Source organism: Triticum dicoccoides, chromosome 4A (genome assembly GCF_002162155.2).
Source record: "Triticum dicoccoides isolate Atlit2015 ecotype Zavitan chromosome 4A, WEW_v2.0, whole genome shotgun sequence".
Taxonomy (NCBI): Eukaryota; Viridiplantae; Streptophyta; class Magnoliopsida; order Poales; family Poaceae; genus Triticum; species Triticum dicoccoides.
This window is the reverse complement of record NC_041386.1, coordinates 455,749,483-455,816,869: the sequence shown is the minus strand read 5'-3', so window position 1 is coordinate 455,816,869 and position 67,387 is coordinate 455,749,483. Positions and strand designations below refer to the sequence as shown.

At 46.2% G+C, this 67,387-nt stretch overlaps 1 pseudogene; it reads right to left on the bottom strand.

Moving 5' to 3' along the window:
• Positions 1–42,097: 42,097 nt before the first annotated feature.
• On the bottom strand, positions 42,098–54,791 carry LOC119283549 (annotated as a pseudogene).
• Positions 54,792–67,387: the final 12,596 nt, after the last annotated feature.

Sequence of the window (67,387 nt, the reverse complement as noted above, 5' to 3'; positions counted from 1 at the left end):
GCGGAAGATTGTGCGGCCGCCTTAACAGCCCCACAATAAAACGGCCTCACCAGCCAAAAACATCTAAACAGGTCATTAAGACCACGGACACGGCTAGACGAGTCCGGCACAAAAATATCATTGATAAAGGCTTAATAGCCATATACCCCTGCTCTAGGGGCTCCGCACATATAAAATAAGAGACAATCAAGCTCAATTTTACCCATTTCAATTTATACTTTGTTTATTTAATATAACTTCTGTTCGGCACGACCTTTTTTCAACTTAGTTCCTCTCTTTTACAGATGAATATCATGATGTGCCCGTCCAGGATACGGCACAACGGAGACACAGGCGCAGACGTGCAGCAGGGACCCGTTCCAAGGATTCTTTTTAGATTAAGACCCTGCGTAAACCTTTTTTACTGTCTCTTGTTGATACACATCCCCTGGTTTTCTCTAGTATAACCAAGGAGGAGGCTGGCATCTTGGCATGTGGCCACGTCAGAATTTCTACGCGTACCTAGACACTAGGGGCTTATACCTAAGGGCGTTGTCTCGCCCGCCCTCATAAAAGACCGAATACCTTAGGGAGTGTTCGGCGTCACGAGTTTGGCCTTATATGCATCAGCTCCGAATCATGTCTTTGGTCAAATGTTGGGTTGCTCGGCTCCTGTGTTCGGCTGCCTTACGTTCCGCTCTATTGGCTAAGGTGGCACCAGGAGAACTACTGCGATTGTGCCCGGTTCGGCCAGGCGAGCACCTCAGTAGAGAAAGCCGAAAATTGACTGTCATGATATAGCGTGAGACTGTTCAACCACTCGATGACTCTCCGGAATCTATAGGATTCCTCCGCATTAACGAAGGGCCATTTCCCGGCCAGGCACATACGCGCCCCGAATTCGGGCGAGCGCAGTCGCCACCAGGGGCTATCTAAGTAGTCCCACTGTCAAGCTCCTATGGCTAAGTGAAAGTGATAAAGCATTATAGTCCGATTGCCTAGTTCGCTGCGCTATCACCTCCTTTGTAGGACCAAAACGTTGGATCAAGTGTGAAAATGTGCCTTTTGCGAACACCCTTGCATTATTTGCGTGGGGGCTGAAGCCGACGACTGCCATCTTTCAGATTTTATATATTTTAAATGGCCGCACAGGAGGTGTTACAATACTTGCAGGCACAAGTATAAAAAGTTCCTACAATTTATCAAAATACCGTTTTACAATCGCATATGCTATTCGAACATAGCATCCTTCAAGCACTGCGTCTCTATTACACGAGCGCCTTGTAGAACTTCCTGAAAATAGTGCTCGGCAGGTACTCGGCTTCTATCCGAATCTTGGGATGCAATAGCCGTGGTCTCCATTTCCGCCCAGTATGTCTTGGCACGGGCAAGAGCCATCCGCGCACCCTCTATGCATGCTGACCTCTTAATTGCATTAATACGCGGCACCGCACCAAGGAACTGCTGCACCAAGATGAAATAACTCTTCGGCTCCGATCTCCCCGGCCACAGGTGACTCATGACGCACTTCATGGCGAGTCCGGACAACCTATTCAGTTCGGCCCATTCGGCCAGACGATCGGCCACTGACAGTGGACGCTCTGGATTGTGGAACTGCGACCAGAAAAGCTTTTCCACTTCGTGATCTTCTTGATCTCGAAAGTGTTCGGTCACATCAGCAGCACTTGCTGCCAAATCCAGATAGGCGTCCGCCTTACTCCACAACCGGTCTAACGGAGCATGCTTAGGATCACAAAATGTCCTCCGCAGCATAAAGGGCTTTCCAGCTGCGATCTCTCCAGCCTGACGCAGCTCCTCCTTCGTAGCTCTCATCGCAGAGCGAGCATCCTTGGCATCGGCAACGGCCTTCTCTAAGTCCGTCTGTCCTGCCCGGTCTTCTTTTTCAAGAAGCTTGTAACGGTCAGCAGCGCTCTTTAGCTTCACGGCCATCTCGGCCATCTCTTTCCTGCTTCGGCAGTGAGCAGCCTGTTCGGCTCTCGGCTCTTCAAGGGCCTTCTCGGCAGCTGCATCACTTTTTCTGGCTTGTTCCTTGGCTCGGGCAAGTTCCGCCCGAAGACTCTCCATGGCGGCCGCACCATCTGCGTCAAGCACACACATTGTAAGATACTGGCATAAAGCTCCTCTTACCAGGTGCTGCCCGAGGAATTACATACCTTGTGCCTTATCAAGCCGCTTGTTGACGAGTGCGATGTCGGCATCTGCCACGTCAAATTGCCGCTTTAGCTCGGCAAATTCATTAGTCCGGCTGGATTCCGGACACTTCGCCACCTACATACAAAGGCGACATTTTAGACCTGGGATTATGATCCTCTGCGCGCCGTCACTTATTGACAACGCACAGAGTCTCAGGGGCTACTACCTACACAGGGCACATCTTATTTATGCACAACTGTCAAAAAGTGTACATTATTTCACGCACCTCAAAACCTATCAGTAAACTTCTGACGGCCTTGTGCAATCCGCTTTCCGCGGACGAAATCCTTTCAATCACCGTGCCCATCAATGCATGGTGCTCCTCTGAGATAGAAGCTCACCCCAGCAGATTCTTCAGCTCCTCCGACCGAGCACCGGACAGTGCCGGACTCGTCCTGTGCCATCTTTCGAAGGCCGGACGCGGAGAACCTTGGGGGGCCATATGGCTACCTTCCGCCCCTGCCGGATTCGGAGAAACCCTCCGCGACGACACCTCAGGGTCGCCCGCCTCGCTAGGTGGTACGGCAGGGGGAGGCGTTCTGCTCTCCATCATCTCCGGAAGAAGGTCCCCTGAAGACGAGCTCTGCTGAGAAGGGCTGAGGTCCGAACTACAAGGTAACATTTCGGTTAAATCTTCTTAGATATAAAGCAAGGATTTCTCTCATCTCTCAAAAAGAAAATCTTTCTCTACTTACGGCTCGCTGGAGGGCTGATCCCCTTGAGGGCATAGTTCGGCCGAGGTATCCCCCGGCGTAGGACCCTCTGACGAGGATTTTTCCCCCCGCTTTGAGGCCATGGTCTCCGGGTTTTCAGAGGCGGTCCTCTTCTTCCCCTGAGGAGAGGAATTTTTGGTTCCTCCCTTCCGAACAGCCTCCTTCGAAGAGGCCGTAGTTTCCTTGTCCCCTCCCTCACTTTCCTCCAAAGGCGCAATCTTCAACATCCTGACTAGCACGGGATCCGGCCTGGTCTCGGGGAGGGGAGTCGGACACCTGATCAGCTTTGCTTTCGCTATCCACTCCTGTTTAAAAGGACAACTCTTTTTAGGGGCAAGTTTATGACAAGTATACAGATAGCGAGTCCGGGCACAAGGCTACTTACTTGAGTATCCGGGCGATTGCAGCTCAGACATGCGTCCTCGGTCAAATCCGGACACATTGCTTGTGATCCGAAGAACAGTTTATACATCTCCGCGGGCGTTGCGCCCATAAAATGCTGGAGAGCTCATGGTCCCTCCGGATTAAATTCCCACAGACGAAGGGAGCGACGTTTGCCGGGTAGTGTTTGGCGGATCAGCATGACTTGTGTCACTTTGACCAGGCTAAGACCTCTTTCTAAGAGATCCCTGATGCGGCCCTGCAACAAAGGCACATCCTGGGATGGCCCCCAATCTAGGCCTTTATTGACCCACGACCCTAGCTGCTTTGGGGGACCCGAGCGAAAGGCAGGCGGCGCCACCCACTTGGTGCCCCTGGGAGCGGTGATATAGAACCACTCTCATTGCCATAAGCCGAGCTCCTCTTGAAAAGGGCCCTCGGGCCATGGAGCATCCGCATTCTTGCTTATAACAGCACCTCCGCACTCTGCGTGCCATCCCTCAATCATCTTCGGCTCGACCTTAAAGGTCTTGAGCCATAATCCGAAGTGAGGAGTAACACGGAGGAATGCTTCACAGACAATGATGAATGAGGAAACATGGAGGATGGACTCCAGAGCTAAGTCGTGAAATTCCAGCCCATAATAGAACATCAGCCCCCTCACAAAGGGATCCATTGGGAAGCCTAACCCCAGAAGGAAGTGAGACACGAACACCACGCTCTCACCAGGCTGGGGACTGGGAATAGCCTGCCCTTGAACAGGCAGCCTATGCGAAATTTCGCCGGTCAAGAACTTGGCCTCTCTCAACTTTAGCACGTCCTCCTCCGTGACGGAGGAGGGCATCCATCGGCCTTGAAGGTCGGAACCAGACATTATCGAAGGTCCGAAGCGCCTGAAATCTAGAGCCTAGGGTGTTGGAACTCGAGGCGACGGGCGAACTCGTTTGATATTGAAAGAAAGGAGTAAGGCCTTGGTCTCTTTATAAGAGGTTGAATACCAAGGGCCCTCCCCGTAACCGTTTGGGACTCGCCTTTAATCGAGAAAACATGCTAACGGGCATGATTGGGTTACCCACGTCCGTATTGATGAGAATCCCGTAAATAAAGGGGACACGATCTCTGCTTCGACAAGACGTGCCAAGGAAACCGCCTCGCAAAATGCGCTGAGGTGGGGAAGTAAAAACGATTCGAATAAAGGCTTGGCCGTGGTGTGATGTCATGCTATGGGATACGTCAGCAGATTAGACTTGTGTTAATATTATTCTCTCTATGGCAATATGTGGAAACTTATTTTGCAGAGCCGGACACTATCCTTAGTGTTTACAATCTTTTATGAAGTACTTGGAGGAGGAACCCGCCTTGCAATGCCGAAGACAATCTGCGCGCCGGACTCGTCGTCATTGAAGCCTGGTTCAGGGGCTACTGAGGGAGTCCTGGATTAGGGGGTGTCTGTTGGAAATATGCCCTAGAGGCAATAATAAAAGCATTATTATTATATTTCCTTGTTCATGATAATTGTCTTTTATTCATGCTATAATTGTGTTATCCGGAAATCGTAATACATGTGTGAATACATAGACACCAATATGTCCCTAGTAAGCCTCTAGTTGACTAGCTCGTTGATCAACTGATAGTCATGGTTTCCTGACTATGGACATTGGATGTCATTGATAACGAGATCACATCATTAGGAGAATGATGTGATGGACAAGACCCAATCCTAAGCATAAGCACAAGATCGTATAATTCGTTTGCTAGAGCTTTTCCAATGTCAAGTATCTTTTCCTTAGACCATGAGATCGTCTAACTCCCGGATACCGTAGGAGTGCTTTGGGTGAGCCAAACGTCACAATGTAACTGGGTGACTATAAAGGTATACTACGGGTATCTCCGAAAGTGTCTGTTGGGTTGACACGGATCGAGACTGGGATTTGTCACTCCGTATGACGGAGAGGTATCACCGGGCCCACTCGGTAATGCATCATCATAATGAGCTCGGTGTGATCAAAGTGTTTGATCACGGGATCATGCATTACGGTACGAGTAAAGTGACTTGCCGGTGACGAGATTGAACGAGGTATTGGGATACCGACGATCGAATCTCGGGCAAGTAAAATACCGATTGACAAAGGGAATTGAATACGGGATTAATTGAATCCTCGACATCGTGGTTCATCTAATGAGATCATCGAGGAGTATGTGGGAGCCAACATGGGTATCTAGATCCCGCTGTTGGTTATTGGCCGGAGAGGCGTCTCGGTCATGTCTACATGTCTCCCGAACCCGTAGGGTCTACACACTTAAGGTTCGGTGACGCTAGGGTTGTAAAGATATGAATATGCAGTAATACGAAAGTTGTTCGGAGTCCCGGATGAGATCTCGGATGTCACGAGGAGTTCCGGAATTGTCCGGAGGTAAAGAATTATATATAGGAAGTGCAGTTTCGGCCATCGAGAAAGATTCGGGGGTCACCGGTATTGTACCGGGACCACCGGATGGGTCCCGGGGGTCCACCGGGTGGGGCCACCCATCCCGGAGGGCCCCATGGGCTGAAGTGGGAGGAGGAACCAGCCCATAGTGGGCTGGTGCGCCCCCCTAGGCCCACCCCCTGCGCCTAGGGTTGAAATCCTAGGGTGGGGGGCGCCCCACTTGCCTTGGGGGGTACTCCACCCCCTGGCCGCCGCCCCCCTTGGGAGATCAGATCTCCAAGGGCCGGCGCCCCCCCAGGGGGCCTATATAAAGGGGGGAGGGGGCAGCCGCACCCTTGCATCTTGGCGCCTCCCTCTCCCCTGCAACACCTCTCCTCCTCCATAACATGTTTGGCGAAGCCCTGCCAGAGTACTGCTTCTCCACCAACACCACGCCGTTGTGCTGCTGCTGGAGCCATCTTCCTCAACCTCTCCTTCCCCCTTGCTGGATCAAGAAGGAGGAGACGTCATCGCTCCGTAAGTGTGTTGAACGCGGAGGTGTCGTCCGTTCGGCGCTTGGTCATCGGTGATTTGGATCACGGCGAGTACGACTCCATCATCCACGTTCTAGTGAACGCTTCCGCTCGCGATCTACAAAGGTATGTAGATGCAATATGAATACTCGTTGCTAGATGAACTCATAGATGGATCTTGGTGAAACCGCATGAATTATTTTTTGTTTTCTGCAACGTTCCACAACAGTGTCCGGATGGCCGGACTATACCATCAGCCGGACTCCTGGACTATGAAGATACAAGATTGAAGACTTCGTCCCGTGTCCGGATGGGACTTTCCTTGGCGTGGAAGGCAAGCTTGGCGATACGGATATTCAGATCTCCTACCATTGTAACTGACTTTGTGTAACCCTAACCCTCTCCGGTGTCTATATAAACCGAAGGGTTTTAGTCCGTAGGACAACATAACATACAGCAATCATACCATAGGCTAGCTTCTAGGGTTTAGCCTCCTTGATCTCGTGGTAGATCTACTCTTGTACTACCCATATCATCAATATTAATGAAGCAAGACGTAGGGTTTTACCTCCATCAAGAGGGCCCGAACCTGGGTAAAACTTCGTGTCCCTTGTCTCCTGTTACCATCCGCCTAGACGCATAGTTTGGGACCGCCTACCCGAGATCCGCCGGTTTTGACACCGACAATAGGTATGACTATCTTGATTCTGTCATAAATTTGTCATGGATGTACATGCATGACAAAAAAAGCGATCTACTGTGACAAACATGTATCATCACGGAAGTGTATTTTTTTGTAGTGTTGGGAGGGGGAAAGAGGAGGAGGAGAAGAAGGAAGGGGGGCGCCGCCCCCCTCTCCTTGTCCTATTAGGACTAGGGGGGAGGGGCGCGCGGCCCTGCCCTAGCCGCCTCTCCTCTCTTCCACCAAGGCCCACTAAGGCCCATTAAGTTCACGGGGGGTTCCGGTAACCTCCCGGTACTCCGGTAAAATCCCGATTTCACCCGGAACACTTCCGATATCCAAACATAGGCTTCCAATATATCAATCTTCATGTCTCAACCATTTCGAGACTCCTCGTAATGTCCATGATCACATACGGGACTCCGAACAACCTTCGGTACATCAAAACATATAAACTCATAATAAAACTGTCATCAAAACGTTAAGCATGCGGACCCTACGGGTTCAAGAACTATGTAGACATGACCGAGACACGTCTCCGGTCAATAACCAATGGCGGAACCTAGATGCTCATATTGGCTCCCACATATTCTACGAAGATCTTTATCGGTCAGACCGCATAACAACATACGTTGTTCCCTTTGTCATCGGTATGTTACTTGCCCGAGATTTGATCATCGGTATCTCAATACCTAGTTCAATCTCGTTATCGGCAAGTCTCTTTACTCGTTCCGTAATACATCATCCTGCAACTAACTCATTAGTTGCAATGCTTGCAAGGCTTATAGTGATGTGCATTACCGAGTGGGCCCAGAGATACCTCTACGACAATCGAAGTGACAAATCCTAATCTCGAAATACGCCAACCCAACAAGTACCTTCGGAGACACCTGTAGAGCACCTTTATAATCACCCAGTTACGTTGTGACGTTTGGTAGCACACAAAGTGTTCCTCCGATAAACGGGAGTTGCATAATCCCATAGTCATAGGAACATGTATAAGTCATGAAGAAAGCAATAGCAGAATACTAAACGATCGTGTGCTAAGCTAAGAGAATGGGTCAAGTCAATCACATCATTCTCCTAATGATGTGATCCCGTTAATCAAATGACAACTCATGTCAATGGCTAGGAAACATAACCATCTTTGATCAACGAGCTAGCCAAGTAGAGGCATACTAGTGACACTCTGTTTGTCTATGTATTCACACAAGTACTATGTTTCGGGTTAATACAATTCTAGCATGAATAATAAACATTTATCATGATATAAGGAAATAAATAATAACTTTATTATTGCCTCTAGGGCATATTTCCTTTAGTTTCCCACTTGCACTAGAGTTAATAATCTAGTTCACATCACCATGTGATTTAACACCAATAGTTCACATCACCATGTGATAACACCCATAGTTCACATCGTCATGTGACCAACACCCAAAGGGTTTACTAGAGTCAATAATCTAGTTCACATCGCTATGTGATTAACACCCAAAGAGTACTAAGGTGTGATCATGTTTTGCTTGTGAGAGAAGTTTTAGTCAACGGGTCTGCCACATTCAGATCCATATGTATTTTGCAGTTTTCTATGTCAACAATGCTCTGCACGAAGCTACTCTAGCTAATTGCTCCCACTTTCAATATGTATCCAGAATGAGACTTAGAGTCATCTAGATGAGTGTCAAAACTTGCATCGACGTAACCCTTTACGACGAACCTTTTTGTCACCTCCATAATTGAGAAACATATCCTTATTCCACTAAGGATAATTTTGACCGTTGTCCAGTGATCTACTCCTAGATCACTATTGTACTCCCTTGCCAAAATTAGTATAGGGTATACAATAGATCTAATACACAGCATGTCATACTTTATAGAACCTATGGCTGAGGCATTGGGAATGACTTTCATTCTCTTTCTATCTTCTGCCGTGGTTGGGCTTTGAGTCTTACACAATTTCACACCTTGTAACACAGTTAAGAACTCTTTCTTTGACTGTTCCATTTTGAACTACTTCAAAATCTTGTCAAGGTGTGTATTCATTGAAAAAACTTATCAAGCGTCTTGATCTATCTCTATAGATCTTGATGCTCAATATGTAAGCAGCTTCACCGAGGTCTTTCTTTGAAAAACTCCTTTCAAACACTCCTTTATGCTTTGCAGAATAATTCTACATTATTTCCGATCAACAATATGTCATTCACATATACTTATCAGAAATGTTGTAGTGCTCCCACTCACTTTCTTGTAAATACAGGCTTCACTGCAAGTCTGTATAAAATGATATCCTTTGATCAACTTATCAAAGCATATATTCCAACTCCAAGATGCTTGCACCAGTCCATAGATGGATCGCTAGAGCTTGCATATTTTGTTAGCACCTTTAGGATTGACAAAACCTTCTGGTTGCATCATATACAACTCTTCTTTAATAAATCCATTAAGGAATGCAGTTTTGTTTATCCATTTGCCAGATTTCATAACATGCGGCAATTGCTAACATGATTCGGACAGACTTAAGCATAGATATGAGTGAGAAACTCTCACCATAGTCAATACCTTGAACTTGTCGAAAACCTTTTGCGATAATTCTAGCTTTGTAGATAGTAACACTACTATTAGCATCCGTCTTCCTCTTGAAGATCCATTTAATCTCAATGGCTCGCCGATCATTGGGCAAGTCAATCAAAGTCCATACTTTGTTCTCATACATGGATCTCATCTCAGATTTCATGGCCTCAAGCCATTTCGCGGAATCTGGGCTCATCATCGCTTCCTCATAGTTCATAGGTTCGTCATGGTCAAGTAAGATGACCTCCAGAATAGAATTACCGTACCACTCTGGTGTGGATCTCACTCCGGTTTACCTACGAGGTTCGGTAGTAACTTGATCTGAAGTTACATGATCATCATCATTAGCTTCCTCACTAATTGGTGTAGTAGTCACAGGAACAGATTTCTGTGATGAACTACTTTCCAATAAGGGAGCAGGTACAGTTACCTCATCAAGTTCTACTTTCCTCCCACTCACTTCTTTCGAGAGAAACTCCTTCTCTAGAAAGGATCCATTCTCAGCAACGAATATCTTGCCTTCGGATTTTTGATAGAAGGTATACCCAACATTTTCTTTTGGGTATCCTATGAAGACACACTTCTCCGATTTGGGTTTTGAGCTTATCAGGTTGAAACATTTTCACGTAAGCATTGCAACCTCAAACTTTAAGAAACGACAGCTTAGGTTTCTTGCCAAACCATGGTTCATACGGTGTCATCTCAATGGATTTAGATGGTGCCCTATTTAACGTGAATGCAGCTGTCTCTAATGCATAACCCCAAACGATAGTGGTAGATCGGGAAGAGACATCATAGATCGCACCATATCTAATAAAGTATGTTAGGAAGTTCTGACACACCATTACACTGTGGTGTTCCAGGTGGCGTGAGTAGTGAAACTATTTCACATTGTTTTAACTGAAGGCCAAACTTGTAACTCAAATATTTTACTTCTGCGATCATATCGTAGAAACTTTTATTTTCTTGTTACGATGATTCTCCACTTCATTCTGAAATTCTTTGAACTTTTCAAATGTTTCAGACTTGTGTTTCATCATGTAGATATACTCATATTTGCTCAAATCATCTATGAAGGTCAGAAAATAACGATACTTGCCGTGAGCCTTAACACTCATCGGACCGCATACATTAGTATGTATTATTTCCAATAAGTTAGTTGCTCGCTCCATTGTTCTGGAAAATGGAGTCTTAGTCATCTTGCCCATGAGGCATGGTTCGCAAGCATCAAGTGATTCATAATCAAGTGATTCCAAAAGTCCATCAGCATGGAGTTTCTTCATGCGCTTTACACCAATATGACCTAAACGGCAGTGCCACAAATAAGTTGCACTATCATTATTAACTTTGCATCTTGTGGTTTCAATGTTATAAAAATGTGTATCACCACGATCGAGATCCAACAAACCATTTTCATTGGGTGTATGACCATAGAAGGTTTTTTATTCATGTAAACAGAACAACAATTATTCTCTAACTTACATGAATAACCATATTGCAATAAACATGATCCAATCATACTCATGCTCAACGCAAACACTAAATAACATTTATTTTAGGTTCAACACTAATCCCAAAAGTATAGGGAGTGTGCGATGATGATCACATCAATCTTGGAACCACTTCCAATACACATCGTCACTTCACCCTTAACTAGTCTGTGTTCATTCTGCAACTCCCGTTTTGAGTTACTACTCTTAGCAACTGAACCAGTATCAAATGCCGAGGGGTTGCTATAAACACTAGTAAAGTACACATCAATAACATGTATATCCAATATACCTTTGTTCACTTTGCCATCCTTCTTATCCGCCAAATACTTGGGGCAGTACCGCTTCCAGTGACCAGTCCCTTTGCAGTAGAAGCACTTAGTCTCAGGCTTAGGTCCAGACATGGGCTTCTTCACTTGAGTAGCAACTTGCTTGCCGTTCTTCTTGAAGTTCCCCTTCTTCCCTTTTCCCTTTTCCTTGAAACTAGTGGTCTTGTCAACCATCAACACTTGATGCTCTTTATTGATTTCTACCTTCATCGATTTCATCATCATGAAAAGCTCGGGAATCGTATTCGTCATCCCTTGCATACTATAGTTCATCACGAAGTTCTTCTAACTTGGTGATGGTAACTAGAGAATTATGCCAATCACTATCTTATTTGGAAGATTAACTCCCACTTGATTCAAGCGATTGTAGTGCTCACTGCTTGAGCTATTCTCCTCCATCTTTTAGCTATAGAACTTGTTGGAGACTTCATATCTCTCAACTCGGGTATTTGCTTGAAATATTAACTTCAACTCCTGGAACATCTCATATGGTCCATGACGTTCAAAACGTCTTTGAAGTCCTGATTCTAAGCCTTTAAGCATGGCGCACTAAACTATCAAGTAGTCATCATACCGAGCTTTTGTCAAAACGTTCATAACGTCTGCATCTGCTCCTACAACAGTTCTGTCACCTAGCGGTGCATCAAGGACATAATTCTTCTGTGCAGCAATGAGGATAATCCTTAGATCATGGATCCAATCCACATCATTGCTACTAACATTTTTCAACATAGTTTTTCTCTAGGAACATATCAAAATAAATGGGGAGCAACATTGCGAGCTATTGATCTACAACATAGATATGCTAATACTACCAGGACTAAGTTCATGATAAATTAAAGTTCAATTAACCATATTACTTAATAACTCCCACTTAGATAGACATCCTTCTAATCATCTAAGTGATCACGTGATCCAAATCAACTAAACCATAACCGATGATCACGTGAAATGGAGTAGCTTTCAATGGTGAACATCATTATGTTGATCATATCTACTATATGATTCATGCTCGACCTTTCGGTATGAGTGTTCCGAGGCCATATCTGCATATGCTAGGCTCATCAAGTTTAACCTGAGTATTCTGCGTGTGCAAAACTGACTTGCACCCGTTGTAGATGGACGTAGAGCTTACCACACCCGATCATCACATGGTGTCTGGGCACGACGAACTTTGGCAATGGTGCATACTCAAGGAGAACACTTTTATCTTGAAATTTAGTGAGAGATCATCTTATAATGCTACCGTCAATCAAAGCAAAATAAGATGCATAAAAGATAAACATCACATGCAATCAAAATATGTGACATGATATGGCCATGATCATCTTGCGCCTTTGATCTCCATCTCCAAAGTACCATCATGATCTATATCGTCACCGGCATGACACCATGATCTCCATCATCTTGATCTATATCAATGTGTCGTCACATGGTCGTCTCGCCAACTATTGCTCTTGCAACTATTGCTACTGCTTAGCGATAAAGTAAAGCAATTATTTGGCGCTTGCATCTTATGCAATAAAGAGACAACCATAAGACTTCTGCCAGTTGCCGATAACTTCAACAAAACATGATCATCTCATACAACAACTTATATCTCATCACGTGTTGACCATATCACATAACAACATGCCCTGCAAAAACAAGTTAGACGTCCTCTACTTTGTTGTTGGAAGTTTTACGTGGCTGCTACGGGCTGAGCAAGAACTGTTCTTACCTACGCATCAAAACCACAACGATAGTTTGTCAAGTTGGTGTTGTTTTAACCTTCGCAAGGACCGGGCGTAGCCACACTTGGTTCAACTAAAGTTGGAGAAACTGACACCCGCCAGCCACCTGTGTGCAAAGCACGTTGGTAGAACCAGTCTTGTGTAAGCGTACGCGTAATGTCGGTTCGGGACGCTTCATCCAACAATACCGCCGAACAAAAGTATGACATGCTGGTAAGAAGTATGACTTATATCGCCCATAACTCACTTGTGTTCTACTCGTGCATATAACATCTACGCATAAAACCAGGCTCGGGTGCCACTATTGGGGAACGTAGTAATTTCAAAATTTTCCTACGCACACGCAAGATCATGGTGATGCATAGCAACGAGAGGGGAGAGTGTTGTCCATGTACCCTCGTAGACCGAAAGCGGAAGCGTTAGCACAACGCGGTTGATGTAGTCGTACGTCTTCACGATCCGACCGATCAAGTACCGAACGCACGGCACCTCCGAGTTCAGCACACGTTCAGCCCGATGACGTCCCTCGAACTCCGATCCAGTCGAGTGTTGAGGGAGAGTTTCATCAGCACGACGGTGTGGTGACGATGTTGATGTTCTACCGACGCAGGGCTTCGCCTAAGCACCGCTACAGTATTATCGAGGTGGACTATGGTGGAGGGGGGGCACATCACACGGCTAAAAGATCAAACAGATCAATTGTTGTCTCTTTGGGGTGCCCCCCTGCCCCCGTATATAAAGGAGCAAGGGGGTGCGGCCGGCCAGGGAGGAGGTCGCGCCACGAAGAGTCCTACTCCCACCGGGAGTAGGACTCCCCTCCTTTCCTAGTTGGATTAGGACTTGGGAGGGGGAAAGAGGAGGAGGAGAAGAAGGAAGAGGGGGCGCCGCCCCCCTCTCCTTGTCCTATTTGGACTAGGGGAGGGGCGCACGGCCCTGCCCTAGCCGCCTCTCCTCTCTTGCACCAAGGCCCACTAAGGCCCATTAAGTTCCCGGGGGGTTCCGGTAACCTCCCGGTACTCTGGTAAAATCCCGATTTCACCCGGAACACTTCCGATATCCAAACATATGCTTCCAATATATCAATCTTCATGTCTCGAACATTTCGAGACTCCTCATCATGTCCGTGATAACATCACTTCGATCAAAACATATAAACTCATAATAAAACTGTCATCGAAACATTAAGCGTGCGGACCCTACGGGTTCGAGAACTATGTAGACATGACCGAGACACGTCTCCGGTCAATAACCAATATCAGAACCTAGATGCTCATATTGGCTCCCACATATTCTACGAAGGTCTTTATCGGTCAGACCGCATAACAACATACGTTGTTCCCTTTGTCATCGGTATGTTACTTGCCCAAGATTTGATCGTCGGTATCTCAATACCTAGTTCAATATCGTTACCGGCAAGTCTCTTTACTCGTTTCATAATACATCATCCTGCAACTAACTCATTAGTTGCAATGCTTGCAAGGCTTATAGTGACGTGCATTACCGAGTGGGCCCAGAGATACCTCTCCGACAATCGAAGTGATAAATCCTAATCTCGAAATACGCCAACCCAACAAGTACCTTCGAAGACACCTGTAGAGCACCTTTATAATCACCCAGTTACGTTGTGACATTTGGTAGCACACAAAGTGTTCCTCCGGTAAACGGGAGTTGCATAATCTCATAGTCATAGGAACATGTATAAGTCATGAAGAAAGCAATAGCAGAATACTAAACGATCGTGTGCTAAGCTAATGGAATGGGTCAAGTCAATCACATCATTCTCCTAATGATGTGATCTTGTTAATCAAATGACAACTGATGTCAATGGCTAGGAAACATAACCATCTTTGATCAACGAGCTAGTCAAGTAGAGGCATACTAGTGACACTCTGTTTGTCTATGTATTCACACAAGTATTATGTTTCCGGTTAATACAATTCTAGCATGAATAATAAACATTTATCATGATATAAGGAAATAAATAATAACTTTATTATTGCCTCTAGGGCATATTTCCTTTAGATTATCCTCATTGCTGCACAGAAGAATTACGTCCTGGAAGCACCGCTGGGTGCCAGGCCTGCTGCAGATGCAACTGACGACGTTAAGAACGTCTGGCAGAGCAAAGCTGATGACTAATCAATAGTTCAGTGTGCCATGCTTTACGGCTTAGAACTGGGACTTCAACGACGTTTTGGACGTCATGAAGCATATGAGATGTTCCAGGAGTTGAAGTTAATATTTCAAGCAAATGCCCGGATTGAGAGATATGAAGTCTCCAATAAGTTCTATAGCTGCAAGATGAAGGAGAATAGTTCTGTCAGTGAACATATACTCAAAATGTCTGGGTATAATAATCACTTGATTCAACTGGGAGTTAATCTTCCGGATGATAGTGTCATTGACAGAATTCTTCAATCACTGCCACCAAGCTACAAGAGCTTCGTGATGGATTATAATATGCAAGGGATGGATAAGACAATTCCCGAGCTCTTCACAATGCTAAAGGCTGCGGAAGTAGAAATCAAGAAGGAGCATCAAGTGTTGATGGTCAACAAGACCACCAATTTCAAGAAAAAGGGTAAAGGGAAGAAGAAGGGAACTTCAAGAAGAACAGCAAACAAGTTGCTGCTCAAGAGAAGAAACCCAAATCTAGACCTAAGCCTGAGACTGAGTGCTTCTACTTCAAACAAACTGGTCACTGGAAGCGGAAATGCCCCAAGTATTTGGCGGATAAGAAGGATGGCAAGGTGAACAAAGGTATATGTGATATACATGTTATTGATGTGTACCTTACTAGAGCTCGCAGTAGCACCTGGGTATTTGATACTGGTTCTATTGCTAATATTTGCAACTCGAAACAGGGACTACGGATTGAGTGAAGATTGGCTAAGGACAAGGTGACGATGCGTGTGGGAAATGGTTCCAAAGTCGATGTAATCGCCGTTGGCACGCTACCTCTACATCTACCTTCAGGATTAATTTTAGACCTAAATAATTGTTATTTGGTGCCAGCGTTAAGCATGAACATTATATCTGGATCTTGTTTGATGCAAGATGGTTATTCATTTAAATCTGAGAATAATGGTTGTTCTATTTATATGAGTAATATCTTTTATGGTCATGCACCCTTGAAGAGTGGCCTATTTGTGTTGAATCTCGATAGTAGTTATACACATATTCATAATGTTGAAGCCAAAAGATGCAGAGTTTTTAATGATAGTGCAACTTATTTGTGGCACTACCGTTTGGGTCATATTGGTGTAAAGCGCATGAAGAAACTCCATACCGATGGACTTCTGGGATCACTTGATTATGAATCACTTGGTACTTGCGAACCAAGCCTCATGGGCAAGATGACTAAAACGCCGTTCTCCGGAACAATGGAGCGAGCAAGAGATTTATTGGAAATCATGCATACTGATGTATGTGGTCCAATGAATATTGAGGCATATGAGTATATCTACTTAATGAAACATAAGTCTGAAACATTTGAAAAGTTCAAAGAATTTCAGAGTGAAGTTGAAAATCATCATAACAAGAAAATAAAGTTTCTACGATCTAATCGTGGAGGAGAATATTTGAGTTACGAGTTTGGTCTGCATTTGAAACAATGCGGAATAGTTTCGCAACTCACGCCACCCGGAACACCACAGCGTAATGGTGTGTCCGAACGTCGTAATCGTACTTTACTAGATATGGTGTGATCTATGATGTCTCTTACTGATTTACTGCTATCATTTTGGGGTTATGCTTTAGAGACGGCTGCATTCACGTTAAATAGGGCACCATCGAAATCCGTTGAGACGACGCCTTATGAACTATGGTTTGGCAAGAAACCAAAGTTGTCGTTTCTTAAAGTTTGGGGCTGCGATGCTTATGTGAAAAAGCTTCAACCTGATAAGCTCGAACCCAAATAGGAGAAATGTGTCTTCATAGGATACCCAAAAGAGACTGTTGGGTACACCTTCTATCACAGATCCGAAGGCAAGACATTCGTTGCTAAGAATGGATCCTTTATAGAGAAGGAGTTTCTCTCGAAAGAAGTGAGTGGGAGGAAAGTAGAACTTGATGAGGTAACTATACCTGCTCCCTTGTTGGAGAGTAGTTCATCACAGAAAACGGTTCCTATGATGCCTACACCAATTAGTGAGGAAGCTAATGATGATGATCATGAAACTTCAGATCAAGTTACTACCGAACCTCGTAGGTCAACTAGAGTAAGATCCGCACTATAGTGGTACGGTAATCTTGTTCTGGAAGTCATGTTACTTCACCATGATGAACCTATGAACTATGATGAAGCGATGATGAGCCCAGATTCCACGAAATGGCTTGAGGCCATGAAATCTGAGATGGGATCCATGTATGAGAACAAAGTGTGGACTTTGGTTGACTTGCCCGATGATTGGCAAGCCATTGAGAATAAATGGATCTTCAAGAAGAAGACTGACGCTGACGGTAACGTTACTGTCTACAAAGCTCGACTTGTCGCGAAAGGTTTTCAACAAGTTCAAGGAGTTGACTACAATGAGACCTTCTCACCCGTAGCGATGCTTAAGTCCGTCCGAATCATGTTAGCAATTGCCGCATTTTATGATTATGAAATTTGGCAAATGGATGTGAAGACTGAACTCCTGAATGGATTTCTGAAAGAAGAGTTGTATATGATGCAACCTGAAGATTTTATCGATCCAAAGGGTGCTAACAAAGTGTGCAAGCTCCAGCGATCCATTTATGGACTGGTGCAAGCCTCTCGGAGTTGGAATAAATGTTTTGATAGTTGATCAAAGCATATGGTTTTATACAGATTTTTGGAGAAGCCTGTATTTACAAGAAAGTGAGTTGGAGCTCTGTAGCGTTTCTAATATTATATGTGGATGACATATTGTTGATTGGAAATGATATAGAATTTCTGGACAGCATAAAAGGATACTTGAATAAGAGTTTTTCAATGAAAGACCTCAGTGAAGCTGCTTACATATTGGGCATCAAGATCTATAGAGATAGATCAAGACGCTTAATTGGACTTTCACAAAGCACATACCTTGACAAAGTTTTGAAGAAGTTCAAAATGGATCAGGCAAAGAAAGGGTTCTTACCTGTGTTACAAGGTGTGAAGTTGAGTAAGACTCAATGCCTGACCACTACAGAAGATAGAGAAGAAAATGAAAAGTGTTCCCTATGCTTTAGCCATAGGCTCTATCATGTATGCAATGCTGTGTACCAGACCTGATGTGTGCCTTGCTATTAGTTTAGCAGGGAGGTACCAAAGTAATCCAGGAGTGGATCACTGGACAGCGGTCAACAACATCCTGAAATACCTGAAAAGGACTAAGGATATGTTTCTCGTTTATGGAGGTGACAAAGAGCTCGTCGTAAATGGTTACGTCGATGCAAGCTTTCACACTGATCCGGATGATTCTAAATCGCAAACCGGATACGTGTTTATATTGAACGGTGGAGCTGTTAGTTGGAGCAGTTCTAAACAAAGCGTCGTGGCGGGATCTACGTGTGAAGCGGAGTACATAGCTGCTTCGGAAGTAGCAAATGAAGTAGTCTGCATGAAGGAGTTCATATCCGATCTAGGTGTCATACCTAGTGCATCGGGTCCAATGAAAATCTTTTGTGACAATACTGGTGCAATTGCCTTGGCAAAGGAATCCAGATTTCACAAGAGAACCAAACACATCAAGAGATGCTTCAATTCCATCTGTGATCAAGTCCAGGTGGGAGACATAGAGATTTGCAAGATACATACGGATCTGAATGTTGCAGACCCGTTGACTAAGCCTCTCTCACGAGAAAAACATGATCAGCACCAAGGCTCCATGGGTGTTAGAATCATTACTGTGTAATCTAGATTATTGACTCTAGTGCAAGTGGGAGACTGAAGGAAATATGCCCTAGAGGCAATAATAAAGTTATTATTTATTTCCTTATTTCATGATAAATGTTTATTATTCATGCTAGAATTGTATCAACCGGAAAAATAATACATGTGTGAATACATAGACAAACTGAGTGTCACTAGTATGCCTCTACTTGACTAGCTCGTTGATCAAAGATGGTTATGTTTCCTAACCATAGACATGAGTTGTCATTTGATAAATGAGATCACATCATTAGGAGAATGATGTGATTTACTTGACCCATTCCGTTAGCTTGGCACTTGATCGTTTTAGTTTACTGTTATTGCTTTCTTCATGACTTATACGTGTTCCTATGACTATGAGATTATGCAACTCCCGATTACCAGAGGAACACTTTGTGTGCTACCAAACGTCACAACGTAAATGGGTGATTATAAAGGTCCTCTACAGGTGTCTCCAATGGTACTTGTTGAGTTGGCATATATCGAGATTAGGATTTGTCACTCCAATTGTCGGAGATGTATCTCTGGGCCCTCTCGGTAATACACATCACTATAAGCCTTGAAAGCAATGTGACTAATGAGTTAGTTGCGGGATGATGCATTACAGAACGAGTAAAGAGACTTGCCGGTAACGAGATTGAGCTAGGTATTGAGATACCGACGATCGAATCTCGGGCAAATAACATACCCATAACAAAGAGAACAACGTACGTTGTTATGCGGTTTGACCGATAAAGATCTTCGTAGAATATGTAGGAACCAATATGAGCATCTAGGTTACGCTATTGGTTATTGACCGGAGACATGTCTCGGTCATGTCTACATAGTTCTCGAACCCGTAGTGTTGGGGAACGTAGTAATTTCAAAAAATTTCCTACGCACACGCAAGATCATGGTGATGCATAGCAACGAGAGGGGAGATTATGATCTACGTACCCTTGTAGATCGCAACGGAAGCGTTGACACAACATAGAGGAAGTAGTTGTACATCTTCTTCCCGATCCGACCGATCCAAGCACCGTTACTCCGGCACCTCCGAGTTCTTAGCACACGTACAGCTCGATGACGCTCCCCGGGCTCCGATCCAGCAAAGCTTCGGGGATGAGTTCCATCAGCACAACGGCGTGGTGACGATGATGATGTTCTACCGACGCAGGGCTTCGCCTAAGCACTACAACGATATGACCGAGGTAGAATATGGTGGCAGGGGGCACCGCACACGGCTAAGGAACGATCACGAGGATCAACTTGTGTGTTCTAGGGTGCCCCCTGCCTCCGTATATAAAGGATCCAAGGGGGGGTGCGGCCGGCCATAGGAGGCGCGCAGGAGGAGTCCTACTCCTACTGGGAGTAGGACTCTCCTCCCCGTTCCTTGTCCAACGAGGAGAGGTGGAGGGAGAATAGGAAAGGGGGGGCGCCGCCCCTCCCTCCTTGTCCAATTCGGACTAGGGGAAGAGGGGGCGCGCGGCCTGCCCTGGCAGCCCCTTCCACTTCTCCACATTAGGCCCATGAGGCCCATTAACCCCCCGGGGGGTTCCGGTAACCCCCGGTGCTCCGGTTTTATTCGAAACTTCTCCGGAACCCTTCCGGTGTCCGAATATAGTCATCCAATATATCAATCTTTACGTCTCGACCATTCTGAGACTCCTCGTCATGTCCATGATCACATTCGGGACTCCGAACTAACTTCGGTACATCAAAATGCATAAAATCATAATAACTGTCATCGTAACGTTAAGCATGCGGACCCTACGGTTCGAGAACATTGCAGACATGACTGAGACAAATCTCCGGTCAATAACCAATAGTGGGACCTGGATGCCCATATTGGCTCCTACATATTCTACGAAGATCTTTATCGGTCAGACCGCATAACAACATACGTTGTTCCCTTTGTCATCAGTATGTTACTTGCCCGAGATTCGATCGTCGGTATCCAATACCTAGTTCAAGCTCGTTACCGGCAAGTCTCTTTACTCGTTCCGTAATACATCATCTCACAACTAACATATTAGTTGTAATTCTTTCAAGGCTTATGTGATGTGCATTACCGAGAGGGCCCAGAGATACCTCTCCGACAATTGGAGTGACAAATCCTAATCTCGAAATACGCCAACCCAACATCTACCTTTGGAGACACCTGTAATGCTCCTTTATAATCACCCAGTTACGTTGTGACGTTTGGTAGCACCCAAAGTGTTCCTCCGGCAAACGGGAGTTGCATAATCTCATAGTCATAGGAACATGTATAAGTCATGAAGAAAGCAATAGAAACATACTAAACGATCGGGTGCTAAGCTAATGGAATGGGTCATGTCAATCAGATCATTCAACTAATGATGTGATCCCGTTAATCAAATGACAACTCCTTTGTCTATGGTTAGGAAACATAACCATCTTTGATTAACGAGCTAGTCAAGTAGAGGCATACTAGTGACACTCTGTTTGTCTATGTATTCACACATGTATCATGTTTCCGGTTAATACAGTTCTAGCATGAATAATAAACATTTATCATGAAATAAGGAAATAAATAATAACTTTATTATTGCCTCTAGGGCATATTTCCTTCAGTCTCCCACTTGCACTAGAGTCAATAATCTAGATTACACAGTAATGATTCTAACACCCATGGAGCCTTGGTGCTGATCATGTTTTGCTCGTGGAAGAGGCTTAGTCAACGGGTCTGCAACATTCAGATCCGTATGTATCTTGCAAATCTCTATGTGTCCCACCTGGACTAGATCCCGGATGGAATTGAAGCGTCTCTTGATGTGCTTGGTTCTCTTGTGAAATCTGGATTCCTTTGCCAAGGCAATTGCACCAGTATTGTCACAAAAGATTTTCATTGGACCCGATGCACTAGGTATGACACCTAGATCAGATATGAACTCCTTCATCCAGACTCCTTCATTTGCTACTTCCGAAGCAGCTATGTACTCCACTTCACATGTAGATCCCGCTACGACGCTTTGTTTAGAACTGCACCAACTGATAGCTCCACCGTTTAATGTAAACACGTATCCAGTTTGCGATTTAGAATCGTCCGAATCAGTGTCAAAGCTTGCATCAACGTAACCGTTTATGATGAGCTCTTTGTCACCTCCATATACGAGAAACATATCCTTAGTCCTTTTTAGGTACTTCAGGATGTTGTTGACCGATGTCCAGTGATCCACTCATGGATTACTTTGGTACCTCCCTGCTAAACTTATAGCAAGGCACACATCAGGTCTGGTACACAACATTGCATACATGATAGAGCCTATGGCTGAAGCATAGGGAACATCTTTCATTTTCTCTCTATCTTCTGCAGTGGTCGGGCATTGAGTCTTACTCAACTTCACACCTTGCAATACAGGCAAGAATCCTTTCTTTGCTTGATCCATTTTGAACTTCTTCAAAATCTTGTCAAGGTATGTGCTTTGTGAAAGTCCAATTAGGCGTCTTGATCTATCTCTATAGATCTTAATGCCTAATATGTAAGCAGCTTCACCGAGGTCTTTCATTGAAAAACTTTTATTCAAGTATCCCTTTATGCTATCCAGAAATTCTATATCATTCCCAATTAGTAATATGTCATCCACATATAATATCAGAAATGCTACAGAGCTCCCACTCACTTTCTTGTAAATACAGGCTTCTCCAAAAGTCTATATAAAACCAAATGCTTTGATCACACTATCAAAGCGTTTATTCCAACTCCGAGAGGCTTGCACCAGTCCATAAATGGATCGCTGGAGCTTGCACACTTTGTTAGCTCCCTTTGGATCGACAAAACCTTCTGGTTGCATCATATACAACTCTTCTTCCAGAAATCCATTTAGAAATGCAGTTTTGACATCCATCTGCCAAATTTCATAATCATAAAATGCGGCAATTGCTAACAGACTTAAGCATCGCTACGGGTGAGAAGGTCTCATCGTAGTCAATCCCTTGAACTTGCCGAAAACCTTTTGCGACAAGTCGAGCTTTGTAGAGAGTAATATTACCGTCAGCGTCAGTCTTCTTCTTGAAGATCCATTTATTCTCAATTGCTTGCCGATCATCGGGCAAGTCAACCAAAGTCCATACTTTGTTCTCATACATGGATCCCATCTAAGATTTCATTGCTTCAAGCCATTTTGCGGAATCTGGGCTCACCATCGCTTCTTCATAGTTCGTAGGTTCATCATGATCTAGTAGCATGACTTCCAGAACAGGATTACCGTACCACTCTGGCGCGGATCTCACTCTGGTTCATCTACGAGGTTCAGTAGTATCTTGATCTAAAGTTTCATGATCATCATCATTAGCTTCCTCACTAACTGGTGTAGGTGTCACTGAAACAGTTTTCTGTGATGTACTACTTTCCAATAAGGGAGCAGGTACAGTTACCTCGCCAAGTTCTACTTTCCTCCCACTCACTTCTTTCGAGAGAAACTCCTTCTCTAGAAAGGATCCATTCTTAGCAACGAATGTCTTGCCTTCGGATCTGTGATAGAAGGTGTACCCAATAGTCTCCTTTGGGTATCCTATGAAGACACATTTCTCCGATTTGGGTTCGAGCTTATCAGGTTGAAGCTTTTTCACATAAGCATCGCAGCCCCAAACTTTAAGAAACGACAACTTTGGTTTCTTACCAAACCATAGTTCATAAGGCGTCGTCTCAACGGATTTTGATGGTGCCCTATTTAACGTGAATGCGGCCGTCTCTAAAGCATAACCCCAAAACGATAGCGGTAAATCTGTAAGAGACATCATAGATCGCACCATATCTAATAAAGTACGATTACGACGTTCGGACACACCATTACGCTGTGGTGTTCCGGGTGGCGTGAGTTGCGAAACTATTCCACAATTTTTCAAATGTACACCAAACTCGTAACTCAAATATTCTCCTCCATGATCAGATCGTAGAAACTTTATTTTCTTGTTACGATGATTTTCAACTTCACTCTGAAATTCTTTGAACTTTGAAAATGTTTCAGACTTATGTTTCATTAAGTAGATATAACCATATCTGCTTAAATCATCTGTGAAGGTGAGAAAATAACGATATCCGCCACGAGCTTCAACATTCATCGGACCACATACATCTGTATGTATGATTTCCAACAAATATGTTGCTCTCTCCATAGTACCGGAGAACGGTGTTTTAGTCATCTTGCCCATGAGGCACGGTTCGCAAGTACCAAGTGATTCATAATCAAGTGGTTCCAAAAGTTCATCAGTATGGAGTTTCTTCATGCGCTTTACACCGATATGACCTAAACGGCAGTGCCACAAATAAGTTGCACTATCATTATCAACTCTGCATCTTTTGGCTTCAACATTATGAATATGTGTATCACTACTATCGAGATTCATCAAAAATAGACCACTCCTCAAAGGTGCATGACCATAAAAGATATTACTCATATAAATAGAACAACCATTATTCTCTGATTTAAATGAATAACCGTCTCGCATCAAACAAGATCCAGATATAATGTTCATGCTCAACGCTGGCACCAAATAACAATTATTTAGGTCTAATACTAATCCCGAATGTAGATGTAGAGGTAGCGTGCCGACCGCGATCACATCGACTTTGGAACCATTTCCCACGCGCATCGTCACCTCGTCCTTTGCCAGTGTTCGCTTAATCCGTAGTCCCTGTTTTGAGTTGCAAATATTAGCAACAGAACCAGTATCAAATACCCAGGTGCTACTGCGAGCTCTAGTAAGGTACACATCAATAACATGTATATCACATATACCTTTGTTCACCTTGCCATCCTTCTTATCCGCCAAATACTTGGGGCAGTTCCGCTTCCAGTGACCAGTCTGCTTGCAGTAGAAGCACTCAGTTTCAGGCTTAGGTCCAGACTTGGGTTTCTTCTCTTGAGCAGCAACTTGTTTGCCGTTCTTCTTGAAGTTCCCCTTCTTCTTCCCTTTGCCCTTTTTCTTGAAACTAGTGGTCTTGTTGACCATCAACACTTGATGCTCCTTCTTGATTTCTACCTTCGCAGCTTTCATCATTGCGAAGAGCTCGGGAATAGTCTTATTCATCCCTTGCATATTATAGTTCATCACGAAGCTCTTGTAGCTTGGTGGCAGTGATTGGAGAATTCTGTCAATGACGCAATCATCTGGAAGATTAACTCCCAATTGAATCAAGTGATTATTATACCCAGACATTTTGAGTATATGCTCACTGACAGAACTGTTCTCCTCCATCTTGCAGCTATAGAACTTATTGGAGACTTCATATCTCTCAATCCGGGCATTTGCTTGAAATATTAACTTCAACTCCTGAAACATCTCATATGCTCCATGACGTTCAAAACGTCGTTGAAGTCCCGATTCTAAGCCGTAAAGCATGGCACACTGAACTATCGAGTAGTCATCAGCTTTGCTCTGCCAGACGTTCATAACATCTGGTGTTGCTCCAGCAGCAGGCCTGGCACCCAGCGGTGCTTCCAGGACGTAATTCTTATGTGCAGCAATGAGGATAATCCTCAAGTTACGGACCCAGTCCGTGTAATTGCTACCATCATCTTTCAACTTTGCTTTCTCAAGGAACACATTAAAATTCAATGGAACAACGGCACGAGCCATCTATCTACAATCAACATAAACAAGCAAGATACTATCAGGGACTAAGTTCATGATAAATTTAAGTTCAATTAATCATATTACTTAAGAACTCCCACTTAGATAGACATCCATCTAATCTTCTAAGTGATCACGTGATCCAAATCAACTAAACCATAACCGATCATCACGTGAAATGGATTAGTCTTCAATGGTGAACATCATTATGTTGATCATATCTACTATATGATTCACGCTCGACCTTTCGGTCTCCGTGTTCCGAGGCCATATCTGCATATGCTAGGCTCGTCAAGTATAACCCGAGTATTCTGTGTGTGCAAAACTGGCTTGCACCCGTTGTAGATGGACGTAGAGCTTATCAGACCCGATCATCACGTGGTGTCTGGGCACGACGAACTTTGGCAACGGTGCATACTCAGGGAGAACACTTCTTGATAATTCAGTGAGAGATCATCTTATAATGCTACCGTCAATCAAAGCAAGATAAGATGCATAAAAGATAAACATCACATGCAATCAATATAAGTGATATGATATGGCCATCATCATCTTGTGCCTGTGATCTCCATCTCCGAAGCACCGTCATGATCACCATCGTCAACGGCGCGACACCTTGATCTCCATCGTAGCATCGTTGTCGTCTCGCCAATCTTATGCTTCCACGACTATCGCTACCGCTTAGTGATAAAGTAAAGCATTACATCGCGATTGCATTTCATACAATAAAGCGACAACCATATGGCTCCTACCAGTTGTCGATAACTCGGTTACAAAACATGATCATCTCATACAATAAAATTTAGCATCATGTCTTGACCATATCACATCACAACATGCCCTGCAAAAACAAGTTAGACGTCCTCTACTTTGTTGTTGCAAGTTTTACGTGGCTGCTACGGGCTTAAGCAAGAACCAATCTCACCTACGCATCAAAACCACAACGATAGTTTGTCAAGTTGATGCTGTTTTAACCTTCGCAAGGACCGGGCGTAGCCACACTTGGTTCAACTAAAGTTGGAGAGACTGTCGCCCGCAAGCCACCTATGTGCAAAGCAAGTTGGGAGAACCGGTCTCGCGTAAGCGTACGCGTAATGTTGGTCTGGGTCGTCTCGTCCAACAATACCGCCGAACCAAAGTATGACATGCTGGTAGGCAGTATGACTTATATCGCCCACAACTCACTTGTGTTCTACTCGTGCATATAACATCAAACCATAAAACCTAGGCTCGGATGCCACTGTTGGGGAACATAGTAATTTCAAAATTTTCCTACACACATGCAAGATCATGGTGATGCATAGCAACGAGAGGGGAGAGTATGATCTACGTACCCTTGTAGATCGCAACGGAAGCATTGACACAACGTAGAGGAAGTAGTCGTACGTCTTCTTCCCGATCCGACCAATCCAAGCACCGTTACTCCGGCACCTCCGAGTTCTTAGCACACGTACAGCTCGATGACGCTCCCCGGGCTCCGATCCAGCAAAGCTTCAGGGATGAGTTCCGTCAGCACAAAGGCGTGGTGACGATGATGATGTTCTACCGACGCAGGGCTTCGCCTAAGCACTACAACGATATGACCGAGGTAGAATATGGTGGCAGGGGGCACCGCACACGGCTAAGGAACGATCACGAGGATCAACTTGTGTGTTCTAGGGTGCCCCCCTGCCTCCGTATATAAAGGATCCAAGGGGGGGTGCGACCGGCCATAGGAGGCGCGCAGGAGGAGTCCTACTCCTACTGGGAGTAGGACTCCCCTCCCCGTTCCTTGTCCAACTAGGAGAGGTGGAGGGAGAATAGGAAAGGGGGGGCGCCGCCCCTCCCTCCTTGTCCAATTCGGACTAGGGGGAGAGGGGGCGCGCGGCCTGCCCTGGCAGCCCCTTCCTCTTCTCCACATTAGGCCCATGAGGCCCATTAAGCCCCCGGGGGGTTCCGGTAACCCCCCGGTGCTCCGATTTTATCCGAAACTTCTCCGGAACCCTTCCGGTGTCCGAATATAGTCATCCAATATATCAATCTTTCTGTCTCGACCATTCCGAGACTCCTCGTCATGTCCATGATCACATCCGGGACTCCAAACTAACTTCGGTACATCAAAATGCATAAACTCATAATAACTGTCATCGTAACGTTAAGCGTGCGGACCCTACGGTTCGAGAACAATGCAGACATGACTGAGACAAATCTCCGGTCAATAACCAATAGCGGGACCTGGATGCCCATATTGGCTCCTACATATTCTACGAAGATCTTTATCGGTCAGACCGCATAACAACATACGTTGTTCCCTTTATCATCGGTATGTTACTTGCCCGAGATTCGATCGTCGGTATCCAATACCTAGTTCAATCTCATTACCGGCAAGTCTCTTTACTCGTTCCGTAATACATCATCTCACAACTAACATATTAGTTGTAATGCTTGCAAGGCTTATGTGATGTGCATTACCGAGAGGGCCCAGAGATACCTCTCTGACAATTGGAGTGACAAATCCTAATCTCGAAATACGCCAACCCAACATGTACCTTTGGAGACACCTGTAATGCTCCTTTATAATCACCCAGTTACGTTGTGACGTTTGGTAGCACCCAAAGTGTTCCTCCGGCAAACCGGAGTTGCATAATCTCATAGTCATAGGAACATGTATAAGTCATGAAGAAAGCAATAGCAACATACTAAACGATCGGGTGCTAAGCTAATGGAATGGGTCATGTCAATCAGATCATTCAACTAATGATGTGATCCCGTTAATCAAATGACAACTCCTTTGTCTATGGTTAGGAAACATAACCATCTTTGATTAACGAGCTAGTCAAGTAGAGGCATACTAGTGACACTCTGTTTGTCTATGTATTCACACATGTATCATGTTTCCGGTTAATACAATTCTAGCATGAATAATAAACATTTATCATGAAATAAGGAAATAAATAATAACTTTATTATTGCCTCTAGGGCATATTTCCTTCACGTAGGGCCCGCACGCTTAAAGTTCTATGACGATCGGTATTATGAGTTTATATGTTTTGATGTACCGAAGGTAGTTCGGAGTCCCGGATGTGATCACGGACATGACGAGCAGTCTCGAAATGGTCGAGACATAAATATTGATATATTGGTTATTGATATATTGATATATTTGGACATCGGAAGAGTTCCGGGTGAAATCGGGATTTTACTGGAGTGCCGGAGGGGTTACCGGAACCCCCCGGGGGTTGATGGGCCTTGTTGGGCCTAGTGGAGAGAGAGAGGGGCCGGCCAGGGCAGGTCGCGCACTCCCTCCCCCTCTGGTTCGAATTGGACTAGGAAGGGGGGCGCCCTCCTTTCCTTCTCCCTCTCCCCCTTCCTTTCCCCTTCCTAGTAGGAGTAGGAAAGGGGGAGTCCTACTCCTACTAGGAGGAGGACTCCTCCTCCTGGCGCGCCCTACAGGGCCGGCCGGTCTCCCCCTTGCTCCTTTATATACGGGGGCAGGGGGGCACCCTAGAATACACAAGTTGATCATTGATCTCTCCCAGCCATGTGCGGTGCCCCCCTCCACCATAATCCACCTCGGTCATATCGTAGCGGTGCTTAGGCGAAGCCGTGTGTCGGTAACTTCATCAATATCGTCATCACGCCGTCATGCTGACGAAACTCTCCTTCGAGCTCTACTGGATCGTGAGTTCGCGGGACGTCACCGAGCTGAACGTGTGCTGAATACGGAGGTGCCGTACGTTCAGTACTGAGGATCAGTCGATCGTGAAGACGTACGACTACATCAACCGCGTTGTCATAACGCTTCCACTTTCGGTCTACGAGGGTATGTGGACACACTCTCCCCTCTCGTTGATATACATCACCATGATCTTGCGTGTTAGTAGGATTTTTTTTGAAATTACTACATTCCCCAACAGAGGACAGATGACGAAGGAGTGGCCCACAAGCCACCAAGGCGCGCCCTGGGGGTAGGCGCTCCTTGGTTCCCCGTGGGCCCCTCATGGCTCCGTTTGACCTAATTCCAGCTCTGTAAATTCTCTAAACTCGGGGAACCAACAGCAAGCCACCCAAAACACTTTTTCTTCCGCCACAAACTTTTGTTCTCAAGAGATCTCATCTGGGGGCCTTTTCCGGCACTCTGTCAGAGGAGAAATTAAGCACGGAGTGGCTCTACATCAACCTTGCTGCCCTTCCGATGATGTGTGAATGGTTTACCACAGACCTACGGGTCCATAGTTAGTAGCTAGATGGCTTATCCTCTCTCTTTGATCTTAAATACAATGCTCTCCTCGATGTTCTTGGAGTTCTATTCGATGTAATTCTTTTTCTGGTGTGTTTATTGGGATCCGATGCATTGTGAGTTTATGATCAGATTATTCATGAATATTATTTGAGTCTTTGCTGCACTCTTTTATGCATGATTATTGCAACTTTGTATTTCTCTCTGATCTATCTGTTTGGTTCTGCCAACTAGATTGATTAATCTTGCAATGGGAGAGGTGCTTGTGATGGGTTCGATCTTGCGACGCTCAATATTTGAAAGAGAGAGGCACGACTGTCAAGCTACTTAATACAGAAACATGGCTGTAGAGACTCCATGCCCGTTCCTGTCATAGTTAAACATGCTACTGAAAACGTGCTTCTTATGGTTGAAAAAGCGTGCCTCTCGATGCTTCCCTTCCCTGCCTCACAAGGTAAAAGGTTAAAATTGACATTTGATAGTGTTGCAATACTTGCCCCCATATACCTCCAATTCCGAGGAACATAATGATAAATATTAAGGAAAATTAATGCGACAAAAGAAACCAGATTACAATTCTTAACAAAGTTCCTGACAACTTACACAAGAAAAAATAAGAAACTTTAGTCCACTGCTAAATAACTTCAACGTAGACAATGATCAGGGGCGATGCTCTATGCTTACTCCCCAACGACCTTCTCCCTGGGTTGCTGGGGGCGGAAATCCTCAATCTCCTTCTTCATCACCTCCACGACCTTCATGTCCTCCTCACGTTGCTTGACAGGAGCAACGGATTCCTCCACGAGCCGATCGCACTCGAGGAGGAGCTTCGCCTTCTCATCCATAAGTTCTACGATCATGGCATCCGTCTTCTTCACCTCGGCATCACTATCCTCGAAGAGCTTCTTCCAGTCTTGGATGACCTCCAACGCCTTCTCGAGATCAATGCGGAGCTTCACCTTGTCATTGATAAGTTCGTTAATGAGGTTGAACTCCTTCGAATCCGAGGCACGGGTCTGATCCCGCAGCTTATCAAGGTTTATTAACAAGGGACGCTCGGTCTGATCGCCTCTAGAACTGCCCCCTAATCCGCTAGAAGATACATCCTCATGTTGTTGGTATCCTGCTGTATGGGGTTTCTGTTGAAGTTCGCGAAGCAACCTAAGCCTAGCTCCAATTGACTTTGATCCAGTATCAGCAAGACACATCCCCATCATATTAGAAGGAACCTGAAAACAATAATTCACAACTAAATCAAGTATCAGGAAGAGAGAGAAAACACAAGAGGTAGAAGCAGAGTCAACTTACAAAGGAGGAACCCTCGCCAGCCCGGATCTCACTCCTGCATCTCGAAGCGACGCTCTGGAGTAATCTTCTTCTTCCTAGCCATGGCGGAGGGGGTCAGGAGAGAAAAGAGCAAGAGAAATGGATGGGTTGGCGGCGGGCAAAGGTAGGGCTGGGGGACACGGTCCCGCTTAAATAGCCAGACCTTGGCCTCGAGCGATGAGTCAGAGCTGCGTCACGCGGCGTTCACATCCCCACCAGAGAAGACGCTCGTCGGACCGTTGGGTTTCTGGAGCGACGCCACATGTCGTTCGTATCCCAACCAGAGGACACGCCCTTCAAACCGTTGGGTTTTCGGAGCGGCGCCATGTGGCGTTCACACACCCACAGGAGGGGACGCCTCGCATTCTCGTGGGGCTAACAACGTGACTGAGAACCAAGCAATCACACAAGAACGACACCGAGATTTGTTAACGGGGTTCACCGATATGGCTAAATCCCCGGAGCCGAACTACGTGCGCTCCTCCCCATGACACCGCCACAATACCGCATATTGGCCACATGGGCGCCGGGACACGCCGCCGGCTTCCCCTGCGTGCCTGTGCTATTATGTTGGCATAGATTACATCATGTGTCTAATCCCACTATATATGAGAGGCCTACGATACAAGTGTTCTGCTTGGACACAACTCTATATCCTGTCTACACATCGAACGACTCGAAGTTCAACTATAACCTACCTTGTATAATAATATTCGACAACAACTCTAACAGTGACTCCAGGGGATACACTTCCGTGCCACTCACAGTCAGTCGTGGCAGTGAAAACACATGGAGCATATAGGCACGAACTTGCCTCAAGTTCTACTAACATCGTGCCTCCTGCAGTGAAAATGTGTCACTGAAAACATCTGCAAAACACGGGCATGACTTCACGTCTGTGCGTCACGAGCCTTCACGTCTGTGCCTCCCTTTGCTTCACGCTCGGGCCTCTAGTACGTCACTGTTCGTGCCTGCACATAATATGCGACCATGCGTGTCACACCAATTGTTGAGTATATGTGTTACGTGCATATTGTGTATTGAGTCCGTCTTCTAGTTCCTTGTATAGTTAAGATTCGTGGACCATCTTTATACATCATATATATATACGTGCCTATGCACGAGAGCAATACATCGTGCAATCCTAATCTCCTACATTGTATCAATTTCCGGGTTCTAAGGGCATCTCTAGCCGCGCCCCCAGGAAGGCCTCCCCGGGCGATTTTTTCGTGCCGGCGCCGAAAAAACGGCCCAGTCGCGCCCCCAGGAGCCCGATTTTCACCGGCTTGGGCCGAAAACAGCGCCGGCGGACCCAGGCCGAACCCGGCGCGTTGGGGGGCGCCCGGGGGCGCCGGGGCGAGCTGTTTTGGCGCGAAAAAGATGCGGGCCAGCCGCGTCAGCGACTCGGCGCCTCGTCTTCCCCCAACGGCCTCGGTTCCCGCGTGGAATCAATGGCAAGGCTGCCGCCAGTCAGCCTTGCCATTGATTCCTCACGGGCAGCGCGTCACGGGACGGCGCGCCGACGCATCCCCTCCCTCGCACGCGTACACACGGGCACGGCCCGGCTATAAAAGCCGGCGGCCTCCACTCGCCTGTGCCCACACCAGCCCCGCCCCTCGCCGCCGTCCACCCCCTCCCTCTCCCTGCCTCTCCCGAGCGCCGCCGTCCAGCCCCTCCCTCTACCTCTCCTGAGCCCGCCCAGCCCCGCCGTCGCCATGGCAGAACGCTTCCCCGGAGACGAGGCAGCGGCCAACGGCTTCGGCCGCCGTTCGCTCCGCGAACAGAAGTCCTGGCTCCTGTTCCAGGCGAACATCCCGGCGCCGCCGGACATGCGCGCCGGGCCAACGGGCTGGAGACTCAGCGCCGGGGGAGTGCCCATTCCCCCGTTGCCCGACGCCGTGGCGAAGCCGAAGTACTTCGCCGAGGAGGTCGAGATCGTGCGCGCGTCCCTCACCGACGCCCAACTCTTCCTCCCCCAGTACGCCGCTGACAACCACGTGGCTTGGGCGGCGTATTTCGAGCGCCGCCAGCAGCAGCGATTGGCGTCCACCAACGGCGCGCCGGTGGCCGGCGGCCGGCAGAACAGCGAGGGGCGCCACCTCTGGTGGGGCGTCCCCGGCCGCACACTCGAGGGCGTGCTCACGTACCTCGAGGGCAGCAACGACCCGCCATTGGCGTACCCCCGGCGAGGGTGGCCGCCCCGGCGCAGCACCGACGCGTCGGGCCATGGGCGCCATGGAGGTTCGGCGCTTCCTCTTCTTCCTCCTCATCACGCTCTTCTTCACACTCCTCCGGCTCTCCGGCGCTGCTCGGCGTCAAGGCCGAGCCCGCGGCGGAGACGCCGCTCGGCCGGCGCACTCGCAGCGCCGGCATCGTCATCAACGAGGGCGGCCGGCGCCCCTCCTCCTCGTCGGCTCCTCCGCGCTTCGTCAAGCCAAAGACGGAGCCGAGGCTGGCGCCGGTGAAGGCGGAGCCGGGGCTGGCGCCGGTGAAGGCGGAGTTCGACGACGACAATGCGACCCTCGAATGGGCGCGCCAGGACTCCATTGCGATGGAGAAGGCGCGCCGGAAGAAGGAAAAGGAGCGCCAGCGCGCCGCCCTACGCCGCTTCGAGGAGCGCCGACGCGGCCGCGAGGAAGGCGGGTCGTCGTCTTATGCGACAGCAACGACGACGACGACGACGACGACGCGCCGCCGCCTGTTCGCCATGGCCACGCCGGGCAGGGGTCCAGCAGGGGCACCCGCGTCAAGGAGGAGAAGGCCGACGACGGCGACGACTTCAGCCCCTTTTTTTTAGATTAGGTTAATGTAATGTTTGGACGAATTTCGCCGTAATTTGCCTTGTTTGGCCGAAATTTAACTAGTTTTTATCATAACTTCACTGAACGGTTCTTTTTTTTTAAAATACGCGCCTGGGGCCGGCCCTGAGGGTCGACGGCTGGGGACCGACTCGCCCCAGGGTCATTTTTTGCGCCGGCTCACCCCAGGTGACGCTTTTAGACGCCCCCTGAAAGGCCAACGGCTGGAGATGCCCTAACCATAGCCTTCCACCACCGTCGCCGCCGCCTAGCCGCCACCGTTCGCGCGCCTCACGCGCTGGCCGCCGCTCGTCCGACTCCCTGTGCGCGTGTGCTCCTCCAGCCGCCCGCCCGCTAGCCTCCCGCCCGATCGTCTCGGCCCTGCCAGCTGCTTCCCGCCGGCGTCACTCGCCTCCCGCGTGCGTGCCCCCGCGCCGGCCGTCACGCACGCGCTCGCTCCTAGCCGCTGTTGGCCGTCCGCGCGCGCGACACATCTAGCCGCATCGCGCGCCCCATCCTGCCGCCAAGTCGCTGCTTCTTTTCTCCATCGTCAACATAATCAGCCGCTTTAGGCAATATGACATCGCGTCACATGCATGTGCATGCATCAGGGAGCTTTGGATCTTCTAAGCCCACAAGCACCGGATCCAGTACTCCACCGGCCACACCTACGGCATATAGCCCTGCTTCAGGAACTGCCATCCCGCTGCCGGTGCCCTACGGCGCGGCCCCGCCATCCCGTCCTGACTTGTCGCACGGCTCGGCTCCGCTGCCCCCGCTGGCGTACGTCGTCGCCCCACCGCTGGCGCTCTCCAGCCAGTCCGTCGTGGCCCTGCCGCTGGCGCCGTCTCTGCCGGTCGACCCCTTGCTGTTGCGCAGGGCGTTCGACGCGCCCGTGTCCGGGGCTCCCAAGTACTGGTGGAGGTCGTCAGCAGGCCAACACTCACCTGTTGGGCAGCATCTAGACGGCGCCCAGCATCTGCAGCATCTGTCAGCGGATCAACAAGTTTTTCTGGCGGGCCATCTGGCCTATCCGGCACCGCAGTCGCAGTCAGGGTTGCTTCCCATACCGTCAGGAGAGTACCCACCACCGCTGCCGAGCGGTGGCTACGGCCTCCCCATGGCGTCTCCGTCCACCTCGTCGGCCCTGCCGCCGGCACCTTGGGACCCGATGCTCCTTCCCGCACTACATGTCGCTCCTACGCCGAACAACTACACCAGAGGTGATGATTGATACATGGACACCGGTGCTACGGCTCACATGTTTGCTCATCCTGGTAATCTTGCCTCCTTCACTCCCGTCACCACCGACCGCCGCATCATTGTCGGCGACGGTTCCACACTCCCTATCACACATGTCGGGCACACTTCTTTCCCTTCCAATTCCATGCCTACTACTTTGTCTAACATACTTGTGTCACCTCATATTATTAAGAATCTTGTTTCCGTTCGTCGTTTAACTCGTGAAAATCCTGTTACTGTTGAATTTGATGAGCTTGGGTTTTGTGTCAAGGACGCTCGAACCAGGATGGTACTTCACTGATGTGACAGCCTCAACGAGCTCTATCCGGTGCATTCGCCGTCCACCTCCACCACCGCACCGGTTGCTCTCTTCCCCGGCATCGATCTTTGGCACACTCATTTGGGCCATCCCAACCCCGTCACCCTTCATCATATTCTTAGGAGTTTCAGTTTCAGTTGCCATAAGATAGAGGATCACACCTATCATGCTTGTCGTCTCGGCAAACATGTTCGCCTCCCGTTTAATAACTCCATCACCGTTGCTTCTTTTCCTTTTTAGTTGATTCATAGCGATGTGTGGACCTCTCCGGTTCCAAGTAATTCGGCCTATTTATATTATCTGGTTATCCTTGATGACTATACTCATTATGTGTGGACTTTTCCTTTGCGCAGAAAGTCGGATGGACTCTCTACCTTGACGGCTTTTTACTCCTATGTCAGCACGCAATTTGGGCGTCCCATCCTTGCTCTTCAGACTGACGATGGAAAAGAGTTCGACAACTTTGCTTTCCGCACTTTTCTGTCGCATCACGACACAGTTTTTCGTCTCACATGCCCGTATACTTCCCAGCAGAACAGTCGAGCGGAACGCGTCCTTCGCACTCTGAACGACTCCGTTCGCACGCTCCTGTTCCATGCTAACGTGCCGCCTCATTTCTGGCCGGACGCACTCTCTACTGCTTCTCTTCTCCTTAAACTTCGCCCTTGCCGCCCATGATGGAACTACGCACCTCACCATCTTCTCTTCGGTACGCCCCCATATTATGATGGCTCGCGTATTTTTGGGTGCCTTTGCTATCCTAGCATTGCCGACTCCGCTCCTCACAAACTCGCACCTCGTTATGTCGCTTGCATCTTCATCGGCTACCCCTCCAACTCCAAGGGATATCGGTGCTACGATCTCATCTCCCACCGTGTGTTCACTTCCTGGCACGTTTACTTTGATGAGCATGTGTTTACGTTTCACCAGGTACCCCCGGCTGTTCCTCCCGCCACCGGTAATGCGGGCTCCTCGACGCCTCTTCCAGGGCGCTCGCGCGCCTCTGTTGGCCCGCCCCTGGCTTTGAGGCGCGCCCCCGTATGCGGCGCCTCCTCCAGCCGCGGCGCTGGCACCCCCGGTGCTCCCGACGTTGGCGCCCTCCCCCCGGCACCCGCGGTCCCCTCGGCGCCTGCGGTCCCCCCGGCGCCTGTGGCCCCCTCGGCACCCGCGGCCCCTCGGCGCCCCCGCCGCCTGTGGCCGGTCCGGTCACCCGCGCCCGTATGGGCGTCTTTCGCCCAAGCTCGCGCTATGCCTCGGATGACTACGTCCATGCGGCGTCCACCTCTGAGCCATCGCCGTTGCCGCTCTTCATGACCCGCTCTGGATGGCTGCGATGCAAGAGGAATTTGACGCCCTGTTACGCAACCGGACGTGGTAGCTTGTTCCCCGTCCCCGGCACGCCAACGTGATTACCGGGAAGTGGGTCTTCAAACACAAGCTCCGTCCTGATGGTACCCTTGATCGCTACAAAGGGCGTTGGGTCGTTCGTGGCTTCCGACAGCGTGTTGGCATCGACTTCACCGACACCTTCACTCCGGTCGTCAAGCCCGGCACGATATGCACGGTTCTCCACCTCGCGGTCTCCCGTGCTTGGCCGGTGCATCCAGATGGACGTCTCCAATGCCTTCCTCCATGGTCACCTCGAGGAGCAGGTCTTCTGCCAGCAGCCCATCGGGTTTGTTGACCCGGCGCTTCCCGACCACGTGTGCTTGCTTTCGCAGTCCTTGTACGGACTCAAGCAGGCTCCGCGCGCTTGGTACCAGCGCATCGCGGCGTTTCTCCACCAGCTTGGGTTCCGCTCTACCCGCTCGGACACCTCGCTCTTCGTCTATCATCAGGGCACTGATACGGCCTACTTGCTGCTCTATGTCGACGACATCATCCTGGCGGCATGTACGGCTGGTCTCCTCAGTCAGCTCACGGTCGTCTTTGCGCTGACTTCGCCATCAAGGACTTGGGTCCTTTGCACTACTCCCTCGGTGTCGAGGTGGTGCGCCGTCCGGATGGCTTCTTCCTTCATCAGCGGAAGTACGCCCACGAGCTCCTGGCGCACGCCGGCATGCTTAACTGCAAGCCCGCCGCTACGCCTGTTGATACAAAGGCCAAGCTTTCTTCCACGGATGGTTCTCCTGCTTCGGATGCTGCTTTCTATCGGTCTATCGTTGGTGCTCTCCAGTACCTCACCCTGACTCGACCGGAGATCCAGTATGCCGTGCAGCAGGTGTGTCTTCATATGCATGCTCCTCGAGATGTTCACTGGGCTGCCGTCAAGCGGATTCTCCGCTATATCTGTGGCACTATGGATCTTGGCGTCACGCTTCACGCCTCTGCCGACACCGCCCTCACCGCCTACTCCGATGCAGACTGGGCGAGCTGCCCTGACACTCGTCGCTCCACTTCGGGCAATTGCGTCTACCTTGAACCCTCACTTATCTCGTGGTCGTCCAAGCGGCAGCCTACGGTCTCTCGTTCCAGTGTTGAGGCTGAGTATCGTGCGGTGGTCAACGCAGTCGCCGTGTGTTCGTGGCTTCGTCAGCTGCTTCAGGAGCTCTCTTGTCCTGTTGACCGTGCCACGGTGGTCTGCTGCGACAACGTCTCGATGGTCTACCTCTCCGCTAACCCGGTACATCATCGACGGACCAAGCATATTGAGTTGGATATTCATTTTGTTCGGGAACAGGTGGCCCTTGGCCATATTCGTGTTTTACACGTCCCTACTTCCCAACAATTTGCCGATATCATGACCAAGGGCTTGCCTACGGCGTCATTTGAGGAGTTCCGGTCCAGTCTTTGCGTCAGCCGGGGTGCCGCTTCGACTGCGAGGGGGGGTGTTGAGTATATGTGTTATGTGCATATTGTGTATTGGGCCCGTCTTCTAGTTCCTTGTATAGTTGAGATCCGTGGCCCACCGTACATCATATATATACGTGCCTATGCACGAGAGCAATACATCGTGCAATCCTAATCTCCTACACCAATGCCTCTCAAAAATTAATAGAAAGGAGTATTAACGCGATACAGGGAACCAAATTACATTTGTTAACAAAGTTGCTGACAAGAAAAACATCAGGATAAATGTGCTATCAGTGTTTTGAGCCTTTTTGCATCATAAATTAAACACGAGACCACAACATTTACTTGTAGAGTATTCATTTCTGCAGAAATATTCTTATTATGATATTATTACAACACTTCTTCATATTTTGCAGAGTGCGTTTAGGCACCCAAACTTGGTCGAAAGTGCTTTCAACACTGAAGCATGGATCAACTTGGAGAAGAGTTCAGTTCTGGAGGGGGCTAACTGAAAAGTGCCAGAAGAAATCATGCACGAGTGCATATATCCACTGATACGGGCATTGATATGATACCGTGATACAAGAAGTTGTGATCTGTGCCCAAGGTAGAGGTTTAAATAGTCAGACATCCATTACCAAATATAAAAAACAGACCTTAAACTTTTCTATATTGCCGGTTGCAGCTTTGCATTACACCATGTCAAACTCGCATCTTGTTTTCAGCTTGGGGCATTTCTGTCTCACGGGCACAATGATGAACTAAAAATCTACCTATCACCCTAGAAAGACGCTACTGACACACATCTGAGTGAAAAAGAACTTGTATGCAGCTTTCAAGAAAAGTGAGTAACGCAAAAATAGGGACTGCTTGTGCTTGTGATCATCGAGTATTAGTGTTTTAGAAAATTATGACGTACTAGTTCATTTGGAAACAATCGGTAGTTGTTCATCTGGATTAATATTTTGAACAGCTGCTATGATTTTGCATGTAGGCACAACTTTTGGGGGGCTAGACGCAAAATATCCTGTATATAAACAAATGAGTTGATCCTATGCCTTCGATGCAGATCTGACGCACCATGCTGAGCACGGTATCATGTTTTTTTTCGAGAGTACGCAAATTGCGTACCATATTTTTATAGAAGGGAGAAAATTTGATTACAAGAGGCCGATAGTAGTGCGGACACCACCATTAGCCCACCCACACCATTACAGGAGAATAAGCTACACTCTCACCAATCTTTGTAAACCACCTACTCCGCCTCTAGCAAGTTTCCATTTCTTAATTTATCAAGAATGCTACTCGTCAGGGCCTGCGCATCTAACTGTTGCTCTCTCCGATTGGAGACACGGGCGTTCCGCTGCTTCCACATGGACCACGTGGCACAAATAACCAAAGTGTCAAACCCACGCCTCTCCTCCTTTTGGAAGGCTTGTCTCTGCATCATCCACCATTCCAGGAAGCAATCCTGAGGTGTCGTAACCGCGGTAGGCAGGTTCAGAACATCAAAGCAGCGATGCCAGGTCTCACGGGCATAGACGCGTTGTGCAAGGATATGATTAACATTATCCACCTCCTGGAGACATGTGTAGCATGCGGAAGGTTCGTCCTGAAGGCCATGCCTGGTACGATGATCCGAAGTCCAGATTCTCTTTTGCGTGGCCAACCAAGAGAAAATTTTGCACCTGAGTGGAGCCCAACTCCTCCAAATGGCTTTGGCATGGGGGAAAGAGACCAAGCCGTGGCAAAGAGTGGCATAGGTGGACTGCGCCGAATAAGCTTGCGAGGCAGTGCAAGGCCAAGAAAACACGTCCTCCGCATCGAGGTCTCGCTGCACCGTGGAGATGGCCAGCCGTAGATGCATGACTTGTGGAAGCACTTGGAAGGAGTTGTTGTCCGGGATGTCCAAAACCCATCTCTCATCCACAGCGGCCTGCTGCATAGTTCTCTGATTGATCGTCCGAGTGTCGATTAGGGCATGAGCCATGGGTGCAATGTCCTTGACCGCAAAGCCATGGATCCATCGGTCTCTCCAGAAAAGTACTTTATCTCCTCTCCCAACAGAGATATGCACCAGGCTGTCGAAAATTGCTCTAGCATCATCATCCACAAGGAGAGAGAGCCCTTGCCATGGCATGTTCGGATCTGTGCGTCGGAGCTACTCCCACTGAACCCTAAGGGCCAGCCCTTGCCGATGCAAATCCTTGACTCCCAACCCACCAAACTTCAAGGGACGGCAGATAGAGTTCCATGCCACCAAGCATTGGCCACCATTGACTTTATCTTTGCCAGACCAAAAGAAGACCCGCATCCAACTATTAATGTCTTCCAGTACCCAAGCCGAGGCTTCGAGGATGAGCAGGTGGTGGATCGGCCTGGCCGCAATGACAGAGTTCACAAGAATCAAGCGCCCAGAATGCTGCATTAGGCCACGCTGGCATGCAGGGAGGAATTTTCTCACGAGATCGAGCAAGGGTTGCCAATCAGCCTTGGTGAGCTGCTTGATCGCGAGCTGGAGCCCGAGATATCGGCACGAAAAGTTGGTCAGCGGGCACTGGAGGTTTGCCAGGATTCTCTCCTTGTCCTCGTGAATGACTCGTATCACAGGATATTTTCCAAGAGCGCTAGCATCTGGTGACCAATCGAAGAATCGAGAGGTGCGACCCACCGAGAGATGCTACACACGGGGGTTTTACATGCTTTTATGAGATGCTTAGGATCTGATTGGCTTAGATTTGATAAAGTGAGGCGGACCCGCCACTTAAAATCAGGGAGGGACAATTAGTGAAGGCCACGTAGCAGGGTCCGTGAGAGCCCGTGACTTTTGCGCGTGTGTAGTATTATCGTGACCCACCAGACGGCAAGCGGTGGGCGTCTGATCCCACGCGCGGCTGAACCCACGAACCAGAGGAGGGGGTCCAAGCGTGCGACCCACCAGACCGCTGTCTGATCCCACGAGCGGCTGAACCCGCGAACCAGAGGAGAGGAAGGGGGTCGAAGCGTGCGACCCACCGGACGGCCGTCTGATCCCACGCGCGGCTGAACACCAAACGGGAGAGAGGTGGCTCGCTCCACCCGTGCAAGAGGCCAGGGCGGCTGATCTGCTCTCTGATGCTTCTCTTCTCTCACCACCCCCTGCTGCTTCCCTCTTCTTCTTCCTGAGCGCCCCTGCTGCTCCTTCTGTCTTCCTCCCCTGCTGTTCTTCTTCACCAAACCGAGCCTGTTGTTGTTGTTCTGTGTGTGTGTGTGTAAGCCCGCCGCTCGCTCCACCCGTGCAAGAGGCCAGGGCGGCTGATCTGCTCTCTGATGCTTCTCTTCTCTCACCACCCCCTGCTGCTTCCCTCTTCTTCTTCCTGAGCGCCCCTGCTGCTCCTTCTGTCTTCCTCCCCTGCTGTTCTTCTTCACCAAACCGAGCATGTTGTTGTTGTTCTGTGTGTGTGTGTGTAATTCATAAAAATTATTGTTGTGCGATGATGATATTTGTTCAGTCCGAAGACATGCGCCGTTCTTACTTATTTTATTGATCAGTGAGAGTTTGTACCCACTAGCAATTACAAGTGTGATCAGATGATGTTAGCTCTGGAGAACGATTTGAGAATCTAGTGCTATCGTATTTTCATTATATTTCATGTTGTTGAGTGCACTGCACTTTCAATCTACTAAACTATCATGTCTCTTTAATCATGCAAACTTGTTATGCTTTGGTTGCAGCATGTTTCAAGTACCTGGAAATGATTTTAACTTTGCAAATAAAAAATCAGTAATACCATAACCTTGCAAATCAAAATTTAGTACCATCACAACCTTGCAAATCAATATTTAGTAATGAACATTTTAGAAAAAACTGTGCATGGCTCCACTATGGAAGACAAACCAAAATGTACATCAAAGTTCTGTCGTGTTATATTTATCTTCAAGACCTCAACATGGGAAATTGCCGCGGTTGCAAGGGGAAGGCAACCGGCAGTGCCTGAGGGCTAAGGGCACTTAACTCTACAAATCAAAATTCAGTACTAACATAAACTTGCAAATCAGAATCCAGTAATTAACCTTTTTGACAAATAGTAAGTCCGCAACTCCATGGCTCCATTGCAAAGTCAGTGTACATCAGGTTCCCAGATACAACAGCAGTTACCTACTCGTACAAATGAAAGAGCAACATTACACTGACTACCCTGATGACCCAAACAGAGCAAAACAGAATCCAGGTTCATATCTAGCTTCACTAGCTAATCCATGTAGAGGCCATTGTAATCAGGTGTGGTTCGTCGTCTTCGTGCAGTCGGCAAGCCACTGACAGCTCTCTTCCATGTAGAGGCCATTTGCAAGGGATATGTAGCACCATTGAATTGCTCACAAAATAGACGGGGAGACATGTCCATCACCTAACTGCGAAGAATGATATAACGATCCATAAAGCATATCGCAGACAATTAATACCATGGCTGACTAAAATATCAACAAGCTTCAGTAAAAGCCTTTGAATAAAAAAGAGCAAATACATTTTGCATAAGAATAAGGGAACAAAGAAGAGATGATTTTAAGATCACAAAACTGTTATAACTCTGATAGAGATGATTTTAAGATCACAAAACTGTTATAACTCTGATAAGACACCATTTGAATAATATGGTGATGTGCCTACTTCTTGCAGTGGACATAAAGAAGGCTTTGCTATCATTTGGTGGAACAATTAAGCTGTACAGTACAAATACCAGACTTGAGAAGAAATTCCTTTGTTCTTGATTATGCAACAAAATTGACAAGCTCTTTCTTTTCCGGGAAACTAAACTAGTAAAACTGAATGAAGGAAACTAAGCAAATTACATTCCTAGAGATTGTAGGACGCAACAACAGAACTAAGAGGATAAATGGAAACAGGCATACCAAATACCATCTAAGCCCTCCGTAATAACATCAGTACAACTTAAAGTAAGAGGTATCAGTGAATATTGGAAATAAAAAATAATTCTACTTGAGCATGATAGTTTTCTACCTTAAGGTCGCCATTGTACATTTAACCACGGCCATACTCGTTCTACAGATTATTCTAATTCATCTGTATATCTGTATATGTGTGATCAAAACAACAACTTCATAAATCCTCAGATCAAGTGATCAGTTCGCACAAAAATGGCAGCTAACCTACTGCCCCTGGTTTCCTCTATGGATCTATGTGTTTTGTTTCCTCACCGGGACTGCGAACTGAGGAAAGGATTGGCTTGGCAGCGCCACCACCACTCGATAGAAAAAGCTCCGCTGAACGATCGGGAGTTTCTTTTTTATTTTACCGAACAATGGGCAGCTATCGACCCCTACGGGATGATGGGAAAGTCCAAAGTAGTATTGGTAAAATGACTAGTTGCCCTTTATCATGGACAGCTTCATTTGCTTGGTACTCCGATATGGGTGATTGGAGTACCAGGGTACCGTAAAAAATCTCAAATAAAATCATTTATGAACGTTAGTGCAAGTCCCTGTTACCACACAAGATTGCTTCAAATCTCAATTACAGGAACACCAAGCAACAAGCCACCTAGCTGTTCTCGGTTTCTATGAGTCTATGATGATCCCACACACGACACTTCATTCTCGGTTTCCCTAACTCCCAACTCCATGAAGGTGCACTCACTATCCTAGTTGTTCTTTCTGGACCAGGAGCGTCCAAATTGATGCTAGTCTAAGAAAGTTCACTACAGTGTTGTACAGTCGTAATGAGGCTTGGCGCCGAGTGTTGATTCTGACACTATGCAGTGCTGTGATGGCTACAGTTCAGCACAAATAAAAATTTCTCACACACTATATTTTCTCTCGTAACTATTTTTTATGGGATCCTCTCCTTTTGTCTGCATTTTTTTTGTTGTGTGGAGAAGCACTTCAACGGTGCAATGCATCAAGAGAAAAAAAAGAAACAAATCAAAGTGAAGAGGAAAAGGTATACTCAATAATTAAAACATTATCTTATTTAAAAACATTGCATCTGATGGGAGAAAATGTGAATGGGATATTAATAGACGTTCAAAGTGGATGTACCTACATAAGGAGCTCGGCCACATCTTTCCCCTCCACGAATCATTGCTAATTTACTTCTGATAGGAGTAATTGCAATTCTTGTAGCACTCCCAAACAGACTCCAACCTATAGATCATATAATACCTAGCAGTTAATAAAACTAAACAGAAAATAAAATAAAATTGAGTAGTGGGCTGCAACGACATACATGTCTTTCATTCCCGATTTCTTTAACAAAGAAGTTAAGGCAAGCATCACAAACTCTTCGAGATAATAAGCACATCCGACCTCCAGTTCATCGAGATTTTGTACCAGTTGCTTGCGGGGGCCATCAACATGGCAGTCAAAGGATTTCTCAGTGCCATGTACTGCAAGATGCCTCAATAATTCAATCATGTACTGTAGCTCGTCTTCATAATATGCAGCGCCTTTGTACTCGAAAACATCAATAATGATTTGATTAACAACCACAGTCATCTTCCCTAACCATAAAGATCCTTCGACCTCCTTCAAGATCTTCTTAAATAAAGGACTTGTATCATTCTAATCGAACGATCTACATGCATCAAAGATGCCTACCAGCAAATTCAAACGAGCCCTTAAAGGCTTGAAAAAGGGATAATGGAGTATCAGTTCTCGCAAATCCTTTGTCTTGAGTCGGTCCGACCACCAGGTAGCATATAGTCCCATGCCACTCAAGAAAGCATGAAAAGGTGACAAATAAGGAACGTAAATCTGAGACTGCATGAATTTTTGCACCACTTTTGTTGCAATACTTTTAAAATCCTTCTCCATCGCAGTGACCATCTCGGGCGATATTTCAGGCTGTATATCAAATAACTTCGGACTTTTTGTGATGACCACCTTGCCATCGTAGGCATCCATATCATTTAAGCCAAAATCACCTTCCCACGAGTACCCAGCTTTATGTTTGCTAATCACATGTTCGACAAGTGCCTGAACCAAGGCGCATTTATCAGGCAAAGGTGTCATTATTTGCTTCTCAACATGACCATGTACACTCATTTCTCTAAGCAAAGCAGCGCCAAAACAATCCTCTAGCTTTTCATGCCTGAAAAAAAAATATACAGCAGTCTCTAATTAAGCACTAAAATAGAACTGAGTTGCATAAATAAATAATGATATAAAAGGGAAGGGATTGAGAACATTACTTTTTGGGCATTTCAAGAAATTTTAACTCGAGCTGCTGGATTAAATTCCTGTTGCATTCTGTCAGCTTTATTTTCAAACTTGTTACAAGTTCCAGCATATACTTCCGGGCAATTTCTGTTAACTTCACCCTCAGCCTGTTTACAGTATTTAGTAATTAGTACTATGATATTAAAATCAAGGAATCATAAGGAAAATAAGGTGGCTACTAATTTGAAGGGAAAGTGATGGCTACTAATTTAAAGGGAAAATTGGGAAAATTTTCAGCACATATCAGCACACAATCTTATAGCTTGGTTTTCATGCAGGTGATTGTGATTTGTCCCCTTTTGAAAAAAAGGTAATTGTGATTTCAGAATTGGAGCATACTTGTGCTAGTACTGGTAAAGTAACAGGAAAGGAAGCTTCGAAGGGGGGAGGATATCTTCAGGAAAGATCCAACTGTTGGTGCAAAAAAACTACAGGATAGGATACAAGAACAATTACTCAATGTGGATCACAGTTAGCCAAGAAACATCCAAAGCTTGAAAGAGTGGTGCCTCTGTACTAGCTGTATGATTGAAACAAGGATACATTGGTCCTAAATAACTGCCTTGGATGGAGAATATGACACCGTGCTAAACAACTAAAATGTGTAACCTTTGTAGTGTTATTTAAGTGTACCAAGACATTTTGGTGCTAGCTTTCTAAAGGTGACCTATTTGGGTGCTACATAACCAATTTTTCCAAGATTGAAGAGATAAATTTGTCAAAATTATACCTTTCGCCGCCATTGCAGACTCCCATTGCAAGGTCCTTTGACCGACTCAAGAGATGCGAGTAGAGGATGTGCAGTTCCCTTGATCCAGAACCTCTCACAAGCATGCCCCACAATTGAAAACGGTAATATGACATCGTTTCTCCGGATAGAGTAAACCTATCAAAACGAAGTTGTCTGGATTAGAACCCGTTGAGCAGAACAATAACAACAACAACAAAGACTTTAGTCCCAAACAAGTCGGGGTAGGCTAGAGGTGAAACCCATTGAGCAGCATGAGACAAAAAAACATAGAAAAGCGAGATAAACATACTCATCAAGAAACTCCCAAAACATAGGTAGCAATGTGGCATTTTTCTTGTCCGCTCCCTGTTCTCTCCTTTTATCCCGGCTGGGGCTCCTCTGCTCATCCCATGGGACCAAGTCATCCATGGGTGGAGGAATCAAATCACCGACAAGATTGGGCAATATTGGCAGAAGGTTGGCAAGTCCAGATTCCTCACTCGTGACATTGGCAGAAGATTGGGCAGCATGATTTGAACACTGCAAACAGAACATTGACATTTAAATAAACATGCCAACAAACACAGAATAACTTATAAAGTCTTAGTTCCCCACCCTTTCATAAAAAATAATGTAGGCCTCGCAATCAAGAACGTCCTGCAAGCTGGCTTCTCTGATCATCTCATCGCTTGCATAAAACCAAGACTTGTCATTGCTTTGATGTTCCTGACCATTCATCTTGCTAGCTCTTACATACACAATATAATGACCTCCTTTCCGATCTCCAATGTGTTGAGCAACACCAACTAGACGGTAGGTGTTATTGTCATTCTCGTCAAACCTGAAAATTACAGGAAATAGTGATGACCACAGCAGTCGTAGAGCTGTACAGTACTGTCGCTCGCTCATAAATCACAAATACTAAGATGCCAAATTCAAAAATATTCAGACCCAGTTCAGTCTGAATAATTGTCTGAAACTACATAAGGATGATTAATAGCTAGGTAGTGGTTGGAGATCTTCTTTGGTTAGGAAGGGAGCTGAGAGTGTAGAGTTAGTTAATAAAAGGTTAATTTTCAAAGCTAGGAACAGTAAGTATGCATGCCTTTGTTTGTCGCTAATGAGGGACAAAAGAATACTAAGTCAGCAATTATAGTTCATTTTCATGTCATGGGTCCTAGCTAATCTAGCTGCTCCAGCTTTTTCATTCATGGACCTAATTAAGCTGAGCTAACTTCAGTTATACTAGTTTCTGTTTTGTTTAATTTGGACGGACGGTTGGTTTTTTTATTGATCAATTATTTCTAAATTTGAGTTGTATTTATTAATTAGTTACTGCTTCATGCTTGAAGATAGCTGGAGTAGTTACTAACACTGCGCTACTACTCTGGTTGATGCATGGATCTATATTCAGTCAGTCAAGGAATGTTTTTTCCTATAATAGTCGGTCAAACAAGTTTTCAGATTCAGGTATTTCTTATCCATTCGAACAAGACTATTAAAAATGATTTCATATTCAGTCAGTCAAAGAAACAATACCTACCTTTCGCCCATGTATGGCTGCATATTAAGAATCTCCTTGAAACACACATGTCCTTCCAATTTATCATATCCAGCAGGATTAGGAGCCTTTTTTTGCCTGATCAAACTAATCACCATTACATCTGGAGCTTTGGTTATAATCATTCTTTTCCTTGCAGCTCTGAAATTTTTTGTTGTTTCCTGTTTCTGTTTCTGGTCATTTTGGTTATCGTCACCACCTGACTCCACAACAAGTTTTGTGTTAGCTGCATCAGTACAAGACTCACAGAGCCAATCAAATATCAACTCTTCCTTGGTGTATAAGGAGAAGAAATCCTCAACTGATACAAGATCATCGCCATCATGTGCCTCAGCATCAGCTTTATTGCTCCTCGAAGCTACAGCAGGGAGCTTCCTATCTGGAATTGCCAGTCGGAATATAAGGGTCTCTTCATGTTTCTCCTTGGAACTGTGTACACATTCTGTGCTGGTTAGAGCACAACACTCCTCGCCTGCAAAGATGGAATTAACAATTGTGACCTTCTTTGAAGCATCCATTGAAGGTTGACGTGCTTCATCTTCCTCTTCATCCAAACCATGAAGAAAACATTGGATGAGTTCTTCGGCATCCTCCATTCTGCCGGTACTGAATTGGGGCCACTTTGAGCAGACAGATGCAAGCAGTTTTGTTGGGTCAAGGCAGCCTTTTGCATTGGTTGAAGGACTTGTGTTGACAAAGAGCTCTTTGAAAAGCGCAGCAATTGGCCCTTTGCAAACGTTTTGTCCCATCATTACGCTGCGTAGTGGGTCAAGGGCCAATAAGCACTGCAGCATGACATTGAAAAACAGGTGTTGCCGGGATTCCGCAGCCCCCTGATGACATTATATTTGGCAACGTCCTCCTTGGCTATCTCCTCTGACTGGCATATGGAAACAGGCTCCTTGGTTATGTCCTCAGAGTGAGGAGATGATGGACTGCTGGATCCCTTGTCCTTTGTCTCCACCGGTTTCATCTGCGGTGTCACCACCTCCTTCTTGCCCAAACCATCATCATCCTCCGAGCGAGGAGATGACGAACTGCTGGATCCCTTGCCCTCCGCCTCCACCGGTTTCATCTGCGGTGTCACCACCTCCTTCTTGTCCAAACGTTCATCATCCTTCGGATCAAGTGGGTTGGTGTTTGCCTCTAACTCAGTTGAAGCTTCTGCTGATTGTGATGGACGATACTTAAAAACCTTGAGTGGAACCTTCTGGTTACACTCACAACAGTACAGTATATCTTTATCATAGGTGTTGGCAAACCACCGATGCTCAGGTTGCTCCTTGTGATGTGCTCTAACATGGCCCTCTGCCTCGAATCCTGCACCACCACAAAAAAAGCTACCGCACTCCAAGCAAACCCAGGAAGCGCTGCTGTTTGGTTTTGCAGGCTCCTTGGCAGCAGTGCGTCTTGCTGACCTGTTCTTCTTCCTCTCCGTCTTCTCCTCACCACCCGAGCGGTGGGCAGTCAAAGCCTTAAGCTCACACGTCAAACAAACATCGCAATGTTTGGTCCGCAGCCGCTTTTCATTCAACTTAGACATATGCTCACGATCGTAGTGCTGAATGCACTTAAACTCCTGCATTGGGTCACTAGGAACATAGAGGATACACGGTGAGCTTGGTCTGGATCGGTCACTAATGGCGCCGCATCGCATCCAAAAAGGAAAGGTTGGGGGAAAGTTACCTCGGTGTGGCCAGCGATTTCTGGCGAGCCGACGGGCCTTGGGCTTGGGCCCCATGGCGCCGCCGAAGCCGGACGAGTGGATTCGGCGCGGCGACGCCGGAGGGGGCGGGTACGGCCGGCGGCACGCGGACGCAGCTTCCTGTGAATGCGAAACGAAGGGGAGGGAGGGAGGGAGTGAGAGAGAGAGGGGAAGGAGACGCTGCGGCTGGAAACTTCACATGCGCCGGCAGCGGCAAATCAGGGACACAGGGGTCGTGCAACGGAGCTACGCCCGGTCCATGCGCCGGTGCGCAGCGGAGCGCTCGATGCAATGGCACGTTTCGCGGCGGTGCGCAGTGGGCCGGGTGCATACGTTCAACAGGGTGCATCGCGCGTAGGGGTAGAAGCGTACTTGTCATTTGGACTCGTAGGACGATGCGTCAAGCCGTCAATGCCCATGGCCTTGTACTCCAATCCAGAAATTACTAGGAGTCCTTTATATCTTTTCTTGAATGTAATGTAATGTTGAAGATATTCCTGGGAGTCTATGACAGGTGATTTGGACTTGTGCCCATACAGCAACAGCAGCAGCGTGCCCATACGTACGTCCCGAGCTAGGGTTAGCACTAGTACTAGCTAGTAGCCTTGTGGGATGATAGGACCGGTAGCTCACCGGAGAGGCCGCCCCGGCGGTAGGAGTGGTGCCCAAAATACGTACGTAAGCAGAGCAGCCTCGCTCGCTCTATGGCCAGTTTGCAAATAAAGTGCAGTTTTCCAGCGTCTACCATTGCTGCCAGTGCCAGGACCCAGGAGAGAGAGAGAGGAGAGTTTGGAGTTTAGACTAGCTTGCTTGGTTGCACTAGCAATAAATAGCACGGCTTGGTAGCTCATGACCCTCCCTACTCATGCACAAATCCTACTACTACTACTACTAGTGCTTTGCTTATGGTTATGGTTTAGAACGACTATAGCAATGTCATCATATTGACCCAATCGACCTAAGAACTGCTATATAGTATGGTGATTTTGGACCAAAATTAGTAGTATCTAGCTTATGACTTTGGACCTAAGAACATCGTATAAATACGCATGATGAATTAACTATTATATCAACTTAAACAACATATTTTGGATCTTTATCAATTAAATATGCGAATGATCTCGTAAAGAAAAGAAAAAAATCCCACTTATAAGAAAGAAAATTGTCCACCCATCAGACGGTGTGACCCTAATATACTTTATAACGATATATAATATAAGATCGATATACTCATATATAGTTTGTCATCTCTGTTCACCACAGCGGAGAAACCAGAAGCCAAGGTGGTCGAGGCATGGTTCGATAATCGGTGGTTACCCAGATTCCGCGGGCCTCATGAAACCGGGGAAGCCCTTGAGTGGGACCAGATGCGACAACAACTGGCGGGTGTTAGCCTCTCCCTTGGCAGAGATGAGGCCACTTGGATGCTTGAGCCACCCGGGGATTTTTGGACCGGGTCCTTGTACCGAGAGATCTTCCGTTCGGCGCCTCCTTGCGACTTAAGTGGGCTATGGAAGGCTAGAATTCCATCAAAAACTAAAAAAATATATTTCTTTAGCAAGTGGCGAGGAATAGGATCTCAATTGGGGATCAAGTGAGAAAACGCAACGTGCCGGGTGATGGCAAGTGCGTATGGTGTGGCGAGGATGAGACATGCGATCATACCATTTTGCGATGCGTCGTCGCTAGATTCGCGTGGAGTGTGCTTCGGGCGACTACGGGTTGTACGTGGAATCCGAGATCTTTCTTGGATGAGTTCCGTTTGATCAAAGCCTCGAGTGGCCAGGATCGTAAGCTTGCTTGGGTGGGGTTTGCGGCCCTTGCGTGGTCTCTTTGGAGAACCCGTAACAAAGCACTTATCGAGGATATATCTTTTTCCGACATCCGGCTAATGTGATGTACAAATTGGTGATCCTTTTGCAGCTATGAAAGCTTCTGGCGAGCAAGGGTGGAGCAACTCGCAGGCAGCCTTCGCACAAGGTGCTATGAGCTACGACACGCAGGAAGGAGGGACACCACCGGTTGCGGAACCACCCGCCTTGCCGCCCACATCTAGGAGGATGGCTTTGCACACTGTGTCGTGTCAACTGGTCCTGATGGACCTTGCATCGCTCTTTGTTTCGTTATGTTCTGCTTTCGTTTATCTTTAGTACTTGATGGACTTGTCTGTGAGGGCTTCAGTTTAAGTCGGGGCATCTACCTCCGCTCTAAAAAACTCATATATATAGTTCCATATAGTAGTATCATTTTTTTCCTTTTTAGTGGAAGCAGTATGTAAGTTGTTAGTAGTAGTATTATTTGATTTATTTATTTTGCTAATCAAGTAGTAGTAATAATAGATTGAAACAGTGCAGGGGGCGCATTTCTTTTGTACCACACCGAGAGGGTGGTATTTTCTTTTTGAGGTAAATACACGGACAGTCATAGAACTTGCACGTGACGGTCAGTTTGGTGCATAAACTTGTAAAATACATGTTTCTAGTCATCAAACTTGTGTGGGCATGCAAATACGGTGCTTTCTACCGTAGCTGGGCGTATTACATGCATGCGCGGCGTGCCAACATTACATGGGCCCGCTGTCAGTGGCCGAGGAAGTGGGTAATGCGCATGCGTTTTTTTTTCAAAAAGTACCCTTGCATTTCATTTTTTTACACAGAAAAATCTGAAATAAAACGGAAAAAAAGATGGATCACTATGGATGGGATTCGACCACACCTGCAATTCGCATGCATATTGCCCGCCAATCGGCTAACTGATGTTTGACGTCTAAGGTGCACAATTAGCTTTATATACGAGGACTGTTCTAATTAAAATATAAATCAAAGAAAAGGGTTCGTGAAAAGGTGGAAGCCCCGTTCGAACCATCCGGCCACAATGACGCATAAAAAGAAAACACAATTTATCTTATGTATTTTGCTATTGTTTTTTCTATGTAAGAAAACAACTTATATTCTAGATAAATTTTTTGAATTTGAGTATTTTTCGGAATGAATGCATGTATTTTTTACGGACAAATCAACCAATTTCCGTTAGAGTATCTATAGCAGACCCCTTATATGCGGACCCTTATAGTGTGTTTATAGTGTCTGTTCAGATAACTTTTTGGCGCAAAACCGTAAACTGGCGATTATTTTATGGGTCGGCGCGATATGAGGGATTTGCTAGAGATGCGCTTAGAATTCAAAAAAATATATTAGAAAATCTAGATAAAACAAAATATAGTGCAGAATGAATGTATGTTTGCGGGCAAATCAACTAATTTTTTGTTTGAAATCGAATACTTTTAAAGGAAAAAACCTAGATAAAATAAATTGTACTTTAGAATGAATGCAAATAATTTCCTTTGCACAAATCAAAAGAAATTTCTGTTTGAATTTGAATAACTTTAAATTTAAAAATCTTGATTAAAGAAAATATAGGTCAGAATGAATGTGCATTTTTTTTGACAAATCAACCTTTTTAAGAATTTGAATAACCCAAACAAAAGATAATATAGTCCATAATGCATGTACATAAATTTCTTTCGAACAAATCAACAGAATTTTATTTGAATTCAAATAATTTTAAATTGGAAAACTAGATTGAAAAATATAGGCCAGAATGAATGTACGTAAATTTTCCAAACAAGTCAACTAAAAATTTGCTTGAATTCTAATAATTTTAAGTTACAAAATCTAAAAAGCAAATTATAGTGCAGAATGAATGTCCGTAATTTCCTTTCAGACAAATCAGCGGAAAATATGTTCAAATTTTAATAATTTAAATTTAAAAATGTTGAGAAAAGAAAATATAATTCTAAATGTGTACCTTTATTTAGCCTAAAGGATCTACACATTGGTAGTCCGTGTAAACAACAACGGTGGTGTGGTTAGTACTCTAGCGCTATTACAGCTAGTCGATGGTTCGAACTCCCTCAAACCTATTTTCTAGTCCAAATTATTCACAACGCACACTGACGGGCAGGACCCAGCGGGATACTATTTAACATTACCTGTGTTGGAGGGCTTTTGTACGAAGTTTAAAAAAACTTGAGGGTGTTTCTATAAAAAATATCACATGCACAATGCTTCAGCCACTTTGCGGCGGTTTTTTATGTTAATCATGTCTATGTGAACCTTGGAACTGAGCCGTTTTGCGGCCGTGATGGTTAATTTATGTCTTATGTTTTTATGTTTGTGTTTATTTAATTTTTTCGGCATTTCATTTAGTTTTCTGTTTTCTTTAATCACGTCTACTCGGACATGATTTGAGGTGCGGCCGCGTGTTGGACGCATCGACAACCCAACGGCGCCAAGCGGACATGGGCGAACCCATTGCCGCCCCAAACGGACGAAATCCAGCCAAACCAGACGTCCGTTTGAAGTTGTGCGGTGGAGTTGGCATAAGGCGCAGAGTGTACTCTACTAGTACGTGCGCGTACCCTCGGTTTGGCAAAAGACTACACTCGTTGACTCACGAAACAGTTTGAATTCAATTCGCCAAGTTGAATTTCGTCTGGTCTCCCTTGTACCAATACGTGCATGCAGTGATCCATTCAAATTTCATGCATCAATGCGCCTGGAACTGGTCGGGGCCGTAAACCGTTGGGGTCGAGCCGAGGCGAGGCCCCGGCCGGAGGGTCGAACAAACAAAGCTGGAACCTGCAAGCACCCATCTCCTTTCCCACAGCCGGATTAGAGAGGGCATGCTCGCCTGCCAAGCCACCGGCTACCTCTCGACAAGACTCCCTAGACGGGCAGAGGCTTTTGCCATCTGCAACGGCCAAGCCAACGGGCTTCTCACCTCTGGCTCCTCTTGACATGACCAGACGCCCCACTTGCAGCTTGCTTGCATACCCCGTTACCCGTACCTCAACGGAGAGAGAGAGACCGCATATTCTTTCACAGAGAGAGCTACTGATGATGCCTAAGCGGTGATGGTGGGAAGAGAGAGAGAGAGAGAGCGAGCGAGCGAGCGAACGCGCAGCGTAGTAGTATAACAACAATGACCAAGCTTTGTTTGGAAACTGGAAACAATAATCAAAATGACCGCCAGAATCTTTTGCACCAAGGAGCCCGGGACAAACCAATCAAGCTAAGGGCATCTCCAACACAACAGGCCCGCGAGATCGGGGAAAAAGCGGATTTTAGCGCGTGCTGGTCCGTTTGGCGCGCTCCAGCAGGCGCGGAAAAATACGGCGCGGGAGAAAGAATTATCCATGCTGTAAAAACCCACGCGCGCGAGCCCGCCAACTGCCACTCCATCGTCTCCTTCTTTCCCGCCGCGCCCTTCTTCCTCGCCTCCAGCTCCACGTCAGCGCCACCACGCCCTTCTCCCCATGCGGCCGCGCCTTCTCCCCCGCCGCCGGCATGCCACCGCACGCCCGGAACAGCTCTAGCTACCGCGGCGTCCGCGCCCATCCCTCCGGCATGTATTATGCGGAGATCCGCTCCCGTGATACGCGTCTCAGTCTGGGGAAGTTCGAGACCGCCTATAAGGCCGGCCGCGCGTACGACGCGGCAGCGTGGCGCCTCTCGAGGCCACGTTCATGGATGAACTTCTCGGATGTGCGGACGTTCCAGCAGGCGCAGGACCTCGCGCCTCCGCTGCAGCTGATCACCGACGAGGAACGCTGCATCCATCGTAGGTGGGAGCGCCGACTTCTCCTCGCCGAGGCGGACGAGCACGTCATGGCAGAGTAGCGCCGGCGCTTCCAGGAGGATGTCACCGCCGAAAATGACTTCTAGGCGCAGAAGAGGTGTCGACCTTTGACGACAATGATCCTTGATGGAATGACTTGTTCATGTCGTCGGACTACACCACCGAGGACCGAGGAGGACGACGACAATGAGGAGTAAATTCTAGTCTATTTGCATCGTACTATCGTTTTTATCTATTTTATTTGTATCGTATTAACTAGTTTGTGATATTCGGCTTGAACTATGCTATTTGAATTTTATCTATATGTTGTTTTATTGTTTGTATGTGTTTCATCGTAGTACCGGTTACTCGCGCGCGCCGTATTTTTATGGCGCGTGCTGACCATATTTTAAAACGGCCGCTGGAGCCAGGTCCTGCTGCGCGTAAAAAAAGTATATTTCAACACTATAGAAATTATTTAGCGCGCCGCGTATTGCGCAATTGTTGGAGATGCTCTCACCTAGGAGGCAACGCGGGATAACCCAGCAGGCCAGCACCGGGACCATGCAGCAGTGAGCTAGTCGGACACAACGGCGACTTCAATTCATAGCACAAAGTGGCTGGCAATGGAGGCAAAAAACACAAAACTAACCTTTAATGACAAGTTTAGCATGAAATGATCCAAGTTGGAAACTCTTTTCACGGTCTAACTCTTTTTGCTACCACCACCCACCACCCACCAAGACGTGTACAAGGCCTACCACAAGAGATATTGGCGTTATCCCCTAGTCCATGCTCGGTCAGTCGCTGTGCGCTTGACCAGGCCGTGGTGACGACGTGACGTTGCCAAAGGCTACTGTCACAGGCTAGGGTGTTTGCCCACTAGCCCATCGGCGGAGTAGAATGTAGAGCAGCGCCATACCTTTGTTTTTTCAGGAACACAGTGATAACAAAAATCACTCAGGTGGCTCATTACAATCAGCATGAAGGATCTTCTGTTCAAGTGTAGCTGAGCAAAGCACGTATGGGAAGCACCGGGCATTCATGAATTAATTGAGAGATCTTGTCTTGTTCATCGTCCAGGACAGTCTGTTTTAGAGGAATTGTTGTACTCGTGCCCTCATCAGTCACTGATTTTGGGACAGGCCCCATTGCCAGAGCTTGCTGCGGTGGCCCGTTGGTATCTATGGTGGGAGAGGAGGCAAATTAGCGTGATATTCAGGTGCAGTCCCCAGAAAGATATGCGATGGCAATCAAAGTGTTATCCTCAAATTTCAGGTCTGCTGAAGTCTCTCATGCAAGGTTGAGAAAGGATAGATGGGCTCCACCAACAGGTGATTGTGTTAAGATAAACGTTGATGCTTCTTTCGATCCAGATATGTTAAGGGGAACTACAGGTGCAGTCATTCGTGATAAAAAAAGGGAAGTTCATCGCCGCGTGTAATGCACGTTTGGATATGGTTCAAGATGTTCTTTCGGCCAAGGCTCTCGCTCTCAAGCATGGTTTGTTCTTTAGCTGAATCCATGGATTGTAATAGAGTTGTTATGAGTTCTGATAATAGTGAATTAATAGAAATTATGATGAATGAGAGGCCTCTTACAGGTATTGCTGCAGCGATTCTTCATGATTGTTTTTCTATGGAGCCAGAATTTGTTAGGGTCAAGTATGAGCATGCGAATAGGGAAACGAATCATGTAGCTCAGGAACTAGCCCAGTTAGCTAAGTTCCAGACCAGTAGGATCTGGTTGGATGATCCTCCCCCTCTATTGTACCTCTCATGGTGAACAATGTAACATTATTATCTATTAAATAAAGAGGTCTTTTTTTGAGGTAAAAAAACAATCAGCATGAAGGATTCCACGCAGGTCATCAGGAACATTCGCCACCAGGTCTTGATCTCCTTTTTCCCTTGAAATAAAGGTAATAGAGCATTTTCTACCTCATATAACAAGCTAGAAAAGCCTGGATGACCAAAGGTCAATTACATGGATGGTTGTGTGAGCGCTGCACCACACAACATATGCAGTAGGCCATAGCCAAACCTTACAAGAAAAAACTGAACATCAAGGTGTGCGGATGCCTCCAGTCAATGACATCAAGGTGGTTCACATCCAGAAGCTGGCTACGCTCTTTGACGACACGCGACCGAAATCACTATTTTGACCCTTTTGGCTAAGTTCATGCCGATTTGGCCCTGTTTTGTAAATTTTTTGAGATTTGACCCTTTTCCCTACCGCCACGGTCCTTGGCGGTAGAGTAACACAACCTATCACCATGGTCTTCGATGGTAGAGATCTGCTCAATGTAGACGGCGCCGTCTGGCCTGCTGACGTGGATAAGTACCCTACCGTCAGTGGCCTCAGCGATAGGATTTTAGCCCAAACCCTTTTGTTGCCTCGTGCACTTTTTCTGGGCGGTATGGCGTGTAACCCTACTGTCGGTGTCAAAACCGGCAGACCTCGGAGTAGGGGGTCCTGAGCTGTGGATCTCGGATCGAGGGTAACAGGAACGAAGGGGACGATAATTACCCAGGTTCGGGCCCTCTTGATGGAGGTAAAACCCTATGTCCTACTCTTGTTTATATTGATGGAGATGTATCAAGTACAAAGTTGATTTACCTCGAGATTGTAATGTGTAGTCTAACTCTAGGGCTAGGTGAATGATTTTGCATTGATATTCCCTCTACGGGCTAAACCCTCTGGCTTATACACACGCCAGGGGGGTAACTAGGGTTACAAGGTCGGTATCTAGGAGCAAGGCAGCAGGAGAGATATTGGAGTACATGTCAAGCCTTCGGTGGAGGTAGTCCTGATTAGGCCTCGAGCGTACAGCTCCTGGAGTCCATCTTGATTATGAATGAGGGCCCGTCAGCCCAAACTGAGGATCGTGGGCCAACCAGGTTAGCACCCCCCAATCCAGGACACCGTCAGTAGCCCCTGAACAGGTCTTCGACGTCGAAGACATCTTCGTGGGACTTCGAATCCGGAGTCTTCGGCTCGACAGGCGAGTTCCCCTCTATGGAGTCTTTAAATACCAACAGTCCTGCCATGTGGACCCGGACTTACCGCACGTGGCTCTAGTCCATGACCTTGGTAACCGTGCCTTTACAGGGAAGCGAGTCGCTTTATGGAGCGACGATTTACCGCACCAATCCAACTCTTCCTTTCCTAATGACCTGAATTTTTGCCACATCTTCTATATTCCCAAATCATAGCTCTCCACAAAATTTGAGCCCCATCTAACAATACATGTGAGTTCAGCATCCAATCTTTATTTCTAGTGATATTTTAAGTTTGTGAAGCAACTATATTTTATGTTAATTTATAATTGCTGCAAATGTACCACGAGATGACCCTACCCATAGAACTTCCATCCACCAATTTTTTGCTCATTTATTCTAGCCAATTTCCCTCAGCATTTTTCCTAATTTTCTGTTCAATGGAGAGCACTGTGAAGGAAGTACCATTTTTATGTATCCAAATGGTATGAAGTTTTTAAAGTGGCTTCACATGCCCAAATTATCCTCCTCCTCCAAATTTCAGATCAATCCATTCATTCATTTGAATCTAGCTTCAACATTCATATTTTTGTCCAGTGTGGTACGTTGCAAAGAAAATGCCACCTAGGCTCCTCCATTTGAGCTGAAAATTTGTGAAGACAGTCTTCTTAGTAGATGATCATCCTCAGCCAAAACTCACGCCCATTGGCTAATCAAACACTTGGCTGCTAATTCATGTTTGAGCATAGTTCGGTCTCCTCATTAGATTCTTCTGTTGTCATTTTATTCCTAGCACCTACCCGGGGAGTTCCCAACCCACTAGACATGCCTATCCGTCCAGAACGCAGGGCAATGCCACGGTCACGCGATGACCACGCGGCGGTCATGGGAGTTTACGCGCTCTGGAGTTGGGGCCCTCGGCCACCATCCAAAACTCGACGTATTGCCACAAAACCATGTATTTCTGATTAAATATATACTTATGTATATAGAAATGATTTTTGGAAAAAATAAAGAGTAAACTATAAGGCAGCTGCAGTTCAAATTTGACCCACTTCCTGCTGAATCGGCGGAAATTTGTTTTGCTCACCAGAGGTGGATCAAAACTTTTGACACCCAACCATTTTGTCAATTGTGCATTAAATATGGCCTAGTATTTTAGAAAATTGATTTGGTCCAATTTTGTAACAAATATATGGTAGGTCCTTCACAAAAAAACTCATGTTGGGCACTCAAAAAATGGAAAATTGATTTTTCGTCCAAAGAAAATGAAAACTCCCTTAGGCAACATTGTTTGCCATTCCAAGATGCACCCTTGTAAACAATATGAGATCATTCGAACAAACTATGCCATGAATATGGCCATAAGATCGATCATTTGGCTTGAAAACCATGAATCTTCACACATGATAGCTCATTTCTGAGAACACTTTTTCAAAAGAATTGTCGTATTACAAGTTTATTATTTTTCCTGGTAACTTGGTCACATGTAATGACACAATGCAAAGGTTTTCCAATTTTGTTGATTTTTTTAATTTTTTATGCTCGTTTCAAAATGTGGTCAAAACGACGGGCATGACCGTCCTAGCTAGTGGTTGAATCTTGAAATTTTTTTTATGTTTCTCTGATTAAATAGATACTTATGTACCTATAAATAATTTTTGGAAAAAAAGAAAGAGCAAACCATGAGGCAGCTGCAGTTCAAATTTGACCTGCTTCCCACTGAATCGACGGAAATTTGTCTTTTTCACCAGAGGTGGATCAAAACTTTTAACACCCAACCATTTGGTCAATTGTGCATTATATATGGCCTAGTATTTTATAAAAATGATTTGGTCCAATATTGCAACAAATATATGGTAGGTCCTTCACAAAAAACTCATTTTGGGCACTCAAAAAATAGAAAATGATTTTTTCGTCCAAAGAAAATCAAAATTCCTTCGGCAACATTGTTTGCCATCCCAAGATGCACCCTTACGCACAATATGAGATCATTTGAACAAACTATGCCATGAATGTGGCCATAAGATTGATCGTTTGGATTGAAAGCCATGCATCTTCACGCATTATAGTTCGTTTTTGAGAACACTTTTTAAAAATAATTATCGTATTACAAGTTTATTATTTTTCCTGGTAAATTGGTCACATATAGTGACATAATGCGAAGGTTTTCCAATTTTTTGATTTTTTTTGAATTTTTATGCCCGTTTCAAAATGCGATCTGATACGTCTCCAATGTATCTATAATTTTTTATTGTTCTATGCTATTATATTATTTGTTTTGGATGTTTAATGGGATTTATTATGCACTTTTATATTATTTTTGGGACTAACCTATAAACCGGAGGCCCAGTGCAAATTGCTGTATTTTTGCCTATTTCAGTGTTTCGCAGAAAAGGAATATGAAACGTAGTCCAAACGGAATGAAACCTTCGCGATGATCATTTTTGGAACAAACGCAATCCAGGAGACTTGGAGTGGATGTCAAGGAAGCAACGAGGTGGCCACGAGGTAGGAGGGCGCACCCAGGGGGTAGGCGCGCCCCCACCCTCGTGGGCCCCTCGTGGCTCCACCGACCTACTTCCTTCGCCTATATATACTCTTATACCCTGAAAACATCTAGGAGCACCACAAAACACTTTTTCCACCGCCGCAACCTTCTGTACCCGTGAGATCCCATCTTGGGGCCTTTTTCGGTGCTCCGCCAGAGGGGGAATCGATCACGGAGGGCTTCTACATCAACACCATAGCCTCTCCGATGATGTGTGAGTAGTTTACCACAGACCTTCAGGTCCATAGTTATTAGCTAGATGGCTTCTTCTCTCTCTTTGGATCTCAATACAAAGTTCTCCTCAATTCTCTTGGAGATCTATTCGATGTAATACTTTTTGTGGTGTGTTTGTCGAGATCCGATGAATTGTGGGTTTATGATCAAGATTATCTATGAACAATATTTGATTCTTCTCTGAATTATTTTATGTATGATTTGATATCTTTGCAAGTCCCTTCGAATTATCAGTTTGGTTTGGCCTAGTAGATTGATCTTTCTTGCAATGGGAGAAGTGCTTAGCTTTGGGTTCAATCTTGCGGTGTCCTTTCCTAGTGACAGCAGGGGCAGCAAGGCACGTATTGTATTGTTGCCATCGAGGATAAAAAATGGGGTTTATATCATATTGCTTGAGTTTATCCCTCTACATCATGTCATCTTGCTTAATGCGTTACTCTGTTCTTATGAACTTAATACTCTAGATGCATGCTGGATAGCGGTCGATGTGTGGAGTAATAGTAGTAGATGCATAATCGTTTCGGTCTACTTGTCGCGGAGGTGATACCTATATACATGATCATGCCTAGATATTCTCATAACTATGCACTTTTCTATCAATTGATCGACAGTAATTCGTTCGCCCACCGTAGAATATGCTATCTTGAGAGAAGCCACTAGTGAAACCTATGGCCCCCGGGTCTATCTTCCATCATATTAATCTCCCGCCAACGTGCTATTTCTGTCGCCATTTATTTTGCAATCTTTACTTTCCAATCTATACCATAAAAATACCAAAAATATTTACCTTATTATCTCTATTAGATCCCACTTTTGCAAGTGGCCGTGAAGGGATTGACAACCCCTTTATCTCATTGGTTGCAAGGTTCTTATTTGTTTGTGCAGATATGAGGGATTTGCGTGTAGTCTCCTACTGGATTGATACCTTGGTTCTCAAAAACTAAGGGAAATACTTACCCTACTTTGCTGCATCACCCTTTCCTCTTCAAGGGAAAACCAACGCATGCTCAAGAGGTAGCACGGTCAAAATGGCGGGCATGACCGTTCCTAACTAGTGGTTGAATCTTAGAAAACTTTTTGTGTTTCTCTGATTAAATAGATACTTATGTACCTAAAAATGATTTTTGGAAAAAATAAAGAGCAAACTATGAGGCAGCTGCAGTTCATATTTTACCCGCTTCCCGCTAAATCGGCGCAAATTTGACTTTTTCACGAGAAGTGGATCGGAACTTTTGACACCCAACCATTTGGTCAATTGTGAATCATATATGGCCTAGTATTTTATGAAAATGATTTGGTCCAATATTGCAACAAATATATGGTAGGTCCTTCACAAAAAACTCATTTTGGGCACTCGTAAAATAGAAAATGAATTTTTCATCCAAAGAAAATGAAAACATCCTTATGCAACATTGTTTGCCATCCTAAGATGCACCCTTGTGCATAATATGAGATCATTTGAACAAACTATGCCATGAATGTGGCCATAAGATTGATCATTTGGCTTGAAAGCCATGCATCTTCACGCATGATAGCTCGTTTCTGAGAACACTTTTTAAATATAATTACTGTATTACAAGTTTATTATTTTTCCTGGTAAATTGGTCACATATAATGACACAATAAGGTTTTCCAATTTTTGTTTTTTCTTGAATTTTTTATGACCATTTCAAAATGCGGTCAAAATGGCGGGCATGACCGTTCCTAGCTAGTGGTTGAATCTTGGAAAACTTTTTGTGTTTCTCTGATTAAATAGATACTTATGTACCTAAAAATGATTTTCGAAAAAAATAATGAGCAAACTATGAGGCAACTACAGTTCAAATTTGACCGGTGAAAATTTATCTTTTTCATCAAAGGTGGATCGAATCTTTTGACACCCAACCATTTGGTCAATTGTGCATTAAATATGTCCTAATATTTTAGAAAATTATTTTGGTCCAAATTTATAACAAATATATGGTAGGTCCTTCACAAAAGAACTCATTTTGGACATTCAAAAATGAAAAAATGATTTAAAAGAACTCATTTCTCATAACTCTTTAAAAAAATATTTGTCTTATTTCAATTTGTGATTATTCCTGAAAACTATAGTCAAATTTGCTGACACAATGAGAAGTTTTTTTTTCAATTATTCAGGTCATAATAAAATAGCTAACATGATTTAGCTCCTTAATTTTAGTCGATTACGACCAATTTAAATGATCAAAATATCATACTTGTATACTGCGTTCTGATTGGTCCAGGGGCCTCTCACGCAGATCGTGGATAAATCACCGTCGGATGCTCCTGGATCCAACGGCCCGAACCTCACCCTCTCACCCACCCACCGCGAGATAACTCTCTCTCCCCGCGCAGCGAACCCTAGCGCTCTCACCCACTCAGCCCCGCACTTCCTCATTCTGGATTTCGATGCGCCGCCGCCCCCACCCCACTCCCTCCCACGCTGTCCACCGGCGTTCCCCTCACACTCTCACCGCTTGGCCCTCTCATCCGCCTCCCGTCCCCTTGGCGGCGGCGCCCTCCCCATCGCTATCCCCCAACCCCGACAGCGATCTCGTTTCCCTCAACAGCCAGATCCCGCTCACGCTCCTCATCGTCCTCCTTGACCTGCTCCTCCCGCCGGTGCTCCTCTCCAACTTCCTCTGCGCCGGCGTCCACCATGCCTCCCCACACAGCCTCCTCACCCAGGCCAGGGGCTTCCACTTCCGCTCCTCCCTCGTCGACCTCCCCACCATTTTCGCCGCCCGCTCCCTCCTCATCCTCTGTAAGCACCCTGCCCTGCCCCCTCTGTGTTACGCGCGTGCTGTCAATTTCTTGATCTCGAATCGCCATCTAATTTCCTTCCTGGTTACTAATCGATCACTGTTTTTTCATGTGTGTAGGCGCGTACACGGCGTGGGGGGGCGGCGCGGCCTACCTGTGGGTGTTGGCAGCCTGCAGCGTCGGCTCCCTCTTCTACGTCCTCGCCAAGGCCGTCGGCAGATCGGCCATGCGTATGAATCCGTCAAGGTATGAATCGAACCCCTCCCCTCCCCTCCGCCTGGCTCGGCTCCTTCCTTGCGTGCTGCGAATCTCGACCCGATCTTGGCCGGCATCAGATTGAGGTTTGAGTGGATTCCGATCTTGAGAGGGGATGATTCGAAATAAATAGGCTCATCTTTCATTACTTGCTATATATACGGTTTTGTCGTATGCTTGCAAATCTGTTTGATTTGGTTGCTGTTTGTTCTTGTCCAATATGTGTTCGGTGGTTAGCAATATGTTTGTTGGTGCTATATTTTGATTTTGATGGTAGAATGCGTGCGTTGTACATGGTCAAGAGCATTAATAATAGGAGATAAAGGATGATTAGAGAATCTCCACCCAAAATAAAGCATTGTGGGTTTTGTGGCAGTAATGAGAGCCTTAATCGTCTCTTTTTCGTTAGTCCACTCGCTAGTGCAGGGGGTCCTCTTTGCACTCAGGATTCAGGACTGGGCGACGACACCGAATGGCCATGTAGTAACAAGGATCAAGCAGCAAGCATCACTCTGCTAGCGTTTTTATTTCGATACAAGGGCTATGTTAGGTTTGAATCCCAATTTTTTTGTGGTAGCACAACAACTATTGTGTCGCTCCTTATGTTATCCGTGTTATGCTTCTGAGTTGGCCGTACAGACACCGATGCCCTGCTGGCCTTTTTTGGACACTTTGTCGTTGGTTCTCATTTCACCTCATTTTATTGGTATATACCTGCAGAATTGTTTCCATACCAAGGGCCATGTTATTGTTTGAATTTCAGTTTTATTCTGGTAATACAGAAAGTGCTCTGTTGGTTCTCATTTTACCTCCTTTTATTGGTATATATACCTGCAGGCAGAGCAACGGGTGGGGGAGCGAAATCAGGCGATGGCTAGCAAGTCCAGGCAGGTTCCGACCGTGGTCGCCCTCGTACGTCAGTTAGCGGCGTCGGAGCGGTGTCGGAGCCATGTGTTGGGCATGTCGCCGAGACTGACCAAGACGCCGCGGCTGCAAGTGCTGGGCATGTCTCCTGATGGCACTGCGCAGCGAGCACGCCTCCGTCAATTCACACACCTGCACGCACACCTCCCCGTCTTCCTGCGCGGAGGACTGCTCGCACGCGTCCCATCGACTCACGCCTGCTCAAACGCCACACGGGTCGCACGGTGGCACATATATTATTTTTCTATTTGGATGACTAATGCTGCCGCTTTAAGCATGGCACGTATCCATTGTTGGTCTAACGATCACGGTTCGAATAAATAATCCGTTTGGTATATTGGTTCTCAATTATTAATAATGTCCCCTATGTAATTAGATAAAGATTACATCAAAACTGGTCTCAAATTTGACAAAAAAAGTACAATGCCACTTTGTATTGGTGTCCATATGACAACACGATAAGTTTCATGAACTTCAAATAAGTTTTGGATGTACTATAATTTAAAAATCAAGATTCTCAATGTTTGAAATTTGTTGCACGAGGAGTAAACATGCACCCAGTGAGATATATGTGTTTTTGCAATCCATTTCGGTGCACTGTCACGTGTGCACGTAGCTCAAATTTGGTTTTTGCACATTATACCCATAGAAAATCAATCAATCAATGTACTAAAACGTCTTAATGATCTTTGTGATTTTTTTGAAATTAAAATGTCCCTCCTTTGATAACATGTATGTTCACCGCGGGATAATTAATTTAACATGCATCATAGTTGCGGTGGATTCATGGTGTGTGTGTGGGTGTGTGCGTCTGGGGGTGGCGGGTGGCTCGCAGTACACTAAGAGTTGTGAGCCACCATGTGGGTTGGCCGTTTTGTTAGGCAGGCTGGTGCCACATCAGAGTCGAGAAATCGTTATTTAAAACATTACACAACCCTTTCATACATAAATATTTTGGCCACATGCAGTCGATGGTTGTCCTACATGACACTCGATACTTGTGTGTGACGCTTTCTGTGGGCCTGCGAGGCCGTCGTCCATCACTTTGACGAACAGCCGACAGTGAGGTTAAATTGACCAGCAAGGTAGAATCTTTTTTGTTTGTGTTATGGTGGTATATAGTACGCGTCTAAGTGGTGGGAGGGGACTATCATATATACTATACGTATGCGTCCATGAACAAGTACACCTCACTCAGTGTCGGGACTTTTTGGTTACCGAGGCACGTGCCACATCGAAATTGTGAAATTGGTTATTCAAACATCACACAACACCTTTTTGTGCCACATGCATATATATCCTAGCTAGTACACTCACGTGTGACGCTTCCATCTGTGGGCCCACGAGGCCATCATCGATGCATGCATGCATGCATCACTTTGACCTACATTAGGAGAGGTTAATTAATTTCACCATCGATGAGGATTCTTTTGGGTTGTACATATATTATGGCAGGAGCATATAGTATGCGGTGAAGAGGGGGAAAGGGGACCATCATATGTAGTATGCTTGATGAACCTCGCTCTGTGTGGGTGCATGCTTTACGGTTTTTGAGGCATGTGGCACATCAAAGTTGTGCATTTTGGGTATTCAACATATATATGTTTGGCCCACATGCAAAGCAGTGGTGGTTGTCCTCTCGCACCCACTCAAGCGGTTATCAGCGATATCGATGCTTTCCATCTGTGGTCCCACTTGGTCCATCACTTCTTTTTGCGTGACAACAAAAGAGATTAATTTGACTTAAGAGGGGATTATTATTTTTGCTCTAGGATGACATGCATGATAAACTTTGAGCACACACACATGCATGTGCACGCATGAATCCCTCCCATCGAGTCGAAGTGGCTAGTACAACGACACCATCATGAACCGATCTCGCTCTGTGTGGGGAGCTAGTGTATGATTTTTGACACACGCACCAAATCAATGTTGTGTATTCAAACATGCATGCACGCATCACCTCCATACATATGCATGTGGTGGTTTCCTTCGAACTTTACACTCCCTCGCGTGGTTATCGGCGACAAGCCTATATATTCGTGGGCCCGCGTGGACATCCATGATCACCTTGACCAACAACAAGATAGGTTACCATGGCGGATTCTTCATTTGGTTTGTGTTATCGTAGTATAGGTCATGGTGAGATTCAGACCTAATTAAGTTTGAGCGCATATACTATGCATGCATGCATATATGAATCCCCGTCGTTGGCTTGAAGTGTGGTGTAACATACATATGCATCGTCAACCTAACCCTCACTCAGTATGGGGATTTCTAGTTCGAAATCACGGTGCCACATCAAAGTTGTTCATCATTACTCAAAAACACACCTCTCCATACATATGTTTGGGCCACACGCATGCAGTGGTTGTCTTCGAAGACTAGCTACTTGCGTGATTATTGGCGAGCTAGCCCATCTCCGTGGTCGCATGGACGGACATCACTTTGACCAACAACAAGAGAGAGGTTGTACGACCAAGGTGGATTATTCTTGGTCCGTTTTGTGATCCATCTTGGTGAGGTATATGCCTCTCTGGCCTGCCGACTGAAAGTGTGTGTGTGTGTGGGGGGGTGCTACATCGCACTTTGCTAGGCGAACCTCGATTGGGGGGCATGCATTCATAGCTTAATTAGGATTCCCTTC